This window comes from Lycium ferocissimum, chromosome 5 (genome assembly GCF_029784015.1).
Source record: "Lycium ferocissimum isolate CSIRO_LF1 chromosome 5, AGI_CSIRO_Lferr_CH_V1, whole genome shotgun sequence".
Classification (NCBI taxonomy): domain Eukaryota; kingdom Viridiplantae; phylum Streptophyta; class Magnoliopsida; order Solanales; family Solanaceae; genus Lycium; species Lycium ferocissimum.
In genome coordinates, this window is record NC_081346.1 from 72,420,457 (window position 1) to 72,492,545 (window position 72,089).

Here is a 72,089-nt window from a genome sequence, read left to right on the forward strand (position 1 = left end):
CTGTTTACATTTTTCTTGGTAACTTGTACATCTATGTTTCAAAGCACACATGACATCTGAATTGTATCTCCAACTTTATAATATTTCTTCAGTTGTGCTATGTATGTGATAGTGTCATTGTTATGTTAAATCACCGAAAATGATGCTTAAATTGATGTCAGTAGTGCGCTTAACGCCTCCCGTCTCCTATACTATTGTTCTTGAGTTTTTGAACTGTAACTACACTGATGTATGAGATAGTAAGCGGGGTAAATTCAAGTGACTTTTAACTGTCCTTGCTCTGAGTGTCCTCTCTGTATTAACAAAAATTCCCTCTTCCTCCAGAAACCGAGCTCATAGAAAAAAAGTAGTGAACCTTTTACATGGATAAGCGGTATTTTTTTTTTTCTTTTATTCCGAGAAATCTAACGGGAGCCAACCCTAGGACAAGTTGTAGCCTTCAAAACTCGGGAATGATGGGCTCCCTCATCTACACTGCTCTACTTAAATACTAGGCTTAGTTAGCTAGGCATAGGGCTCGAACTTGTGGCCTGAGCCACAAATTCCTCAACCTTTGCCAAGTGAGCATACCCTTGGGGATAAGTGGTATTCTTAACCGGGTCATAGAAGTGCGATTTGGAGTTTCCAAATTCGAATTCCAGCTAAACTTCTGGATTTTAAATAGGTTGCCTCATAAATTACATGTAAGTTGAGTCGGACACTAGAAAGAAAAACCCCAAACTTTCGAGATGAAGAAAAAATTATTAAAATTGCAATAAATAGTAGATATGAACTCCAAGTCAACTAAAAGACTGAATCATCTGCGTCAGTCACATGCAAATTAAAAGAAAGAAAATAGATGAAGAAAGGCACGCTCCAAGTCAACTAAAAGATTCAATCATCTGCGTCAGTCACATGCAAATTAAGTCGGAAGCTACCGTTATCAAAAGGAAAAAGAATAGCTAGTACTAGGCTGCCTGGCAAATTACATGCAGGTTGAGTCGGGCACTACTGTTGTCGAAAGAAAGGAAATAGTTGAAGAAAAATATGCTACAACTAACATAAACTTTTAGCTCTCAAACATGGGCTAGAGTAAGGTCCATGTGCAGGGGCTGAGCTACATTCACCGAAGGATGATTAATTGAACACCCCTTCGTCAAAAAATTTATACTGTTTATATATGTCACTTGTCAGATATCACTTCTTATACATATATAGTGAAATTTAAACACCTTTAGCGAATTTTCCGACTTCGCCATTGTCCCCGTGACTCGGATTTTAATTTAATTTAGGATTCCTGCAAAGGAAGATCTTATTTTCATTTGTATTGGGTTTCCTTTTCTTGCATAACTGGCAAAAAATCTAGCATAAAAGATTGAAGATTTTGTGGGATCATTTACAACTGGCATGCTTGTACCTGCAGTTAATTTTAGGGACCATTTTGTTGAATTTGATGTATATTTCGTGTTTTTCTTGCCCGTGACTTTTAAAATTATGGATATCATGTGCTATTTATTCAATTGATTTAACAAGATTCACCTTAGGAAAAATGTTATCTTTTCCCAAAAGGTGAAAGGGATAGGCTCGAGTCTTCTTTGTTATGATAATTTTAAGTTTGTTATCAAGTTTATGATGGATTTTTAGGAGGACAAGTTTCAGTTTAGGCCATTTTTACTGCTGTGATGGAGCCAAAATTTTCATTAGCGAGATTCAGAATATAAAAAGTATACGCGTGAAGAGATAATGGAATTCAACATCTATTATATATACGTAAAATGTAGCTTCAACCTTATACATATAATATTGTTTTTCATACTAATTAAAGATTCAAATGTACCCCTTGTGCCCTTAGCTCCAGTGATGCATGTGAGGTTTTAAGAAGTAGCACCTTTTTACCTGTCTCTTTCTCCATGGTGCAAACTCTTGATTCTTGAGGATGACTTTGATCCAATGTAGGGACTAGTATGCAGTATCTCTGTGTTCATACATCACTTAGAGAGAACAATTAAACGACCAATACTGAAAGAATTATTCGGTATATGTGCTGATGAAAGGTAGTATATATCCAATCGAACAATTGTAGTGACGCATAAGCAAATCTAAAATCTGAACTTTGCGGGTTTGAGTGCGAAGTTCTACTTTATCTCCATTTGATTTACATGTTCGAAATCTATTTTTATGCTAGTTTAACGAATTTCTAGCGCATATACTAGATTTGAATTAAAGTTATTGAGTTCTAACGAACCCGTAATTAATGCACTAGCTAGCACCATGAGTAAGTGGTGGCTGGTGCCCACTAATAAGTCTAAAGTGTAATTATATTGTTAACATATATAGTGGTCAGAAACTGCATGCGTATTCACAAATCACAAAGTTGTTGAAAAAATTGGATTTCAACTACAAAAAGATGGGTTGGTGAGCTATTGGTCAAAATATTTCAGTGTATAAGATCTTGGTTGAAATTTAGGTGGATATTTGTTGAGAAAAGGCTTTAAAGAAAGTTCTGTGACATTGCTTTTAAAACAAAGCTTGCCACCTTATAAATTACTATAATATTTTAATGTTCCTTAAGATGAAAAGCTAGTTAGTATTGTTTTCAAGACTACGCTGAAGTGGTGGGGGTAATTAATTAATGAGATGAAGAAGCCAGTATTTTTCCAAGTATTTTCTTTTGTTCTTACTTGGATGTATGTACTGTCTAAAATTAAGCTTTAGATAAATAATTATAGTAAAGTTGCAAACGAGAAACAATACAGTACAAATGGATATCTTAATACGATAAACTTAATAATAATCGAAATTCATTACGCAATGTTTGTTCTCTATATATAAATAATTATTTTACCACCATATAATAGAAAGTTGTCCTTATTAATTTTCATGAGAAGCCAAATTCCATACTGGGGCCAAAAATGTTGTGAGCTCAAAATGAGTTGGCCAATTTTAGAAAACTAATTTTAGTCTATTCACCTATACTGTGTGGTCCTTTTGAAGTGGGTGGTTTATTTGAATGAGTCGTAACAAGTGGAGAGGTGCTTTTGCGTGAAGTTCATCAATGTATAGTTGAAATCTTTGCTATTTTTGTCTGAATGTAAGGCAAAAATACCCGAATTTCAGTCATTTAAAGTTTCAGACATGAAAAAATTAAAGAAAATATAACTCAAGCTGCATGTATAACAAAAAAATAGTTAAGTAATCTGAGAATTTTTTTTATCTATTTTATTGTTATTGAGAAAGTTTTTATCTATTTTATTGGAGCCCGAAACTTTTTTAACCCAAAAAATAACTTTTGGAACCAAACTAACCTTTAAAAAAAAAAAAAAAAGAATCAAACTAGGCTTCATGCATTCTCACATGGAAAGTGACCAAAACGTAACTTTTAAGTTTGGCCTTTCACGCACATTTACGTGCGTGAAAGATAAGCACCTCTTTTTTTTTTTTTTTTTTTTTTTTAAGCTATCAAAATCACATTTTTTCATACTTTTGGGCAAAAATTAGTCATGTTTCAAAACCCCAAATATCAATATTTTATATAGAACTTAATATTTTTTTTTGCGACAATAACGTCGGCTCATTACATCAAGTATACCTAAACGTTTGGATCGTCGTTTTAGGGGTTGTAAAAGTCTTGCCCGAAGTAAGTTTTGTTTGCTTGGAAACTTGTCATCTTTGTTCTTTGGAAATCAAACTCAAAATTAAGCTTTTTTCCGTACTTTGACCGAAGATTAGTCACGTTTCAAAACACCGGAATATAAATATTTTATATAGAACTTCATATTTTTTTTAGTGTAAAATAATGTCGGCTCATTACATCAAGTATACATATATGTTTGGATCGTCGTTTTAGGGGTTATAAAGTGCCTCGAAGTAAGTTTGGAAACTTGTTATCTTTAAGTTTTTTTTGTACTTTGACCGAAGATTAGTAATATTTTTTTTAGCGTATAATAATATCGGCTCATTACATCAAGTACACATATGCCTCTTCACTCACGTAAATAAAAAATAAGGACGGGAGCATAGGTAGAAAACTAGTTGTAAATTGTTGAAACTTTAAACGGTCATAACTTTGTGCTGGACGTTCGATTTACGCGATTTTTTTTATTATTTTGAGTATTTTTTCGAGATCTAGCCGGGCAAATGGCCGTAAGGCGGTTTGGCAGAGCCGATTTTCCAAAAAATGCCCGTTATCGCATTCAATTTGAATTTTGCCCCAAAGTTGTGCAAAAATTTCATTCTTCTTTAGTAAAAATCTATTTCGAGATGCTAATTCCGTGGTAATGATGTTTTGAATGTCAATTTCGAGATTCGAAATTCAATTTATGAAAACGAGTTAGATAGCATTAGTGAACATTATAAAAAATAAAAAGTGTCTTACTTTGTTGCTTTCACCAATTTGGCTCGGTGGTTTAGCCTCTCTTTTTGACTTACTTCTTTTTTATGCCAACAACATGGGATCAAACTTTGGTGTGAGCATTGAATGAGATATATTATACCTTGATTGAACCTCTCGTATTGGATGAATTTTTTTTGAATATAATATTTTTATGTCAAAACACTTAAATTAAAATCCTATAAAATATGACACTTAGATCTAAAAATGACAAGTTTCCAAGCAAACAAAACTTACTTCGGGGCACTTTACAACCCCTAAAACGACAATCCAAACTTTTAGGTATACTTGATGTAATGAGCCGACGTTATTGTACGCAAAAAAATATATTAAGTTCTATATAAAATATTGATATTTCGGGGTTTTGAAACATGACTAATCTTTGCCCAAAGTATGGAAAAAACATGATTTTAATAGCTTAAAAAAAGGGAGGAAAAAAAATGAGGTACCCTCTTTCACGGACAGAAGTTACAGTTTGGTCCTTTCACGCACAGATTCTGTGCGTGAAGCCTAGTTTGGTTTTTTTTTTTTTAAAAAAAGAGTTAGTTTGGTTCCAAAAATTATTTTTTGTGTTAAAAAAGCTTTGGGTCCATTTGATTGTTATAACATTTTGCGACATGGCGGAGTGATAATGCAGAAGACTGCAAATCATTTTTTGCCACTTCAAATTCGAATGTCGCTTGATCAGTAACAAACTCGAAATATCTTTTCTTTGGTTTGATATATGTTAATTTTATAAATACTTAGGTACACATTACAATCATTTTAACTAGGGAAAGTCTCCGGCAACACTGGGTCCTAAATATTTGTTAATTTTAATTTAAAAGGGGTGGTCCCTAAATAATTTAAATCCGTTGAAAGCACAAGAATTTTTCCTAAGTTATGGTGGTTCCACGTGTAAATTAGAGATTAGATTAGAAAAGCTTTAATTTCTTGTTTGGCCTCTTTTTTCTTAGAAAGACTAGATGATGGCGAGCCCGTGCTAACATGGAAAATAAGACAGTTTAGTATTTCATGTGTCATAATTTACGCGGCACACTTTATTTTTTTAGTATATCGCGACAAAAGAATATCATTTTTAATTCTATTTGCAGAAGCAACTTAACTTTATTAAATGATTTACAGTCCACACAAATATTTAAGACTTGTTTTGAACTTTATATTTCAAAAGTCTTTGGTTCTTTCTTAAATTGTGCCTAGTCAAATGTTGCCATATAAATTGGGATGGAGTGAGTAATGAAAACAATTATAATTCAATTAATTCAAGTAGCATTCTTATAGTCCTAAATTCCAAGTACAACCCCATCTTTCATATATAGTTGAAATGAAAAAAATTATGAACTTACTATAAAAAATTAATGTTCGAAACTATCTGTAATTGTCTCTTGTCTTTTATATGGTTAAGGAATTTGTCTATCACAAATTAAGAGTAAGCAAGTTAACGATAAATTATTATGAATTATTATGGTTAAGTCCAGCAAAATTTCTTTTAATTAATTTACACAATTTTCAAAAAATAGTCACATAATTTAAATATGGTGGTGATTTACTACTCTCTCTCTCCCTCGTCATGTTTCAGTTCTCAAGAGATTGGAACTAAATCAGATTAATTAATTTAATATTTTAAAATTAAAGTTTAGATATTTGAGAACTATAAGAAAGGTGTTATAAATTGCAATGTTTCTCATATCACTTTTAAATAATTTAAATTGTTCATTATTATAATTTATAGTACTTTTTATTTAGTTTTTAAATATGTAAACTTAATTCAAAAAACTTAAAGATTTCATATCCAAATTTATAATTAAAGTTAAAAAATTAATGTAACTCTTCTGTAATAGTAGTAAAGATTTTAAATTCAATTGATAAATAATTTATTTAAAAATAGAACAATTACCTGTTCACTGCAAAATTATAAATAAAGCAGACAAATAAAAACGGCAGACCTGATTTTTTCTTTAATTAAAGTAACAATCTATGTTTGAATTATGATTATGTGTATTTGAGGGTTTGGGGAAAGTGGGGTCCGTGAAATGACATAAGCTGAGCTTACAGTGCAAGTTGTCATTCAGCAATATGAGTGAAAGGACAATATGTCCTAAAAACTAAATTTAATGGCCACTAACAGCCATGTCGACGACGATCCTAAGAGATCAACTCACTCTTCTATTTAGTTAAATAATATAGCTCTTTTTTCAAAAAATGCGTGATTAAGAAATTTTTGTCCGTATATCATGGAAAGATTGATAGATTTCATTATCACAAGGAGGGGATTAAGAAAGCTGAACAAACTGGCATGACTTCTGGGTTTTTGGCCTCTTAGGAAGCATGAAAAGCTTGTATATTTTTTTCTCACTTGATATATATTGGGTATTCGTATTAGAGCCCAATTAATTCGGGTTTGCTCTGCATAAAGGTGTTTTTAAGATGAAACATTCTCTATCAGGATTATTATACATACTCAACACTCTAATATGATACATCTGATTAAAGATGAAGGAATCAAGCTTATATATACGTGAGAGTATGTGTTAAAGAATTCCAAAAATAATCTTGTTTGGAGCACACAGGGCTGTGGCTAGTGGTCAACGAAGTGGATTGAGCACCATGGGGTCTGAGGTCAGGATAAAAAACACTAAGTGATTTCTTCCTATCCGTTACAGCGAAATTTGACATGATTACCTAAGACTGTTTTACGGTGAGGCGACCATATTCCGTGGAATTAGTCGAGGAGAGCGGCAAGCTTGCCCTGACACCGAGGTTATCACAAAAAAAAAAAAAAAAAAAAAAAAAAAAAAAAAAAAAAAACTTCTCTGCAAGTTCAAGTTTTTGAAGAATCGGTTTGGGAATTTTCAACTTCAATTTCCAAAAACTTCAACTTTGAAAACATTTTTTCTCAAGTTCAGCTTCAAGTTTTCAAACAAATTAATGCTATGAAAGGGTTGCATCTAAGAATGTCCAGTTCTAATTGTTTCATTTTAGAATTTTTATTTTCCACATAAAGCGAGATTCCACCCCCCCCCCCTATAAAGTAGAAATAAAAGAAAAATGAGGTAGACAACATCCATAGTAAAGATATGTATCAACATGAAATGTTTAAATACTAAATTCTCCATGTCGGAACTTTGTTAGGCAATTAAGGAAACTTCAATAAATACATATAACGTCATAATATTGCGTCATATTTTTATTATTTTCCCATTTGTATGTAACAATAAAATAAAGTGGTGATGAGAAATGTGAAAGCATTAATTATAGGTGGGCTAGTCTTAATCTTTCTTTTTCTATAGCACATGTGAGTAGACAATTTGTCCAATGAGTAAAAGTAAACATGTTTCTTTATTTGTGCCCAAAGATCCAGAGTGATTTTATGTCGTAAAAGTCTCTATCTTGAATGCACATGATCTCTATTTTGATTTTTCTACTCGATGATTGATATCCACTTTAAATTTGACTAATCAAATTCGTATTGGTAAAGTATTCCGTATTAAGGATAGTTGTTGAGCTAGCATTTTCACTTATAAAAAAATTTAAAATATAAAGAAGTTAATACTCGAACAAGTAAATGAGATTCAACATCTATACATTAAAAAAATAATTATAACTTTGAATGTAGTGTAATTTTTGAACTGTGTGTGTGTGTGTGTATAAAGATCATATTTTAGTATATGAATGTGTAAACATAGTTTTGAAGTCAAACCAAAATGTGTGTGTGTGTTGTGTGTGTTCTTTATTAGGTTTGAGAAAACTCAAAACATGAAAGTTGTGTTTGAAATACCTTTCCAACCATATATCTTGGACTTAAAAACTACTTTGAAAAGTTATACCCATTTTTCTTTCTCTTGTCTCTTTTTTTTTTTCGTGCGCGATCGCGCACCGGGCAAAAACATCTTCGCGATCACCAAAGTACCTCCATTTGACCGCGCACCGGCCACGACGTTTTAAAAGCCAAATTTCGTTATATTCATTCCCACTTCGTTTTAAAAATTTTATTATAAAGAACCAAAGTCTCTCAAGCCCTACTTTTGATTCTCAACCTTCAAAAACTTTAAGGTAAGCCTATTCCATGCATTCCAAGTCAATTCCAACATACGTTCTGATCATTAAGCAAGAACTCATCATTGAACATAAGGTTTTCAAATCATTTAAAGTTTCGAGACTAGTTTTGGGATTCTTATTCAAAGTTCATATTTTCATTACAAGTTTGGACATTAGGCTGTTCATGTGCTATCCACGTGTGGGGACATTCTTGTTCTTCCCCATGTTTTGGCCTAGTCCAATTACACACTATTTTAGAAAAATATTCATGATAAACCTAACAACTTAACCATGATATATTATATTGTTTATAATTCGTTTGTTTAGTCTTAGTTTACTATTTTGGTGATTGAGACTCGGTCCGTAATCTATGAAAAACCCATAACTTGCATCCCATATGATGCTTAAAAAAAAAAACTTGTATATATGTATTTATTGTTATTCTTCGATCCATATTTTAAGAATCAAATCATGTCTTCGGTTATCTTTCATGTTCGGGAGTTGTATTAATAAATCCGGAACTGAAACTACGTATGCCAACGTAGGATAAGGATCGCTCAACTTATAGGACGATTCCTTCATGTTTTCCCCAACTGAGGGATATTGGATCCATTTTGTATGTTCACGTTATATATTTGGTGGTTAATATATCTTGTAATGGAAAATCTATGACATGTTCTCCCGTGAGTGGTTCGTATACATTAACGGTTATTATCATGTTTTCATCTGAGGGATTACACATCTTGCGGTACTCGATTTATCGATTATTATATATATTATGTGCCGTTTATTCTTTTTGTTTATATACAAATTAAAAGTAATCACGTCCCCGTTTATTGCCTTGTGCTTTCATAAGTGAATTATGTTTATTTCAAAACTTAAATATTCAATAATAAAATAAAAAGTCAAAATGAGTCCCAACTCACCAACATTCTTAGTTTTATAATTAGTTATCAGTATCTTTGAGGGAATTGTCATCATAACAATTATATTTTACGTGTCAATAAAACATATATTGACTGATCAATTATGTTAGAAGAATTTCACACACACACATTCATGTTTTTCCGATGATTAAATAAGTATTTTTATTAAGTATTATGATTTATTACGTTTTATAAAGGCTCATCATACAAATTCACGTTATATTCCGAATTTATGCTTATGATGATTACAAAATATAATGCTTCACGAAAAAAAAAAAAAAAATTCGCCCGAGCCATTTCGGGGCGTGACACTGGCCAAAACAGACTATCATAAAGCACAATTTACATTTTCTTTCATACAAGAATTATTAATATTATTATCATAGTTTCTTGTCCTTCAATTTCTGTTATTATTTATTATTTTCTGTACTTTGATTGTCGTATTATACTTGTGGTTACTGTTCTTTATTATGTAAAATGCTTTTCTTACTATATGTGTGATGGATTCTTCACTTTCTTACTTAAAAACTACTTTGAAATTCTTTCCTTTTTCTTTCTCTTCTTCTCTTTTTTTTATTTGAGCCGAGGGTCTGTCAAAAACAACTTCTCTATCTTCCTCAAACCTCATTTATAGGAATAAATTAAATTTATTGTTGTTGTTGTTGCGGACCCTTTGATTAAAAATGGTATTATTATCAGGGATCAAATCCGTGACTTTTGATTATGTTAGAACAAACAAAACTGCAGTAGTCTACAGTGGTTAGTCACATGATTTATTGCTCAATTGACTAAGTTCCCATAATCATTTATAGTTGATGTGCTACGTGGTACCAATTCGCTTGTTGCACTTGCTACTTTCTTATGGGACATTAGGCTGTTCATTGCTTTTTTGTTTTTTTGTTTTTTACTTTTTTTGGCCTATCGCAATAATTCTAAGAGCCCATTTGGATTAGCGAAAAAAAAGTGACTTTTAAATATAAATATGAAGAATCTTTTAAGTCTAAAATTATTTTATAAATATATATTTATATATATATATATATATAGTTTTTAGAAGTAAATAAGATTTGAAATTAAAATTGAAAATATAAGGGATAGAAGGAAAAAGTTGTTGTTCACAAATTATTTTAAGCAAAAAAAAAAAAAAAAAAAAAAATTGGGGTTGAAACTATATTCATACTTATTTTAAACACTTTTTAATTTAATTTAAGTTGTTTTCTATTTTTGCGAAATATTCAAATAAGTTAAAAATGGCTTATAAGCTGGTTTGATCAACTTATAAGCCAATCCAAACGGGCTCTAAATCAACTGCATATACATTGTAATTATAATCAAATTATATATTTGGTGGTTAATATATTTGTAATGTTTGAAAATCTATGACATGTTCTTATATGAGAGAGTTACATTGAAGGTAAATGGGTAGAAGACAAATTTGAGGGTTACACATCGTGCAAGATTTATCAGGTCACTAGTGAATTTATCCGCGCTTCGCGCGGCCATGAAATACCTCATTGAAGTTATGATTTTTTTTTCAATACCCAAATATTAAAAGTAATCACAAAGCATACTTTGTAAAAAGTAAAATTTATAAGTTCCACCCTTATGTTTATTTCAAAACTTAAATATTCAATAATAAAATAAAAAGTCAAAATGAATAAAAACATCACCAACATTCTTAGTAGATATGAAAAGAAGTAAACACAACATCATAACAATTATATTTTCGGTGTCAATAAAACATATATTGACTAATCAATTTATAGAAGAATATATATATATACACACACACAAACACAGAGTTTCCGGTGATTGAGAAATAATAAATAGATTTATGAATCTCTAAATTCTTTTGCATCGCATATACAAATTCAAGGGATTTTGATAGAGGAATAAGATTGAAACTTATGTAAAACACACAAAATATAATGAACTTAAACACGAAAAAAATAATAATACCCCCTTCGTCTCCTGGCCAAAACAGACTATCATAAACCACAACTTGGCTGCACTATTTTTAAGAATAGCTATTACTACTACATTAGGGAATTCTCTAAAATGCAGGAGTAACTGGTAAGCCCTCAAAAACTATCGGATGAGTAGAAAAACAAAATATCACTAAATAAACTTTATTATTCTCACCATCGCTGCTTAATTCAATGTTGATAGTTGGATGTGTGTACACCACTGATTTCTACTTCCATACAATTAAAAAAAATCACTTCTTATGGTCACATCGTTTGATATGTACTGAATTTCAACGAACTCATCAAGGTGCAAAACTACAGCATTGCAAAAAAGGTTACATGTTTATAACCTATAAGAACATTGGTAAATAGATTTGACGGAAAAAATGACAAAACAATAGTTGGTTTTGACAAAAAACAATATGAAGAGCCAAAACGACATCACAAGAAGTGCCCTCACATATGTAATAAAAGAACACAAAAACGAAGTAAGAAACAGTGAATTTATCATCTGAATAAGAGATAAGGCAAGTATTTAATAACCAAAAGCCATGTCTGCAAAGGCATTCTGGTGGCATATTAAAAGTTGTACAAAAATTCTTTTAAAAAATATGAAGAATCTACGAGAGTCCAAACAATTAAATAATATATATATATATATATATATATAGTTAAATAAATAACAGATTGAGGCCAATCTTAACCATATTGACGGACCTCGTTCAGGGGTCAAGGAAAGAAGATACCTTTGTTGACAAATTATTTTAGAGTATGCTTTCAAGGTGGCATAAGCCAACTATATTCATACAGTGGAAGTTATTTTTCTCTTAGATTGTTTAGTACATGAAAATTTGCAGCGCTAAATATGACACCATAATGCTGATTAAAATCAGATCCCTAGGACCACATCTCTAAATTATTTTCATATATATTTTTCCTATTAGAGAAAATTAAGTAGAAACATATAAAAAGAAATTGAAGGACATAAAAAAATAGGAAGATCGTACTAAAATATGTGTACAAGCTTAACCGAAATATGCGAAAATTTTGTGTAAATATATCTTACCTTACTAATCTTAGAGACCAAAGAGATCAGCATGTAAGGCCTATACCCAGAGGCGGATCCAGAATTTTAAGCTTGTGGGTTCCCAATAATTTTTTAGCCCTACGTTTTTCTTGTTTCTCACTTATTTTGTTTCAAATTTGATTTGAAATATTGGAATTTGGTAAAAAGTGATGTTTTATTAGCTGATTTCTTTTTTAGTTGACTTTGTTAATGTTTTAAACAAAAAAGTTTAGTACAGTAGTAGTTTTCTGCATTCTGCTTGACAAAGTCCTCTTATGACAATTGCAATGATTAGGGTCCCTTCCTTGCCATCGCACCAACCAATGTTTTTTTTTTTTTTATGTGGTTTGGTTCAACGCATTTAGTTATGGGTTCTCATAAAATCAGAAAATTCTTATATTCTTCCTATATTTTTCCCATATAATTACAGGATCATATAAAAAGAAATTGATGAAGATCGTGTGTACAAGGTTAACCGAAATATGCGAAAATTTTGTGTAAATATATCTTAGATCTTAGAGACCAAAGAGATCAGCATGTACCTTATACCATATCCGTTTCTATATATATATATATATATATACACTCTTTTAACTTGTGGAAGGTGAGGGATCGGAGGGGAGAGGCTCGCTGGAACAACTTGAAAGCTGATGGGGCTTTTCAGTTCTCCATTAGCATATACAATAATTAATAATTAATACAATAACTTATACACAATGAATTGGTGTGGTTATTACATAATTTAATGAAACTCAGTAAATAGGTTAGAATGTGGTAAATTCCTTAACTAAAAAATAGAGAAAAATTCAAAAAAAGGAGATAAAAGATAAATAGAAATGGTGGCCATAGAGAGGTGCTCCATCACCTTGTCTATGCCTAGCTTTATATTATATATAGATTTCAAATCCCTCTCGAGCGAGAACAGTGAAATATTTTGAATTTAGCTAGAATACCTTTTTTTCAGAACCCTCATGGAAGAAGTAGTCTCCTTTTCCGCATTAATTGTTTAAGTTTTAACGATCGTTAATATATAGAAAGCCCCCTAATTGAGTCATATGTATGTATGTACGTACGTAAATATCTCTCTCGATATATAATATATTTGGAATTGTAATGAGCGAAAGTGTGGAAATACTATAGATTCCCCAAAAAAAGAGGTAGGGGGGCGGGCGTGGGTGGTGGTTATAAAAAAGAAGATTTGTTTTTTGGAATTGTAATATATTAGGAGATATTTTATATTTTATGTAGTTTTAGTGGAATATTAATTTATTATGTCGGTATCATTAATTGAGATTGGCCAAACTAAAAGTATTATTTGAGCAAGGTTGTACTTTATTATATGTAGATGAAAGCAATAAAGAACATAATATAAATATCACAAGAATTAATAGGTTGAAAGAAAAATTCACTAAAAACCAAACTATTCTTTTTGTGTATAAATTAAAAAAAAAAAAAGACATTTTATTTTCACAAGGGTTAGACAAATAAGTCATTTTCACCATAATGATTATGTTTATCCCCAACTCTAGCTGTTTTGCAATCACACATTCATTTGTTTGTTCTTGAATTGTATGCATCCTTAATTAGAGGCATGAAATATCTTAAAACCTCTGACGAGGAAAATTTTCAATTTCCTAGTTTTAATTAGAGATTTTTACATAAGAGCCGATCAAATTTATTGTTATATATAGATTATACGTATATTATACATGTGCCAACTATTCTAATTTAAGAAATTGTTTGATGGACTATTTAGATTAATTCTCATTTTTAATATATACAAGAGGAAGTTTCCTACGGGTAATTACTTTCCCGCACTAGATAATTACAGCAAACAAATTTAACTTATTGTGATTAAATAATTTAATAAATTAATAATATAGATTAATTTATCAATATGAAGTAATAAAAATGAATATGCAAACATATGTCATGTATCTATCGATTTGGTGTAAACACTTGGTACGATTAAATTTATTCTGTTTAACAAGTGTTTATTAAGGACTATACTTGATAAGATTTCAAATTAAATCTCAAACCGTCATTAAAAATCACTTTCAGCTAGGTAGCATTCAATGGTTGAATGGTATAGGGCCAAATGCATATTTCTATTATTTTTAAATTTAAATGGTGGGCGAAATCTCTTTCATTTTCACCAATATATTACTATACTTGATTCTTAAATAAAACATCCTATCGTGAAATAATACTCCATGTCGTCATCATTGGTCTCATAACAAACAGGAAAGTATATACATATTCACATATTCAGTGCATATCAAATTAAATAATTTAGCTTCCATAATTAGAAACTAATTAGAAACAAAAGTGAGAATACATATTAATATTTGAGCAACGTATTCTGTATCGTAAATTTGGTGTTCTGATTATATTTATTAATATGCGTTTGGACATGAATTTGATAATATTTGACTAAACAAATATTATTTGGAGTTAAGTAAAATAAAAAATAAAAAAAAAATGGACATTTGAAAATTGATATATGTTTGAACATATATTTCACTTGAAAAAATATTGGAGTTTTATAAGGCATATTTCTTTTTTTACTTGAAAAAGTGAAATGAATTATTAACTACAGTTAACCAAGTAGTTTTCTGATTTGTTGTTAAAAAAGATTGTATCGTCAGACATCTCTATTGCATTTATCATTTGTAATAACAATCAAGGTTTTTGTAAATTTTTTTTTTAGTTATACTATATTATATGTTCTCGATAATAACATTTAGCTATTAATAGCTACATAATATTTGAAAAACAATATCGTTATAAAATTGTTTGACCGTATGTTCATATGTACTCCTTCTCCTATTTTCCGTTCTACTTTCCCCTATTTATATATTTTTTGAAAAAGGAACTCTATGAATCATGAAAAAATATGCATCATCTATAAAATATTAGATGATTTGTCTGCTTTATTGTCAAAGGGATATGAATCTAATCCTAGTCCTCCCACTTCCACATAGCATTAAATTAAAAGCATGTATATTATTTTATTGTTTTATAATGTGAATAACAATGAACAAAACCCCACTTGTGAGGGAGCTTTCAATATACCAAATTTCAATCTCTCATTTGTCAAACAATAATTCTTTTTAATAGCCACCATAAGAATACATGTATCACAGTTTAAGTTGATCTAACTCAATTTATACACACTTTAGTTTATGTGTCGTTTCATTTTCACACAATATCACAGAGATCCGAGTTTATGTGTCGTTTCATTTTCTCACAATGCGGAGTATTGGAAAATACCACGATTTAAAGTCGTGATATGTATTGTACGCTTTGGTTCAATAAGCTTCATAGATTGTCTCTTCGGTAAAATTATTATCGAATTTAAACATGTGTATCATGTGAATTTGTGTTATAAATAAAAATTCCTCACTAATTTCTTCTCCCATTTCGATATAAAATTCGTCTAAAATATTATGTGTACCCTTCTACAGAAGCTTGCCAATTTAGAAGCCTACCCGTCATTTTCTATGACCCTTGTCGTTGGCCTGCCCTTCGTCATGGACGTCAAAACAACATAAATCACTAAAAGTATGATGAGATGAATGAGATTCTTCTACTTTTAATCAAATGTTTCGAGTTTGAGTAGTTCTTATAAGAATCATTTCTATCTTAAATAGGTCCTATATGATCCAAAGTTGAATTAGTCAGATTAGTAAATTTAAATACCAAATAATTTTTTTTTTAAAAAAAGAAGAAAAACAACTAAGGAAGGAACAAAGAAGGTGCTCAGTGCCCACTTCTTAAAATAGGATTTGGGCCAACCTTCCCTTGAATATTCTCAACTTTTTATTTTCCAACTTTATCAAGATCAAGATCACATTCATACTTTTATCCAATAATTTATTCAATTATTGACATTTAATTACATAATCCTGTTATCCACCATGACTTCACTTCGCTTTTTTTTTTTTTGTTTAAATGTTAAAGAGTGCAAGCAATTTTCGTACTTTTTTAGGTGCTTTGTTACCAATGGATATATTAGCTTTTTATCAACTTTTTAGTAGATGAGGAAGAAGGAGAAAACAAAAGTAGTAAAATGATATCACATTCGTTTTCCTTTTATGGTTAACAATAACAAATGTTAGCTTCATTGGCCCAAAAAAAATACTACAGAATTTGTCCACTTTAAAACATCCGATTTGTTCAAACAAAATACTAAGATAAAGTTAATTTTTTTTTATTCAAATAAAATCGGTTCAAATATTTACATATTTTATTTTATTAATAAAAATTTCAGATAATACTACTATATAAAAATGATTAATTCCGATAAACTAATTTTTTCTTTCTAGATAGATGAACATTATTTTGAAACAATCCTAAACAGAAAGGTGGATAGTTAGTTTATGACAGAAAAAAAAAAAAAAGAAGTAAAGTAGTCATTAGGGCGTAAAAATTATATTCCCGCCGTCCCATAATAAGTATCACCTTAGTCAAATTTTTTTGTCCTATAATAAGTGTCACTTTAAAAAATCAAGACTTAAATTGACTAGTTTTTTTCAATTCTACCCTTAGATAATAAAGTAACATCTAAATGATGATTGAAAAAGCCACACAATAACTTGGTATTGTTTGAATTCCAATGTGCGGTTTTACTTCTTGTGCATACTCTTATCAAAAGGTGAACGTAATTTATTTTTATTATTTAAGAGTGATTTGCTAAACTTCATATTGTATTATTGATTTCTTAATATATGTGTTTTTGATTGAGGTGACACTTATTATGAGACGGAGGGAGTAATTGTGATTAGCTTTTCCCCACTTTTTTTATATTTTTGTATTTTAAAGTTTTATTTTTTATTTTATATTTTATATTCCAGTTTTCTTGTAAGCACTTGAGAGGGACCATCCCAAAAAATAAAACACGTGACTGGCGGCTAAATAAAGTGTTAACGAGAAAATGGTGTAGCCAATTTATCACGATATATTTTAGTTCCAAGTTATCCGCAAATGAGATTAACAAAAAATAATGCATTTTTTCAAAAAAATTAATAATGCATTGACCTAATAAACTCTGTAGTCAAACCGACATACATAAAATAAAAAAATTATATTTCTATCCTTGTCAGTGGTCATTAGCCACGTGTGGTTTTGTAGTGCTTTGCTTCCTATCCTTAATGGATATTTGAATATTTGGATTTGCAACTATTTTTAATCAACTTAAAAGAAAAAAATTAGCACGATAAAAAGAAAGATTTTTTTTTTTTTTTTTAAAAAAAAAAGGAACATTAGCTTGCAAAAAACTATAGTCATTCTCAAAATAAGGACTTTGATGGACTATTAAGAAAAAAGTTAGAATTTATTTAAATAGCAATTTCGATTATTTTAATACCCACATCCATCTAGAAGACTAGAAGTAGCTTTCTATTTAGGGTGATTCATTTGGATAAGATAGTAAAACTAGTTTTAGTAATTTTAGAACTCAAAAGATGGTAAATTGAACTCCCTCAGTCCCATACTAGTTGTCCACATTACTATAAGTATTCGTTTCAAAATACTTGCTTATTTAAAAAATTCAGATAGAATTAATCAAAAAATTCCTATTTTATCCTTAGCATTAATTGTTTTACTAAACTTATCACCTTTCTTCCTTTAATTCCTAAACATTTATAAGGACAAAAAGGAGATAAACATAGAAATGAATTGCCAAAAAAAAAAAAAGGGGTTAAATGTACCTAAAAAAACAATTGACAAAAAAGTTACAAAAGTATTTATACAAAAAAATTCCAAGGAAAAAGAAATTTTATATCGTAGATATTCCAGCTAGCTTATTTGTTTGTAGCTTTCTTCACCCCCACATGTTATCTTTCTTTATTTTCTACCCCCACTTGTTTGCTCAGTGAAAATTACTCTCCTCCTTACCACTTCCCAGCCCCAAAAAATATCTTCCTTCGTCTCAATTTAAGTGTTTTATTATTTTTTAGATCTATTTCAAAAATAATATCTTTATCTATATTTAGTGGTGACAATTCAAACATCTTACCTGACAAATCTATAACAACAAGATTCTAAAGACATTTTAGTACTCCCTCTGTTCACTTATCCAAAGATTTTAAAAATAGATTTTCACTTTTACTTGTTACTTTTAGCACATCAAGATAAAATAATTTTTTTTCTATTTTACCCAAATTATTAATTACTCACTTTAAATTATTTTTCAAATCTAATAAAAATATGCATCGATTAATATAGATAAATTGATAAATTATGTATTCCATTTATATTTCTTAAACGGCGTGAAAAGTTTAAAGTGGACAAATAAAAATAAACGAAAAAAGTATATCATATGTATCTTTCATTTAATACCCCAACATTCAAAAGCTTTTCTTTATTTCTTACGCTTAGGGGTCGTTTGGTGCATAATAATTCCAAAATATGGGATAAGTTAATTCTGAAATTATAATCCCGGGATAATTTTAGCCATGCACCAAACGACCCCTTAATGTCTAGTCCAACTAAAACGCCTGAATTGGAACCAGAAGTAGTATAAATCAAGAAAAATAAAATAAACGTGGAAAAGTAAAACCAAATAGCCACCAAGAAATTCCTAATATTTAAAAAAATCTTTTGCAAAGCTAATAAAACAGATGTGTAGGCTAAGGAAGAGAGGTAACACAAAGGAAGAAGAAGAAAGATTCTCTTATATTCTGTGAAGAAAGATTGAATCTTTATTACTACTTATTTCCTTTTTATTTGGTGAAAAAAAAGTGAAAGAATTGGAAAAGGAGGAGAAAAAAGGGAACCCCATCAACTCCATTTGGAGGAAGAAGGAGAGGAGGAGGATATAATGGGAATTTTGTATGATGATGTTGTGTTATTGAAGCATTCTGAAAGAGAAGGTGAACCAACTGTGATTACTGTTAATTGTCCTGATAAGACTGGTTTAGGCTCTGATCTTTGTAGAATCATTCTCTTCTTTGGTCTCACTATTGTTAGAGTTGGTATGTTTCTTACCTCTCTATCCTTTTTGTTCTTGCAAAGTACTAGTAATTATAGTCAAGCTTACATTTTGTGTGTGTGTCTGTGGGGTAGATAGTGAAAAGATTGAATTTTCTTGATATAATCACCTGTTTGTGTGTATATGTTTGTGTATGGCAGAGAGTGAAACTATTGAATTTTCTTGATATATCATTTTTTTTTTTTTTGTGTGTGTGTGTGTGTGTGGGTGTGTGGTAGATAGTAAAAAAATTGAATCTTTCTTGATATAATCAGCTGTTTATGTGCATGTGTGTGTGTGTATGGCAGAGAGTGAAACTATTGAAGTTTCTTGATATAATCAGTTTTTTTTTTTTGTGTGTGTGTGTGTGGTAGAGAGTAAAAAAATTGAATCTTTCTTGATATGATCGGTTTTGTATGTGTGTGTGTGGGGCAGAGAGTGAAATGATTGAGCCTTCTTGATTGTAATCACTAATCAGTGGGGGGGGGGGGGGGGGGGGTGTGGCAGAGAGTGAAAAGATTGAATCTTTGTTGATAAAATCAATTGTATGTTCTATGCAGAATGTAAAAAGATGGAATCTTTCTTGATATAATTAGTATTGCGTGTGTGTGTGTGTGTGACAGAGAGTGAAAAGATTGAATCTTTCTTGATATAATCGGTTTTGTATGTGTGTGTGACAGAGAGTGAAAAGATTGTCTTACTTGATATAATCAGTTTTGTGTGTGTGGCAGAGAGTGAAAAGACTGAATCTTTCTTGAGTATGTTTTTGTTGTTGTTATTGTACTACTGTTGAATTTATGAAATTGAGGGTCTTCTGGTTTTGAGGATTAGTGGAATACTTTATTCTTTTTTTTGGTCTCTCTATTTTCAGAGTTGGTATGCTCTTAGCTCTCTCCTTTGTATTCTTGCACTTCCATATACATCCAATTTAGGGAAGTTTGCTAATATCAACATACAAAGTGATTGTTGTGATTTTTTTTTTTTTTTTTTGGGTGTGTGTGGGGTAATCTTGATATAATCAATTACTAGTGTTGGTTGAGAGTCTGCTGGTTTTGAGGATTAGTGGAGTACTTCTTCCCTTACTGAATTTGTGAATGAAATGCTTATGGTTTTTTCTTAAATTGGGATTCTTTGTTGCAAAGAAGAATTCCACCTACTGGTTACTTTTGGGGGTATGTGAGTTTTTTTCTTTCCAGTGGCATGAAGTTTAGCTTCTATGTGTGTGTGGAACTTGTTTCGACTGTCAATTTTGAATTTGTCTCAAGAGAGTGTTGAAGATAATTCAGACAGTTTGGTTGATAACACATCTGTTGTATCTGAATACATACTGTGATAATTGATAAATGCTGGAGATTTTTGTAATTTGCCATCTTACACTTTTGATTCTTTTGTTGAAGATGTATCTACCGATGGAATATGGTGTTACGTAGTGTTTTGGGTGGTGGGAACACCAAACACAAGGTGGAATTTGTTAAAGAAGAGACTTGTGGAAGCTTGTCCGTCTTGTTCTTCTGCCTCCGGAATATCATATTATCTTGCTGAGTTACAGTCGCCAGGGCCTCCTGATGTATTCCTCTTGACGTTCTGTTGCTACGATCGAAGGGGCCTTTTGCATGGTAACTAATTTGAAGCTTGTTTTGTGAACTTGTTGCACAATGCTTTTTTTTTTTTTTGTTTTTTTGACCAAGGTTCCAAAATATGCTTACTTTGAAAAGTGCTTTTTGTCAGAAGTGTGTTGCGAAAAAGTTCTCGAGAGTAGCAATTTATGTTTGGATAACCAATTTGAAAAACACTTTGGTCAATATTAGCGCAGTAATTTGTGCTCGGCAAAGCTTCCAAAAGCATTTCGCGAATTTTTTTTTAGCTTCTAAAAACATTTTCTACTACTACTCAAAAACACACTTATTTTTTCTTTAAAAGCTTGGCAAACACCTCAACTTTCTAAAATAAGCACTTTTGGCTTCCCAAAAGCTTGGCCAAACAGGCTATAAATCTTGTGAATGTGGTACCTTTTCAATTGAATTAGACTTATTCATAACTGACGGTTTTTTAGTGTTGATTCTTGTTTCTTCACTTTTACCATTATGTTTCAGCTCTCAAGTCTCAAGAAATTTGAATTATCTGAACTATCAGTGCTTAAAAATTGTTTTTTTTAGCTGTTTATTTACTTACTGGAACAATTTATGCCTCTGGTTCATTGTTGTGGTACCGGCTGGGTAAATACCTTGTCCCAGAAGGTTATCCAGGTATACTTGTAGTAATTTTTTTTAGAAAAAAATTATGGCAGATGTGACGGCGGTACTTTCCGAGCTGGAGCTTACAATAAAGAAGGTGAAGATATCCACTACTCCAGATGGAAAAGTGATGGACCTGTTCTTCATCACTGACACAAGGTTCGGAATTTTTCGGGCTCTTAAAGTTGCCGCCAGTCATTTGTAGTTTCTTATGTGTAAATCCTTTTTAATCAGAGAACTTCTACATACAAAGAAGAGACAAGACGATACACGTTACCAGTTGAAATCCGTTCTCGGTGACGCCATGATTAGTTGCGACATAGAAATGGTCGGCTCCGAAATCACCGGGCGTTCTCAAGGGCCATCATTCCTTCCGCAAGAAATTGCCGAAGACATGTTTAGCTTTGAAATACTTCATGAGCACCAGAGTAGATCTCTCGCTTGCAATAAAGCGTCTATCACCGTGGATAATTTGTTGAGCCCTGGTCATACTCTCATCCAGATTGTTTGCCAAGATCAAAAAGGTCTTCTGTATGACATAATGAGGACACTGAAAGATTACAATATTCAGGTACATCATTTTATATCTCGAAAATATCGTCTTGATAAAAGTCTCATGGTTATTTGCACAAGGTAAATAAAATCTCGCAATAACCATATACTACATTGTGAACACCAATATCCCCTTTGCGAAATAAGGCTTCTTAGTTAAAATGTGGACTTTTGATTAACATATATAGAATATTTGTAGTTTTTGTTTGTGCGATATAGTTCATCGGCTGATTGTTGCCAGTTTGTTTCTTCATCAAACAGAATATTGATCAACAATTTTAAGTTATTATGATGTTTAATTTGCTGTAGAAGCACACTTCGTGTTATACTCCCTCCGTTTCAATTTGTTGGTCTTACTTTCCTTTTTAATCCATTTCAAAAAGAATGTCACTTTGTATCTTAAGTACTCCCTCCATCCCAATTTATGTGGCACTTTTTGGTCGGTCCCAAAAAGAGTGCCACCTTTCTATATTAGAAACAACTTAACTTTAAAATTCCCCTTTTACCCGTATGAGATGATTTTATAGCCACACAAATGTTAAAGGTTTGTTTTAGACCACAAAATTTAAGTTTTCCTTTCTTTCTTAAACTTAGTGCTGAGTCAAACGGTGACACATAAATTGGGACGGAGGGAATAACTCTTTACACCCAACATCCTACATGGTATATTTAAGATCACAAGATTCAAAGGGAATTTTGGTACGTTACACACATTTTAGCTTAAGACCACAAGATTGAAAAGTCTTCTTTATTTTTCTTAAAAACTTCGTGCCGAGTCAAACTAAGACAAACAAATTGATACGGAGGGAGTAATAATTTTTTTTTTTTTTTTTTTTTTTGTTCTTTTTGTTGTGTTTGCTCATCATGCAACCACAGTGATACCGAACTAAAGTAAAAGCTTTTTCTCACCAATTACTTCATTGTTATATCAGATATCATATGGACGGTTCACTTCAAAAACTAAAACAGTATGTGAGCTCGACTTGTTCATAGTGCAAGCTGATGGCAAGAAAATAGTCGACCCTAGCAAGCTGAACGCTTTGTGCTCGCGTCTTCAAATGGAACTATGTCGCCCTCTCAGAGTGGCATTGATGAACCGAGGTCCTGATGCAGAATTACTGGTAGCGAACCCCGTAGAGTTATCGGGGAAGGGTCGACCACTCGTCTTTTATGACATTACACTGGCTCTCAAGATGCTCAATATTGGCATCTTTTCGGTAAGTCATGATGCATCACTCTATGATTCACTATTATCTTTGTCACTATTAGGTAATTTTGAGAGTGAGAATGCCTTGGAGATAATCGTGTGCTAGGCTAAAGGCTGGTTTGCTGGAGTAAAAATGGCATGACGTTGATAGAGCCACATAACTTTTTTCTTTTTCGATGGCCGATAAATTCTCGAGGTCCAGTTGCACACATTTTGAAACTTGGTGGATAATGGGCCCGCTCCTCTACCCTTTTCTGCTTAAATACCAAGCTTTTTTCTGCAGCAAGGTCCGAAACCCGTGGAGCCACACCTGTGTTGGATCCTCCAAAAATGCACTACTTTTTGGAGGATCTGTCACGAGCCCGTCGGCATTTTCAAGAGTCCGAGCAACATAACTTGTATGAGGGATATTACAAACCTTTCTTACTGTAACCGAGTGTCTCCATTTGTTACTTCATTTGGCCACTGAGGCAGGAAACTTGAATGAAAATTAGAAAGATGAAAAGATGAAAAGATGCTGCTTGTGTCAATGCTATTTGGCTAGTGTGTTTTAGGTTTTTAAATGTAGTCATCTTAACTTGTTGCTTATCGCAATTTTCAGGCTGAAATAGGGAGATATCTGGTTGGTGATCGAGAATGGGAAATTTATCGGGTCTTACTGGACGAAGGGAACGGTTCTGGTCCCCCAAGGAACAAGATTGAGGAAGCTGTTTGGAAGATGTTTATGGGTTGGCAGTAACGACGACTGAATGTACAGTTTCCGTGTTCATTGCTAAAAGGCTCATTTGACTCGTGCAGTATTAACTTCTACTAGTGATGATACCACCATATGTACAGAAGTGTATAATGTAGAGGTAAAAAAGCTAGGTTCTGTCAAGATTTTGCAAGACTAATCTTGTAGAATCATGTGAAAATGTCAAGAAGTTAAAAGACTTTTATTGTACGGTGTTGATAGAAGTTGTATGTACAGGATGTACTAACTTTAAGATGTATTTTACTTGCCTTTTTCGCAAAGTAATAGCTCCAGGTACACTGGTCATTTGGAAGTTCTTTTCAGGTATAATAGTGTACAGTTAAGCAAGAAGAGCCAATATATAAGTTCTAGCTCGAGTGAAAGGATATAACACGTGTGAAACCTTAGTTTTGCTGACTTTATGAGGTCTAACCTTCGCCACGACATTAGTAGCTTAGCTCTTCATGCTTCTCGCAGGCTCTTTTATAAAGAGAGAGACTGGGGGGGAGGGGGCACGGAAGATTTATCGCTCCAAAAAGTTGTGTTTTCCACTTAAGTTTTATCGGATATAGTATTGCTGCCTGCTGAATCTACCATAATTCTTTAAAATAATGTATTATGATTAGGTGAGGCAATTTTAGCTAGTTATTGGTATCCCCTACTAATTCTATTTACTTGAGTTTCCTAAAGTATAATTTGTTTCCTGTCGGATAATGGAGGAAAGTTGTGGCAAGTTATTTTTAGTCGACATCCTTATAAAGTATTGATGAGTTAAACTACTCGTGATGGTATGAAAGTTAGCCTGGTAGACAATTCTATGACTAACTGTTCTTTACAATAATTATGAGAATTTATTCAAATTCATTTTAATTATGATTAATTCTCTAAATAGATGCAAACAATTAGCTACTCCAATAATTATGTTGATATCTGCTCATGCAATCTATCCATCTTATGATTGGAAAAGGCCTCAAAACAAAACAAAAAAAGAAAAAAACAAGTTTAGGAAACATTTTTGCATCACTTTATTACTGAAGGTGACTGCCTATATGTCCTTTTACACAATTACATCAAGTCACATCAGATCCAATCAACCTAAGGATTATGTCTTTTTTATAGCATGTTTTTTTCCTGTGAATTATGATTTGATGTTAAACCAATATTCAAAAAGTATTTATTTATTGATGCTCGCATCCGAGTAAGCTGTTTACATTACACCCCTGGGATGCAGCTGAACCCCAAACCATGCAGGAACGGTGGGATGCTTCGTGCACTATACTATCCCTTTTTATATTTTTGATTATCGCTAGTGTAAAAGTTCAGTCACACTATCCATGTATATGGATTATAGATAGTTATGTTGAGACCAGAAGAATAACTAAAGTTGACACAGTTAAAAATAGTTGCAAGATGGAGTGAAAATAGAAAAGAAGTGATATGATAAATTATAAATAATAGAACAAAGATAAGACAATGAGGTGTGGTAGAATGATTTTGATTAAACTTTACAGGAGGGGAAGAAAGGGTTCATCCGAGCTTCCTTCGCCACATAATCACACTGTATACATAAGACAATTTTTTTTCATATATATATAATAGATGATAAACCTTCTTGGATGAAAATCGAGCCTCCGCCATTGCTTTGCAGTACTATGAAACTACAATATGCTTTCATTTGGCCTTTTTTTTTTTTTTTTTTTTTTTTGATCTAGTTGTTGTGATTCTTTATAGTTTCCAATAGATACCAAGTCTATGCAAAATCCCAGCAAGCACTGCCCAGAATGTAATCTCAGCAAATATCACATACAATAAAGTTCCCACTCTTTCTGATTTCCACACATCAAAGAATACATGATGTTGAATCCAATTTACCTGAAAAATGGAAAAGGAAAAAAATGTTTACTAGTAATATAATTTTCTAAAAAAGATGACATTACTTGATAACATGAAAAATATACATCAAGATATGACAGAAGTAAAGCCTTAAGAACCTCTACAACTCGAAACAAAAAACTCGCGTGCAAGTTGAGTTATGATAATAACTGACACTACTCACGCAATAATTCTACGTATGCCACTGGTTAGACACTACTGCTGGCGCAAGCTTGGTGACTTCTTGTTCAAGAATTCACATAGAAAAGATAAGGCAAGAAGTCTCAGAACCTTTTTAACTCGAAACCAAAAGCTCGCGTAGAAGTTGAGTTATGATAACAACTTGACATCACTCACACAATAAGTCTGCATAAGCCACCGGTTAGACACTACTTTTAGTGCTAGCTTGATGACTTCTTGTTCACGAATTCACACACAAAATAGGACAAGAAATAAAGCCTTAGAACCTCTACAACTCAAAACAAAAATTCTTGCGTACAAGTCGAGTTATGACAAAAAGCTGACATCACTCACGCAATAATTCTGCATACACCACCGGTTAACACTACTTTTGGCGCTAGCTTGATAACTTCTTGTTCAACAATGCAGACACACAAAGTGGACAAGAAGTAAGGTCTTAGAACCTCTACAACTCGAATCAAAAAACTCGCATTCAAGTTGAGTTATAACAATACGCTGACATCACTAACGCATAATTCTGCATACGCTACTGGACTTAGACACAACTTTTGGCGTTTGATTGGAGACTTGTTCAAGAATTCAGACACACAATACATGAAGTTTTTTTCCTTCTTTTGATTCAACAAGGTTGTGGGATAAGGGGATTATGGTACTTACAAGGTTGTTATCTTCATTCTTGAAAAACCATCCATTAATGAAACCAGCAAAGATGCCTTGTGCTCCCAACACAAATATCAGCATTGCATTCATTCCAATCCATTCCAGCCACAAGAATGGCAGTCTCAGTCCCAAAACATCAATCTATGTATTCATTTCCCAAAAGAAAAAAATATTAGAATTTTATTATGAAATTGATATCTTAGCTTTAAGCTATATTACTCGGACTTTTCAAAAATGTTGCCGCATCTGTGTTGGATCCTCAGAAAATGCACTATTTTTGGAGGATCTGACATGCACCCATCGGCATATTTTTGAAGAGTCCAAGCAACATAGGCTTTTTAGTTTTCAAAGTTGCAGCATTTGTATACCAGTATATAGAATCCGGAAAATACAATTCCAGCAGCACCAGCAGTGAAACAAACATAGCTAAAACTGTATAATTGCTTGTTTAGAGGAATTGCTGCAAGAAAAAAAACAGAATACAAAAAACAGAGTAAATATCCAAAAAAATATTAACTTTCAACGTCAGCAGAAAGGAAAATTTTCATTTTCATCAATTATCGGTGGAACAATGAATTTACCGTCTGTGAAATGAAGAATAAAGGCTAGGATGAGTAAACTAAATCCCAGTGAAACCCATTGTTTTATCCTCTCACCATGACCCTGAAACAAAATTGGTCCAATTTCCATCATTCTTACTCAATTGCTATTGCATAATTGATCGAATGATTTAACATATATAAACTGACAGCATAACAAATATTTACATTAATGTGAATTTTAACCTCTTGTAGCACGCCTATATTGATCGGGCTCTTCAAATATGTTGACGGGTGCACGTCATATCCTCCGAAAGTTGAGCATTTTTTGAGGATCCAACATAGTTGCAACAACATTTTTAGGAGAGTTCGAGCAATATAGGTTGCAAGTAATCTGCTTTATTTTTCAGGTTACAAATCTTGTGTTTTATGTTGTCAGTGTATAGAAGTTAAACTCTTGATAGAGTGACTTCTTGAAAGGCCTCGATGTTACCTTAAAATGAATCAATACATGTCCATAATGTATGCCAATGGTTCCAGACATGATAGCTGAAATTGAACTAACAAAAGAGGAAACAAAAAAAAAATGTGCTTAGCTGAATCCAATTTTAACAAAGGATCATGCACCAGATGAATTCTGAGTTCATTTTTTCGAGTAGTTTCTGGGCTAATTGTGTAAATATCTTTTACATTTTCAGTGCATACAATTCAAACACGAAATATACAAACCTCAGCAAACCTTCAGGTTCAAATGGAGCGAGACACCAGCTGGGAGCATTGTCACGAAATGGACCTGAAGCTGGATAACTCAATGTGCATGCCTAAATATATTATCAATAACAACCAATTAGTCACCATAATTGAGCAATTTCAAAATAAGATTACTAAAACAATAAGCTTAATTATAGCTCTGATATGTTGTGACCTTCGAACGCGCCCAAACAGGTTGATTATAGAGATGATTGATACCCCATACTTGCCGATCCACATAACCTACTGCATTGCAGGCAGGTCCTAAATGACCTCTCATCCCACATTTTACCTGAAAATTTTAGTTAACATTCAGTCAGTTAAGAACTGTAATTATTAGTGCTATTCTAACTCAATAGTATTTTTGTAAATGCTGTTTACAGTGTATCTTTCTGAACTATCTTCATGGTGCACCAGAAAATTCCAGTCAGGAACATAGAGACCATACATTGTTGTCATGTAAACAACGAATGCGACGAATCCTCCGAGCCTGAAACAGTACTGAAGTCAGGAATTTCACTAAGGTTGTTCGAGATATGATATATCTGCACAAAAAGTATGATATTTTGACCTATATACTTAGTGTATAGTTTTCTATATGCAATGTATAATTTTCCGACGAAGGGTGTTCAACTAACCACCCTTCATTGTATATGGCTACACCACTGCCTGCAAACAACACAAGGAATTGCCATAACACGGGCATTCGTCTTAGCCAAAATTATTAGGCGGTTATGGTACTGTTGACGAAATATGCATATAATAGCAGATTCCATTCTATTAATCAGCTATCCATTATGGTGTCATACATAAAAGTAACGAGCTAGCCAACTTTACAGCAGTATAATATTCAGTTCTATGAAAAGAAAAAGTATCACATTTTCTTGATCGTTGGATATCATTGAGAAAGAAATCTGAAGAATTATTATTGAACCATTTTATGCAATATTTCCCAGCAATGACGAAAGTAGGACTTTCACCGGGGAGGGTGGCGGTTTCAATATCTACTATATATACATGAATTATCTTCTTTGACCTTGTATATACAGTGTAATTTCCCGGCAGATGAACCCCCTTCTGACCCTCTAACTCCACCCCTGTTTCCCAATCCCGATGAGTACAGGATCAAGCTACAAGTCTCAATGTATACGAAACACATAAGATTCAACTTTATCCTAATTCCTAACTAGAACCATAAGTATTTTCAAGAATGAAATAATTAACATGATGAATGTAATGGTTTATAGCTTAGAGAATGTTGTGCTTGCTTACCATTGCCATTTATAGGCAGTGAAAATTGAGAAATGACCAGGGGTTAAAGTTGTTGGCCTCAGCTTGGTAGTTAAAATCTCTATTAGAGCCACTATCAAGTACACCAAGGCTATTCTCTGCAAAATTTGCATATAACAAAAGAATATTATATCAGATTAAAACAAGACTTTAACTTCCATATAATAGCTAGGCCAAATACATCAACGGTTCGCCCCCTAAATTGGTCACCATTTTTCATTTAGACACCTCATCGTGTGGTCTGACATGTTAAACGCCTATTGAAAATTAGCGCCAAGTAGGGGCCAGTTGATTCATTTGGCCTAGCACAAAGGCCAAATAGATCAACAACTCCCTAAAATTGGCACCATTTTTCATTTAGATGCCTCATCGTGGGGTTCTAACATATTGAACACATTATTAAAAATAGCTACGAGTAGGGGGTTGTCGATGCATTTCGCCTAGCTCAAAGGCCAAAAAGACCAACGACCGGCCCCTAAAATGGGTACTATTTTTCATTTAGACAGCTCATTGTGGGGTCTGACATATTGAACACCTATTGAAAAATAATGCCTAGCTATATGTTGCTCGGAACCTTTAAAAATGTTGCCTTTCTTGTGTTAGATTCACCAAAAATACATATCTTTCGAGAATCCAACACACATCCGACGGTACTTTTGAAGAGTCCGAGCAACATAAGCGCCGAGCGGGGGTTGGTGTCAATGTCATAGCATTTGGCCTAACTCAAAATTTTTCTGAGTGAAAGAATGGAAGTGGTTGAGACCTGTAGAATACCACACCATCTGATTAATTTCATGTCCACTCCATAAGCTAGATCATATGGTGCATGGGAGTATCCTCCTGCATTAATACATGCTTATGATTAATTTCTATTATTTCAGTTTATATATGTACTTTTGCAAATTTCTTATATTTGTCTTGGAAGTTATCAAAACATTTATACTAGTTCATAGCTTTGGTCATACCTTGTAAAATAATTCCCCAAAAGAGAAGCTTCAATGTCCTTAGTGTTACTTTTCTAATTGCAGCACTAACCTTTGGAACTCTCTGTAAAAAATAGTCCCCATTAAATAAGAAATTCATAAAGTTGCTCTGATAGACTGAAATTACACTTTACAAAATCTGAAGTGGGACCAAGATCCATCTAAGAAAGGGACAGAGCTGGCCTATGCCCAAAAAAGAAGTAGCCCAATATTATGTTGAATGACTCCTAATGGCCCAATTTTCCCTTTAGTAAATGTTTTGTTTCAAATGGCGGATTCTGGCAAATGACCCTTTTCAGACAAGCATTTAAATTTTATTTATATTTTAAAAAGTCGGGCAAATATAACCTTTGAAAAATTATCTTCTCAGATAATGTAAGACTCGGATCTAATGTTCATATATTTCTCAACCTTACAGCCAAAATATTAGACTGTTGTCTAACGTTTACAATAACTTACAAAAATTTAAACCATTTTCTAACGTTTACAATAAATTACAAAATTTTATGATCCAACGTTTTCCCATAGAATTTTCGGTTTGCTCAAAAAGAATCTTTACACTGTTGTCTAAAAAGTCCATAAGTTGTAAGGGAAAAAAAAAAAAAAAAAAGGAACTTGCCTATATGTTTTTGAGCATTTTTGAAAGGTGAAGGGTTAGACCACTTTGTATTCTTTTGTATTTTTAATTATCTAAAAATGCATTTTCCAAAAATAATTCATTTTCCTCCCCCTTTTTCCAAGCAAATTTATCAAGACACTCAATTTTTGGACAAAAGTACCATAGATTGGTAGACCAATAAGTGTGAGTCAAAAAAAAAAAAAATATCAAAGAGATAATATTTACCTTTAAGGCAAGAGCAATTGCAACACCAACAATAAAGAGAAAAAATGGCATTACAAAATCAGCCAATGTGCAACCATTCCATGGTGAATGATCAATACGTGCATATGCTCCTCCAGCATCATCTACCAATATCATCAACTGTAGTTTACCATTCAATTTAAATAAGAGAAGTTAGTATTACAAATAACGATCACTTTAAGTAAAAGCCAACAATTAGTAATGGAAAAGAACAGTAAGGAGAAAAATTATAAAATTCTATCGAGTTTAACTTCTATACAATGACAACATATAAGAATTTTCACTCTATCGAAAAGATAAATGAGTTTAACTTAAAACCTGGATAAGTTTTATAAACTCAAGATAAATATGTGTAAAAATTCACTAGTAGCCTTTTTTGACTCTGTAATTGAAAAATAGCCACGGTGTTAGAGCTTTAACTTCTACATGTGAAACTTTAGAGTAATGTCATAAAATTTCACTTGCGGAAGTTGAAACTCCAGGACAATGACTATTTTTCAAAGATAGGGCTGAAAAGTGATCAGTTTGCCTTCTTTGATAAATATATGTAACTGTCACAAAAAGTAGAATAAGTAATCTAGAAGAATATGTTAGGTTAAGTGTTGTAATATGTTAAATTGCACCAATAATGTGAAAGTAATTTTACGTTGTTAGTGTATACAAATTAAATCCGTACCACTATAGTGAGGCCTCTAAATGCATCCAATGTTGCAATCCTTCTGCTCTTTTGCTTAATAGGAGATTGTTCTTCTTCTTGTTCCAATGGCTCGTCCAATATTTGTTGCTCATTTTCATGGCTAACCAAATCTTGATTATTATCAACTTTCTTATCTAATTTGCTTCCTTGATGGCTAGTAATATCAATTACTTCTTCGCTAATATGTTTCTTATGATTGCCAAATCCTTCTTCTAACTTCTTGGGATCCTCCATATTGAAAGCTTTCACTCTTTTTTTTTTTCTTCAAATGTCTTGCATGAATTTATAATATATGAAAATGCAGCCCTAATAATAAACTATATAGATAAATTGATGGAGAATGGACTTGGCTAAAATCAAAGCAGGCCATATTAATTGTAGGGTCTAATTTGGACGGGTCTATAGAAAAGGTTTTTTTTTTTTTTTTTTCCCTTCTTCTAGTGGCAATGTTGAATGAGTTTTTAAATTCTATTGATAATTCATCAAAGAAATTGGAATTAGACAAATCAAGAGCTTTCTCTGGAGCAATTAAATGAAAACAGAAAAAGAGTCTACAATTGATTGCTTTGAAAAATATATATCACGCATGGTTCACTAATTCTTTTTAGATGAGTAATAATAATAGAAAGAGGTTCTGACATGTACACTAGTATAGAACAACTCACACCACATCATTCACTAAGACCTATTATCGAAGATTGTAAATACTTGTTGAACATCAACGAGGTCACGCTCAGACATGTCTAAAGGGAGACCAATGTGCCGATTTTTTAGCAAATGAATCACACAACCATGAAGAGGCTTTGATATTCTGGAGTAAACAATTTAAGGAGATGAATTTTTTTATCCCATTGGACTTAAGTTGTGTTTCTTATGAACGATTTTAAGATCTTTATTTACTTTGTTTTTCCACTGTACCGAAAAAGATACCGTTGATTGACGTTAAAAACTTAACTTAGGTGCTCATGATGGTGTATACTTTTCTTACGCCATCAGGTTAAAAAAACTTACAACATGTAACTTTTGATAATAAGTCTAATTGGTAATAGAGAAAATAAAATAAATGATTTATTAATTATAAAATTATAATAAGTCAAAATGTACTGATAGTGTTAAATCCTTATAACGGTAATATGATCGATGTATTGATCAAGAAGGATGATGATCTTGCCTATACAGTTAAATTAGACTGCTTCACAATTGAATCAATGCCACGGGATTATTGAATGTACAGTATAACATTATATCTACTTCTTTAATTTTTAAACCGTCCTATACAGTTTTCAACTCTTCGACAGCTTTTGGACGTGGGTCAAACACATACGGATCATAGTATAATCATAATTAAAAAACCTTAATTTTGTATTATGTTATTGAATCTATCTGCCCTAGCAACATTTATTAAAACTTAGGTAATCTTTCAACTACGTACATGCTCATATAAGTCATAACTGGTTGGTAAAAGAGTCAAATGGAAGAAAACAAATTAAAGAGACTATAAAAAAAGGTAGCATTGCAACTCTTCCAATTTATCTGAGGAGGAAATCTGTCTTGATCTATTACAAAGTTATTTCAAAGAGTTTCCAAAGAAGCAAACCAATCTGATTGTAACCAAAAGTATAGTTTTTAAAAAAAAATTAAAATACTATATTTATTTCAATTTATGTGGCGGTTTTTGACTAGCGGCAAAACAAAGGGGTTGTGATCATATAACATTTTGTGGCTTAAAAGCATGTCATTCAGGGTATAATGGAAAATTTAAAATTAAATTGTTCTCAAATATAAAAATGTGTTATTTTTTTAAACGGTCTAATGGGGATAGAGTGCAGTTAAATCCAAAAGTTTTTCCAACAAAGATTATGTACATTTAAGAAATATATGAAAATGGAACGAAAAAACACAAAGATTCTCTAATGTATATGATTATTAAATCTATATATATATATATATATATATATATATATATATATAAAAGAGGGCCATAGGCCCGGTGATGTGGCACTCTCTAAAATCAGGAAAACTATTTATCTTTTATCACAAATTTTTGGCTTTTTCACCTTTTAATTTATTTATGTAATATTAAAAATAATCCAAAAGTCACTTCACTAACTCTCTACATTATTGCACCTGTTCTAAAATCCTAGTACTAGAAGTCACCATTTAAGACACAATGTTATGCTTACCGTTTCTAATCTCTACTGAATAGATATGTCCTTCCTCTTTTGAACGACACAATGTTATGCTAACCATTCCCAAAAGCCTCCTGAAGTTGTCTTTAATGGTTCTCTTGATCATTAAAATATCACCACAAACATTTTCAATTATGCCATCCATTAACCACGTTCAAATTTCTACCGTTCGCAATGCCATTTATGTATTTTATAGCTCTTTGCTTCTCAATCTAGACCCATCATCCTTCCTGACTAATATGCATATCAATAGTCAACTGAATGACAGAGTTTTTGCATTGAAATGATATCGTTTTTTTCTCCATATGACTTTCACTTAGTCGGAGCTTCAATTTGGGTACCAGCATCGGTGAGAATAAAAAAATAAAATAAAATAAAAAAAAGAATGTTTTTTTCTTTTTCTTCTATACTGTCACGATTGTACTTGTGCTTCAGGTTCAACTGTCAAGATATGATCTTCTTGATTTATATATTTGATTTTCAACAAATGCTAAGATTTCAATATATCCATATGTTTTGTGTTTCTCTAATGAATTCTTTAAATCCTGACTATTTTTACTTGCAAGAAAAGTTTGGAGAAAGCAAAGATTAATTTTGTCAAATGATCTTTTATATTGGTGTAATTAATTAACTTTCTTACGGGGTATGCTACACCCCATAATCTCTTATTTTGATCTAAAGGGTGCATCACACAAGCTTCACTTTATTTTGACACAAATATTTTTATCTTTCTACTTTAATTTTATTTTAAAGTATTCCAACCATTAGCAAGTTTGAATGACAAACCATAAGCTCAGTTACATTAGGTTTTATTGAAGAATCTAAGAATTAGTTTTTGTGTGTGTAAATTGTGGTCATGACGCTAAAGGTAACTCAACCCATATATTTATCTAAACCCTAAACATGGTCCTTATATTAAATAGACATTTTAGAATGAAACCCTTATAAAAGAAAAGTACCAATACATGTTACTTAATTGTCCGTCCATGCACTGAAAGTTAAAATTAAAAAGAGAGATGACTGTAGTGTGCACAATCTTATTACATGATATGTTAATATTAATATAACTGAACATCAATTAAGTAGGAAGGTTACACAATTAACTTCTCATTGAGAGGACTATTCCTTAAGAAGTGTCATTTTAAAACTACAAATAGGTAGTCAATGCTTTATTTATTTGAATTATTTTGCTTTATTTTTCTTAGACATTTGTTGTCATTCTTTTTTTAATAAGTTTGTCTAACACTATTTATTTGTTGTTTTATTTTTTGGTACTGTAAAACATTTAACATCTATGTCAATCAAATTACCAAAAAATAAAAATAAAATATCTAACACGCGAAGCACGGGTTAATTAACTAGTTTATATATAATATAAAGCTAGGCATAGACAAGGTAATGTGGCACCTTTCTATGGCCTCCATTCCTATTTACCTTTTTTTGACCTTTTTTTCAATTTTCCCAATTATTTTATTTTAAAAAATAATCTACATAACTCACCCCTCTTTATCTTCATAAATTCTCTCTTAATCTATATATAATATAAAGATAGGCATAGACAAGGTGATGTGGCACCTCTCTATGGCCTAGAATGCTATTTATCTTTTTTCTCCTTTTTTTGGATTTTCTTTCATTTTAAAATCAATATGCTACTACTAAATAATTCAAAAGCCACTCTCTTATACTCTTAATTACACCTCTTAATTATTTTAATATACCTTTTCCTCCACTTCTCTATCCGTTAGTTTTCTTTAGCTCTCTCTAATAAAGTCATTGTAACTGTTTTCTATATAAACTAGCGGTCTATGCCCGTGCTGCGCACCGGCCCAACACTTTAGATTATAGTGCATCTATGTGTATATAGTTGTCTTTGAATAGTGATTATATATATATATATATTATGTTCAAAGCACGATTAATATAACATTGTAGTTTGTGCTCCGTATCTAAAATTTTATTATATTAATGGTTGCTACGAATACAAAATCGGCGAATTTATTAATATTTTTTAAAAGAGAAGACTTGTTTAAAAAGGAACTATTTTCCTCTCTTTGAGATAAAACAATAGCAATATTTAAGCATCAATTGATACTTTTAATTTTAATTCGATTAATTTAAAAGTGTAAAATACTTATTATTTTTTATCAAATTTTGATTTGGATAATTCTAATTTAAATTATTAAATTAATTTTACATGTTTAAAACAAAACAAAGTAGAAATTGATTTTCTATTTAAACGAAGAAATACTATTTTTTAATTTTTGGTAAATATTCTCGATTTAGCTCATTTTACTTGTCATGTTGTCTTTTGCATGATTTTTTAAGAAAACGTCGATTAGAATTATAATTTGACTAATTTACCTTATTCATTATTTGATCTCCATTTGAAATATTTTTTTTACGACATTAATCTCTTTTCATATTTATTGGAGTAAGAATAAAAATAAAAAAGTAATTAAATTCTATCTTATTTTAAAATATAAATATTTTAAGTATATTTATTTTAGTAAACATAACAAATAAATGACATGGCGGAATAGCAAATACAACAGTTTAATAGCTAGATTAGATCTCAAGCTAATATAAAAAAAGAAAGAAAATTGTATGGTTTGACTATCTAACCTTCTGAAGAAAAGCAATTTCATTTGCTCCCACTAATGGATTGATACGCATGTGGCAATGAATCCATCATTGACTTAAAGAGATACTTTGGAAATTACATGAATATTATTTGATTTTTTAATATGGGGTGCACTTTTTTTTTGGACATTATTAGTTTGCACTATTTTTATGCATATATATATATATATATATATATATACATACACTATGTTCAAAACACGATTAATATAACATTATAGTTTGTGCTCCGTATCTAAAATTTTATTATATTAATGTTTGCTACGAATACAAAGTCTGAACTTTTTTTTTGACATTATTTGTTTTTTTAATATGGGATTCACCGTTTTTTTTTATTTTTTTTATTTTTTATATTGCTTGATTTTTTTAATATGGGGTACACTTTTTTTTTCCTTGAATTTGGCCCACATTTTTTTTAACAGTGTTTGTTTTTTAAATATGGGATTCACTTTTTTTTTTCAATATTGCTTGATTTTGTTAATATGGGGTCCACTTTTTTTTTCCCATGAGTTTGGATGTGGTGGGTTCCACTTTTTTTTAATACTCGATGTTGTTTAATATGGGGCCCACAATTTTTTTTTTAAGTTTAATATGGGGTCCACAGTGTTTGTTTTTTAAATATGAGATTCACTTTTTTTTTCAATATTGCTTGATTTTTGTTAATATGGGATCCACTTTTTTTTTCCATGAGTTTGGATGTGGTGGGCTCCACTTTTTTTTAATACTCGATGTTGTTTAATATGGGGCCCACAATTTTTTAAGTTTAATATGGGGCCCACAGTGTTTGTTTTTTAAAAATGGGATTCACTTTTTTTTTTCAATATTACTTGATTTTTGTTAATATGGGATCCACTTTTTTTCCCATGAGTTTGGATGTGGTGGGTTTCACTTTTTTTTAATACTCGATGTTGTTTAATATGGGGCCCAATTTTTTTTTTAAGTTTAATATGGGGCCCACAATTGTAAAATTACAATATTGGCCACAATTGTAAAATTACAATTTTTTTTTTTTTAGGGCTTGATTAATATGGGGCCCAAATTTTTTTTTTATTTTTTTATGGGGGGTCCACAACGGACGACGAAAAAGCACCCCAACCGGTGCTTCTAATATAGTAGAAATTCTTAATCAATAGAGCATAAGAATTCTTCTACTATTTAAGTCAGAAAGAAGAATTGCACTTTGTTCATCCAGTTAAATTTCTTGCATATGATAGAGTGATATTGTGTTTTTTAATTCTGCCAACGAATTGAGGGAGTAATATTATTTTTTTGCCGGATTATTTGTTTCCCTACGTTGTTGTTTTGTTTCTAATATAATTAGATTGATTTGTTTTATCACAGATCTTTCTGTTTAATTTTTGTGTTATTGCAAATTTTTTATTGTTGCATTTTTTTTCCTTTCCTTACTCTAGCAAAAGTCTAAGAGCTATGATTCAATTCAATATGCTTCGATTTTCTTCTACCATTTATCGAAATTAATATTATGTACCCAGTTTTTTTCCATTTTGTCCGCTTATAGGATGAAGACCTTAAAGGAGTTTGCTTGAGTTCTTAGGTGATTCAAGCAGGAGTAAAATATAGTTGAAAGACGGAAGAGACAAGGCAATTCTTGAGGTCCTTCGTGTAATGTTATAATCTCAAAAATTTATAAATGCAATTCCATACTTCATTTTCGTCTTTATGTAGATTCGCAGTAATTTTATGTTCAAAAGGAATATTGAAGCGGGATTTTATCTTTAAGATATTCGATTTCCTAACTTTTATTTTCTTAATTATTCTCTATATATATGAAGACAAGAATTAATTGACTAACGAAGAAATAATGGAAGAAGGAAGACAAATTAAAGGTGGTAGTAGAAATGGAAGGCTATAAAATTTGCTTATTTCATTCATTATGGTATATCCCTTAACTTTTAGTTATTATTCTTTTTCCAAAATACTTCGTCGCTCTTTGAAAAAATAAAATCACAATCAGACCATTTAATTTGGTAGTACATATATTTTGCTGAAATAATTTAATTGTTTTGTCACAGATGATACGTTTTAATCATATTTTAGGTTTAAGTTATGGTTTAATAAAATAGTGGTTATTTATGATTTTATCTTCTAAAAATATCTAATTGAAATAAAAATTTTTAAAAAAAAAAAAAAAAAAACTTAAAATTTTCAATATTGTTAAAAAACTAATCCACACAATTGTATTCTCAAAATTGTTATAAACTAAAAGTACAAGACAACAAGAGTATCCAAGGTGACAACCGACAAGCATGCTCTCGTGTGAGAGATATAAATGAATAATGAAATTCAAATATTTTTGAGTGTTTATTTATTTAAGAAGTATTTTCGTGAGTATATACAATAAAAGAATTGTAATTATATATTGAATTTACACTGCTCTCCTCCACTTGGGCATAGACGAATTTGACATTTTTATGAAAAATGAGCGGGTAGGGGACTAAGAAAGAAAATGAAAAACAAAGAGAAAAAAAGGAAAAGAAAACGGATATGACTAAATATATACGAGATTCTTACGATTTAATTCTGAATTTCGCATTATACTTTTTCAGCTTTAATTTTATTTTTACCTTTCATTCTTCTTTTGTTGTTGTTATTATTAGTTTAGAATGAAAAATAGAGAAAAAATATAAAAGTAAGTGTCAAATAATAAACTAACATAAAATGTTAAATTTGATCTATTAGATCTGAAGTCAAAAACGCTTTTAGATAAACAAATGTCTATAAAACTTATATGTAAGTGTACATCTTCATTTCTCTGTTTTAAAAAATTTGCTAAGGAAAACCCAGTTCATCTAAGTCTACTTTTTAATAAAGGATATTATACTATCAAAGGATATGGTGCAGCGGATGGAGGTGCGCTTCCCTTGACCAGAGTCTAGGGTTTGAGCCTTGGATATGAAAAAAAATCTTAGTAGGGAGCGCTTCCTCCCGGATGGGACCCTACGCGGCGTAAATCTGGATATAGTTGGACTCTAATACGGATACCGGACACCGGATGAGAAACAAAAAAAGATATTATAAATTTTATTTAATATAAAATTAATTACTATATGTATATACATAAGCAATTTACTATATTCTATCTGAGAAAATTAATAATAGGATCAATTATATCCTTTACATATTAATGTCGTAGTTGTTCCGCGCGAAGCGCGGGCTACTTCACTAGTTAATAATATCCATAACTCATAGTTGGCTCATTCTTTTAACAGTTATATATGTGATAAGTTAATAGGACCTTAATGCGGTTTCCAGACGTCGTAGCTTGGAGTTATCACACCATGTGAGCCTATTGAAATTGTGAGAATATTACAAATCCGGATTCTTATCCCAACAGTTGCCTCATTTTTTAGCAGTTACCTCATTTACTCATAAATAATTACACCTTAATATCTCATGTAACCAACACGTCATTAATCCTCCAGACCCAAATACATTCAGTAATAGCTCTTGTGAGTTATGACCTTTCCCTCCTCTTCCTATAAAAAATTAAGGATCGTTTCCTCCCTCTATTTTCTTAGTTTTTGGTGTCTCTTTCTTCTATTTTTGTTTATAATTTCTCATATCTTATTGATGATAGGTTTTGTTGTTTTTTTTCAGGTCGAGTGGTGCGTGAATTTGCTGGTTTTGAATTATTCTATTTTTGAAGATATTGTTAAAATTGTTTCTGAAGATATTGTTGATTATATACCAACACTCTGTAACAATACTTAAGAGCCACAATACCGGGCCAACCATTTATCTGGAAGATTATTTTTAACAGAGAATTCATTCTTCAAGTTTCGACTGCCAATTCATACGAAGGCGGAGCTTTATTTTTCGGCATATCAAAGGTCACAACATGTCCTCCTTACAAGTTCTCAAAACCTATATAGAGCTTGATGATGGATCTATCAATGGCAACGAAAGGGTTTGAAATGAAATTGGGTTTGGTTTCTATTTTTAGTTGGAAAACGAAGAGCTTAATGTGTTGAAGTGTTTTTTATCTTTATAACTTCATCATTTTCCTTTTTTGAAACATATAAAAATTATGAAAATTTTCCATATGAACCAAAACAATGAAAATTCTCAAAGATGAATTTGATAAACTTTTCATGACAACAAACTTTTTTAGGCACTGAAAGTGTGGCGTTTATATCATGGTATTATTTTGTTCTATATTATCTTCTTTTTTCATACCAAACAATTTCACGAAGTTCACTTTTGGTTATTACGTGATAATTATCTTTTGATTTTATACGAAAATTAATAGATAAGGTGACATGAAAAAAAGAGGATAAAAGTTAAAGTCTGTTTTATATCGGTGACCTAAACTAGTTTCACATTTTAATTACTCAAATTTCCACATCATGTTTCATATAAAAAATGTAGCTTGCTAAACCAACCAATTTTTGAAAGTTTATGGGCTTATATTGTATAAATCTTTAAGCATTTTATAGGGCTGTACTTTTCATCATCCACTTATTCATTTTCATTTACATAAAATTTTACATTTATATTTTTACAATTTTAGATGTAACTCAATTGGCTTACAAACGTAATTGTCTTCATTTTGCTAGGACATACACGGGCTTATCTGCTAAGCATGAACCTTTTTGAGCTTTTATTTGCACGATCTTCTCTTTTCTTCAATATTCTGTCACTTTGTTTGTATATGAAATGAAAGAGTTGAAAGATTAAATATAAGCTGGGTCTTCTTTCTGAAGTAACTTCAAAGTTTTTCTTTTGCAATGAATCTTTGAGATGCAATATGAAAAAGAAAAAAAATATATTACTGTATACGGTAAATACGGACACAACGTAAAACAAAGCAACGAGGACCGAGAGAAAGAAGAGAGGAACGTGCCTCGATGGCATTCGAGCTAACCGGAAGCGCCACCGAGGGCCGAGTAGGGTTACCATTTGTTCCGGTGTAGCCGTTGGTCCGCGTCGCCATGGCTCCGGTAGCTGCTGGTCGCATGGACGTGATTCCGGTGGGGGCCGTCGGTTCGCATAGCCGTTGCTCCGATGGATCATTTGCTCGTATATCCGTTGTTCCGGTGTACCGTTTGGTCCGGTACGGCCGTTGCACGAGAGCCACGCGTCAGTAGCGTCCTGCCATGGTCAACTGCCAACCTTGCGTGTGTCAGACGGCGCCGTCAGTCTAGTCCCACCAAATCTGTTCAGAATTGTCCTTGCTATGATTATTTTATTTATTTTCGCATTGTACGAGGCCCATGGAGGCAACACTATAAATAGAGGACATCCTCCTTTTTTGTGGAGGTTGGCTCCCTTTATCTTCAAAAGAATACCTTTAATAGAAGAAGCTCATATATCATTTTCTCCTCTCATTCCACCCTTCGGCCACGGCTGTTTCCTCTTAATATTGTTGTTAATGATATGATATATTGTTCATGACGTTTATATCTTTAGCTATCTTATTGATGAACCTTCAAAACCTCTACTTTCTTTTGTCTTATCAATCTCATGAACTAAGCACATATCCTATCCCGCATATAAATTCAATCGATTATCCGATTTCGGGGTAAATGGCCTTTGGCGCCCACCGTGGGGCTAGGATAATAGTTCTTAGTCTTGACTCTTATAAAACTCATTTAAACCGTAACCCTTCGTTCGTCTCGTCAAAGGCAAATCTATGGTGACGTCGGGCAATCACGGCCACGTTAACAACACCGAAATCAAGGGCAGAAAATGAGGGCAGCGAACAACCCGGTCCGGCCGAATCCCCTGCCGACCCGAACCCCGTCGACTCGAGGGGAGGGGCTCAATCGGCAAAACACCGTGGATCAAGAGAATGCCGCCCCCTACCGGCCACCGATCCTCTAAGAACTCATAACTCCGTTACATTGTCTCGGACCCAAAGCGGAAGGAGCGGAGGCATCGAATGACAGCATTAATTTGCGTCGATTTTCGAAATGTTGCAGCGAACAAAGAGCCGGTGCCGACAAGAATGGCGATTGTCGGTTGCAAAATGGACACGGGGAAGCTGGCCGAAAGGCCAAGGATACAGGCGGAGCGGAAGGAACGAACGCCGGGTGGTCGAGCAATGACTCGGGCCGGTTCCTCCACCGAGGTCCCGAAGATGCTTCGAGACCCGGTAAAACGGTGGATTCGACCGAGAAGCCAGAAGGTTGAGACGATAACTCTCGGGTGGACCGGATACGGGGCCCGCCTGTCATGGGGCCGAGGTCGAAAAGGTATATCCAAAGGCCTTTTCCACCGAAAGGCGGCACCGAAACCGATCCCAAAAAGGTTCAAAATGCCCGACATCCCGAGATACGACGGCACCGCGGACCCACACGGCACGTGACCTCATATACTTGCGCCATAAAAGGCAACGATATGGAAGAAGACGAAATTGAGCGAGTCGGTATTGCTAAAAAAAATTTGGGGAAACCCCGTCAAAAGGGGCATTGACACGGTACGACCATCTACCCGAACATTCGATCACTTATTCGAAATGCTGGCCGACGCCTTCGTAAAGGCGCATGCGAAGTGCCATCAAGGTACAGCTCCTAGTGCCGACATCTTCCGGATTACGCAAAGGGACGATGAGTTGTCGAGGGAGTTCGTCACCCGGTTTCAAAGGGAACGGATGGAATTACCCCGGCCGAGGAACGGGCGACACGGCTTTCCAAAAGTGCGGCTCAATATGCTAAGCTCGGTAGCCTCGGCCAAGTCGGAGCTTGCTAGAATACGAGGCCATAACATACGGGCCGATGTCCACAATCGGTATGGAGTCGAAGATCGGGTGGAGGATGACCGGCTCGAGCTCTCCCCAAGGTCAAAGACGAGCGAAGCACCGAGAAATCGAGAAAGGGTTACGAAGCGAAGTTCGAATCGACTAAAGAAAGGTTTCGGCCATACTCGCGCTCGGAGCGATCAAATTTCAGCCCCGAGAAAAACCAAGGCGAGGGCCGAGCCACCTCTCCGGTCGAGATAGCAAAATAGACACGCGCCCTAAATGCCGGGGGGCTCTCGCTCGAAGCGATGCGGGAGTTCGGCGCAACAAAGGGTCCTCCGAGGATATCGGAGTACAACTTCAACGTTAGTACCTCGGATCTTGTCTCGGCCATCGGTCGAGTTTCGGATGCGCGGTGGCGAAGCCGCGAGGACAAACATCCCGGCAGCGGGATCCGAGCACGGTTTGCGAATACCACGGAACCCACGGTCGCGGGCGAGGATTGCCGCGCCTGAGGAAGGTAGCCCGGTTGTTAAAAAATGGTCACCTCCGAGATCTATTGAGCGAACGAGCCGTAAGCCATTATAAGGAAAGAGAAGTTCATCAAAGGAACGAACCGCCGAACACCAAAGATGTGATCAACATGATAGTCGGGGGGATTGACGCCCTAGATGTCCTAATGAAACGCACTAAGATTTCCATCGTTCGGGAAAAACGTACTCCGGGATCATTTATCCGGAGCTTTCATCTCCTTCGACGACGCGGACGAAGAAGGCGTCATTCAACCACACAATGACGCATTGGTAATTCGTACTTATCTTTAAAACTATGGTTAAACGTATCTTAATTGATCCGGTAGCTCACCAACATAATTCGATGGAGAGTGGTCGAACGATTAGATCCTCGATCGAATCGTACCGGCGACCCGGGTACTCAGCGGGTTCAACATGGCGAGCGAAACCACAAAAGGAGAGATCTCATTACCCGTGAGCGTCGAGGCCACCATTCAACAAACCCTGTTCTACGTGATTGAAGGGGACATGGAAGTACAATGCATTATCAAGGCAGTACCTTGATACATAGCACGCGGGCGTGCCTTCAACGTTGCATCAAATGCTGAAATTCCCCACCTTAGAGGGAGTGAAAACCGTCCGCGGTGAGCAACCCGCAAAGAAAGAGATGTTCGCTGTGAAGACCAGACCCCCGCCCGAGGAACCACCGGGGGGGAAAGGATGGTGCAACCGACGCCCCCACAATAGCAATCAAAGAATATCGGGGACGATCCGGAGTACGGAGAGGATGACTTCGGGATTCCCCCGATCTTTTATCACGCCGATGACTCGGACGCGACCAAATCGACCGTAGAAGAACCGGAGCGTATCATTCTGTTCGAGTTCCTACCGCATGAAAGGTATACCTCGGGCACGGGGCTTACCCCGAGCTCGTGCACAAATTAATTGAATTTCTTCGAGCTAACGCCGATTGCTTTGCATGGTCGCATGTAGATATGATGTATATATGCGTAAGTAGCTTACACAAGCTCGGCCTTGACGGTAAGTTCTCCCGGTGAAAGCGAAAAGGAGGCCCATGTCGAGTCAAAGCACGCCTCATCAAAGACGAGGTAACAAAGCTTTTAAATATTGGTTCCATCCGGGAGGCGAAATACCGGATTGGTCAATGTGGTGGTGGTGCCCAAAAAGGTAATAAATTTCGGATGTGTGTCGATTATAAAGATTTAAACAAGGCGTGCTCGAAAGATTCATTCCGTTACCGCACATCGATAGAATGATCGATGCTACGGCGGACATGAAATGTTAAGTTTTCTCGACGCTTACTCCGGTATAACCAAATCCGGATGCACCCGAGGACCAAGAGAAAACGTCCTTCATAACCCGATACGGGACTTACCGTTATAACGTCATGCCTTTCGGGTTAAAAAATGCCGTGCAACTTACCAACGCCTAGTTAACGAAATGTTCGAACAAAGACATGGGGAAAACTATGGAAGTTTATATCGACGACACGGTTGTTAAGTCCCCGAACAAAGAGGACCATTTAAAACATTTGCGGAAACCTTCGATGTGCTCCGCGCATACAAACATGAAGCTTAACCCGGAGAAGTGCGCCTTCGGAGCGAGGTCCGGCGGTGTTTTGGGCTTCATAGGTATCAAACCGGGAATTGAAATCAACCCGGACAAAATCAAAGCCATCGAGGACATCGAGGTCGTAAACAACATAAAAGGGGTACAAAGGCTTACCGGGAGAATAGCGGCACTGAGTCGCTTCATATCAAGGTCCTCCGACAAGTGCCACCGTTTTCTTCTCTCTTTCAGAAGAAGAACGACTTCGTGTGGACACCGAGTGTCGGGGGGCCCTACGAGAGCCGAAAAGCGTATTTGACCGCCCCCCCGTTCGTTGCATACACCAAGGGCCGACGAGCCGCTTTTCCTCTACCTAGCTGTCTCCGGAGTAGCGGTAAGTGGCGTTTTGGTCCGAGAGGAATCAGTACGCGGCCTCGTCTATTATGTGAGTAGAACTTTGGCGGATGCGTAAACCCGATATCCTCACTTAGAAAACCGGCGTTAGCGTTGATAAGCGCCTCCGAAAAACTCAAACCTTATTTTCAATGCCACCCTATACGTGTTGTGACCACTTACCCTTTGAAAATATCATGCATAAACCGGAGCTATCCGTAGGCTAACAAAGTGGGTCGTAGAAATTAGCGGCTACGACATCGAGTATAAGCCCCGAACGGCCATCAAATCCCAAGTCTTGGCCGACTTCGTAGCCGACTTTGCCCCGGCCATGGTCCCCGAGGTCGAGAAAGAACTCCTGCTGGCCTCGGGAAAAACCACGGGCATCTGGACTTTGCATACGGACGGGGCCTCGAACCTTAAAGGTTCCGGGCTGGGGATCGTCCTCAAAAGTCCAGCCGGGGATATCATTCGACAGTCGATTAGAACTGGTAAATTAACTAACAATGAAGCCGAGTATGAGGCTATGATTGCAGGTTTGGAACTGGCTCGAGGCATGGGGGCCGAACTCATCGAGGCTCGATGCGACTCGCTCTTGGTCGCGAACCAGGTGAATGGTGTTTTCGAGGTTAAGGACGAACGGATGCAAAGGTACCTCGAGAAAGCCCATGTGGTACTTCACCAATTTAGAGAATGGACCATACAGAGACATACCGAGGGAACAGAACGGCGAGGCCGACGCCTTGGCAAATCTAGGATCATCGGTCAATGAGGAAGAAATCAACCTCGGTTCGACAGTGCACTTGACAAACGCGGCCATAGAGACCGGCGAGCGGAAATATGCACGATGAACTTGACTCGGGACCGGCGTAACAAGTACGTCGACTACTTGCGTGATGGCAAGCTCCCGAGTGATCCAAAGAATCACGATCATTACGGACCAAGGCCGCACGCTTGCTTAGCTGACGACCGGTTGACGACGCTTCTTCCGGCCCCCGGCCAAATGTCCGGGGACCGGTGAAACGGAGTACGTGATAAGAGAGATACACGAAGGAACCCGTGGCAACCACTCCGGGCCGAAGCGCCGGTCCGTAAAATCATCGGGCCGGTTATTATCGGAATAGGATGGACGAAGACTCTAAGAATTTCGTCCGAAAGTGCGATGGGGCGTAAACACGCCCCGATGATTCACCAAATCGGGAGTTACCGCACTCGGTGGTCTCACCCCGGCCTTTCATGAAGGGGAATGGACATCGTGGGCCCGCTACCCCAAGCGCCCGTGTAAGGCCCGTTTCATTCGTTTATGACCGACTATTTTTCTAAAACGGGGTCAAGCACGTGCCTCGAAAAGATAAAGAGAGTAAGGAAGCGATCGACTTCATACGGGATCACATCATCCGCCGTTTCGGCATCCCCGCCGAGATAACTTGTGATAACCGCCCCCCGCCCGTGGGCAGCAAGGTCACCAGCTTCTCGAAGGATTGAAAATCAAGAAAATTGTATCAACCCCGTATCACCCACGCGCGAACGACAAAGCGGAATCCACGAATAAAACAATAATCCAAAGTCTAAGGAAGAGGCTTCGAAGCGTCGAAGCACCGTCGAAAGACGTACACGGAGGCGCTCGCTGGCTTACAGACCACGTCCAAATCGAGCACCGAGAAACTCCGTTCTCGTCGGTATACGGGCCGAAGCTCTTATCCCCGTAGGAAGTTTCCGCGAACCGACTCTCCGTTTACTTACTCCACCGGGGAGTCAAACGACGAAGCCATGGCCGTGAAACTCGACCTCGCGATGAACTACGCGAATGCGCGTCATTCGCATAGCGGCCCAAAACAAAGAACGAAAGATACTACAACCGGAGATCCACTTTTTCCGCATTTCCGAGCGGGGGACTTAGCGCTTCGAAAGGTCACTTTGCACACCAAAACCCCAACGAGGGAAAGTCGGTCCGAATTGGGAAGGCCCATACAAGGTGTCCCATATAGCGGGCAAAGGATCGTACTCGGTTAGGAATCAATGGACGGCACCCAAGTTACGCAACAACCGGAACGTGGCTCATCTAAAGAAATACTACTCATATAAGGTATGGACCGTATTCTCTCATTAACCTTTCATTTTTTGCAGGAAGTCGAGAACGGATGGAAAATAGAATCTAGGCTCGAAAACACGTGTTGCACTCTCTTTTTCCTTAGTACGGTTTTCCCGAAGAGGTTTTCCGACAAGGTTTTTAACGAGGCAACAAATACAACGTGTTACCGAACAAGTATGAAGGGCAAAACGAGCAATCACCCGAGGAAAATAACAAAGACTCACCCGGCCTCAAGGCTCGGATCGGTCGGGGAGTACCGTGCCCGCACCGACGACACCAAGCGGACGGACAGAAGATCCAAAATTTGCTACGGCAAAACAAGGCCCGGCCACCGGCCATAGCCTCCAATGTCAAACGATCATAACGAATCGTGTCCCATTCAAAATTTGCTACGGCAAAACAAGGCCCGGCCACCGCCATAGCCTCCAATGTAAGGACTAAACGATCATAACGACCGTGTCCCATTCAAAATTTGCTACATTTTTAAAACAAGGCCCTACCACCGGCCATAGCCTCCAATGTAAGACCAAACGATCATAACGAATCGTGTCCCATTCAAAATTTGCTACGGCAAAACAAGGCCCGGCCACCGGCCATAGCCTTCAATGTAAGGACCAAACGATCATAATGAATCGTGTCCCATTCTTACTTGCTACGACAAAAGAAGGAGGAGTCAAAACTCTCGTATGTACGAACGATTTACAAAAATAAAGTTGTCAAAAGCTGTCAAAAGTTAGCAACTTCCCGCTAAATTGTACTCTACAAAAATAGCAAAGGCTACCGGCCAAATGCCCGATAAGACTCCCCACGAAACGGGGCGACACTTCATTAGCCAAGGCTAAAAAGACACCGCCCAAAACAGCCGAAGTAAAATGTCGACTCTAGTAAAACGGCCCTCGGAATTCGGAGACGACCGAACTCTCGAATAGTAGAAAACCGAACAAGCATGATGAATCGGTGACCACGAGTCACCTTACCGTGAAAACGGACCAACAATCGCAGTAAAGATAATGACAAACATTCAAACGAAGAAGCTGGAAAGATACACTTTTCATTTATATACAACTGATGTTCTTTACATTGAGAAAAGAAGAATGAAAGTTCTACGAAAATGAAAAATAAAAAAGATAGATGCCAAAATAATGGCTCTACACTATCCCATGCTGAGGAGGATGAATGTTCGGACTCGGTCCGCCGGAGTCACCGACTCGGACCCGAGAGCGCGGTTGGCCTCTCCTCCATTCCTTTGGCTTCTAGTATCGGGCACAACTTATGGAGCTCTGAAATAATTAATTATGTACAGAGTCGCCACCTAGCATTTAAGGTATACTAGGGTACCTATAAATTATTAATATATGCAGCTTAACATGGTCTACGAAAATAAGTGAGATTCTAGGTAAGGGTTCAAATTATTCCGAAGGGAAGGTGTTAGGCATCCTTCAGAATCCACAAATGTGGTTCCCGGCTGGACCAATTTAACTATACGAGGGATGTGTAAAAAAGGCTTGATTATTATTTATAAAAAAAGATTAATGAAATTTAGACTAAAGAATAACTAATATGACTATTCACGTAATAAAGGGTGTAAGTATTTACATATGTATAAAATATACGTATTACATGATTATTTACAAGTAAATAAAGTGCGCAATTACAGTGATTAACAATTTTAGCTTTAAATGAATATATTATAAAGGTATTTACTTAACAATGAATGATTTGTTTTTGAATGAAAAGAAAAAAAGATTTAAAACATATGTGATATAATAATTATTTAAAAAAAGTTATCTACAACTTAAGAGCTTGTATGTGAAAAAAAGGTATAAGGAATGGACATGAAATTATTTTGCACTCAAGGTGAGTTAACTAATTTAACTAGCTAGGTATGTACGCCTAATCAATTAATTATGAGAGTACATTCTAAAGCCTAAATATTGAGGAAAATCACCTATTTATTTACTTAAGTGTGCTAAGCTATTGAATTAAAACTCTAGCGAAACATGATAACTATAAGAATATTAGCTACGAAAAATAATAAGCCTAATATTAATTTATCTAAAACACATAAAATTTAAATCACATAAGCGAGATCATAAATAAATACCATCAACTTTGCACCCTAGAAAAAGTAAAGTTTCACTATATTTTATGCTTGTAAGAATGTAAAATATAAAGAAAATATATAAACAGAGAATTTAAGAAGCTATTTGAACTTCTTTTGAGTGTCATCTTCAAAAAGGTTAACTCCGATACCTCGTGAGACTTAATAAAAATGTTAGTAAGAAAATAAATAACTATCGGATGAATAAAGAAATAATGAATAAACTTAAAATAAAAAACCCGTCTTTGTACATGGAAGGCCTTGGAAATCGACGGAAATTTCTTCATCGGCCAAAAGTAAAAAAAATCCAGCGAATCATGATCAACATACTGTCCAACCAACAAAGTAATATTCGTGATTCTTTATGGCCACATTAGCAAAACAGTGGCACAACCTATATTAATAAACAAGCAAGGAACAGTGGAGAAGCAAATGGATGATGGAACAAAGTTCCACAAATGATAACAAGTTTTAAAAAATGGAAAATGCTACAACAAAGTCGAGCAATGGAAAATCAATCCAAGGAGTAACACAAAAGCCAAACAACAGCAAAATAAAAACATAACAAGCATCGCCGGCCAAAATGGACTAAGGCAATAGCAACGACAAGATTAACGAAACCAGCAATGGAGCATCACCAAAATAGAGACAACAATAAAACGGCAGTGGAAGTAGAATCAACCCAACAGTTCAAGAGTGATCTTAAAAGCAGCACAACAGAGTCAAAATAAATAATAGAGCATAACAGATCTGTCCCAAAAATAATACGTAGTAGAAATAATCAAAACATTGACAGTAAAACAAGAATTAAAATGATAGAAAAACAGAGCCCAATATATTGGTGTTAATGGCATTTTCCGGTCAGATAACGAGTTTATGGCCAGCCATATCATTTTTCGTGTAAATCAGTGGAGAAAAAAAAACGACATAAAAACACAAACACATATATACAAAATGCATGGAACGAACGAAATGGTTGTCGGCCATGTATTGATTCCGATCGGAATTGCACGTTTTCCGGTGGAAACTTTCAAAAATCATAAACACAAAAATGAAAATACGAGGAGAAAGGAATGAGGTGTAGCAGCGGTGGAGTTGTGGTGGTTGTCGGTTGCTGCTCCGGTTCACCGGAGCTTGAAGCTCCTCGCCGGAGCAGCGAAGAAGACGAAGATGGGGAGATGAGCAGGAAAATGGGAAGGGCGGTGTTGTCGTTGTGATGTTGGGGTGTTTAGTTCGTGGGGATGAGGTAGGAGTTCACCGGAGCTCGGAGCTCCGGCGTGGAGGGGGGTGGCGGCGTTTGAGAGAGGAGTGAGGAGAGGGAAATGTTTAGGGTTTTGTTTTTTTAGAAGAGAGAGGGAGAAGCCAAAATCTCCAAAAATTAAGTATCTGTGTGTGTAATAATGAGGGGAGAGAATTTGAGGGAAAGATGGGGAGAAATAGTCAAAAAGGGTAGGAGACATGTGGGGCCTGCAGAGAAAAGGGGAAAGGAATAAAAATCTGAAAATGAGATGTGTTGTCTGTGTAAGTGTGTGTAATAATGAAGGGAGAGAGTTTTTAGGGGGAAAGAATGGGAGAAAGTCAAAAGTTAGAAAACACATGTGGGTCCCCGCAGAGAAAAGGGGGAGGAATAAAATCTGAAAAAAAATGAGAGGGGGGAAAGAATGGGAGACAAGTCTAAGATTTAGGAATATGTCTTCCCATTTTGCGGAGTAATGCGATGTAATCATATGCTAATTTGCGCAAGATAAATTAAATATCGCTGAATTAGTTTTGTATGTGATAAACTATTTCGATTTTTATGTGTTGATCGATAGTATTAAAATATAACTAATATACATATAAAAATGAGAGTATTAATATACAATTAGAAAAAATGCGAATAAAAAATGTGATTGATTTTTATAATGTGCTGTAAAGAAATAAAAAATAATTATTTACTAAGATATAATTGCACTGTTATGCTGTATCTGTACAAATGACTCTGAAAAAATAATAATTATTTAAATTAATTCAAATGACGATAAATTGATAAAAATCCTAATATTGGCATAAATAAGGATAAGTATCAATAAATCGTATAAAAATGTGAAAAATATGTAAAAGTTGTATTTTGTGCTATTTTGTGCAGAAACGTTAATTTCAAGAAGGATGAGCCAAAATTGAGTGTCAACAGCTGTCCCTCTTTGAACGGAGATGATGTAAGAGTCTTCGGACAAAGAAGTTGACATTATGACCAATTTTGGCTCGACCGAACAAACAATCATTTTGATAAAAATATGATCGAACTCTGATTTTCTAGTTTCCACACACCTCAGATTGTCGGGATGTCATGCCATGTAACGCCTTTGCTTCGGCGAAGAATGCAGTGCTGGTGCATGAAATAACGCCTTTGCTTTGGCGGAGAATGCGAGTGCAGAAAATCACGCCTTTGCTTCAACGAAGAATGCAGGTGTAGAACAATGCGTCTGCGAGCATACGCAGAGCATTTGAAAATAATAAAACAATGCAGGTGTGGTGCAGTGCGTTTGCGAGCATACGCAGGACGCTTGAACATAATAAAACAATGCAGGTGCGGTGCAGTGCGTCTGCGAGCATACGCAGGAAGCTTGAACATAATAAAGCAATGCAGGTGCGATGCGGTGCAGTGCGTCTGCGAGCATACGCAGGACGCTTGAAAATAATAAAGCAATGCAGGTGCGGTGCGTCTTGAAAATAATAAAGCGTCTGCGAGCATACGCAGGACGCTTGAAAATAATAAAGCAATGCAGGTGCGGTGCAGTGCGTCTGCGAGCATACGCAGGACGCTTGAAAATAACAAAGCAATGCAGGTGCGGTGCAGTGCGTCTGCGAGCATACGCAGGACGCTTGAAAATAACAAAGCAATGCAGAGGAGTGCGAAGACGTCTACTGCGAGCATACGCAGGACACTTGAAAATAACAAAGCAATGCAGGTGCGGTGCAGTACGTCTGCGAGCATACGCAGGGCATTTGAAAATGAAGCAATGCAGGTGCGGTGCGATGCGTCTGCGAGCATACGCAGGGCATTTGAAAATAATAAAGCAATGCAGGTGCGCGGCGGTGCGCGAGCATACGCAGGGCATTTAAAATAATAAAACAATGCGAGTGCGGTGCGATGCGTTTGCGAGCATACGCAGGACGCTTGAAAATAATAAAGCAATGCAGTGCGGTGCGATGCGTGCGAGCATACGCGGGACATTTGAAATAATAAAGCAATGCGGGTGCGGTGCGATGCGTGCGAGCATACGCGATTTGAAAATAATAAAGCAATGCAGGTGCGGTGCGATGCGTTTGCGAGCATACGCAGGACGCTTGAAAATAATAAAGCAATGCAGGTGCGAACAATAACGCCTTTGCTTCAGCGTGAATGCAGTGCAGAAGGTAAAGTCCTTGGGCCATGAAATGGTGCCTTTAGGCGATGAGAATGATGCCTTTAGACTATGACGCCCTCGGTGTCCTGTTGTGGGGCTGGACGAGCCAATGCAGTGTCCTCATCGCGGGGCCGGACGAGCCAATGCCGTGTCTGTGTGCGGGGCCGGACGAACCCGTGCGTGTCTCTACGTGGGGGGGACGAGCCCATGGTGCTGGACGAGCCCATGCAAAGGTCCTATTGTGGGGCTGGACGAACCCGTGCCTTTTCTCTCGAAATGCGCCATTGGTGGAATTTTTGAGGGCCCCCTCAAAAATTCTGTCCCAGTTTAGAAAACAAACAAAAAATTCGCATACCTCCCGCGAAATGTGATGTGCCCTTGAGGAATTTTTGAACTACTCAAAAATGCTGTCCCAGTTTCATGCTTCAGCGGAGAAATACGAGGATTTTTCATGGTAAGGCCAGAAGTCGATCTCTCGTAGAGTTAGTAACAAACCAACAACATTGAACTATATTTACTGTGCAATTAAAAAAAGAATTAAGAAAAATAGCAAAATCATGAAAGCAAAATCTAGCAAAATTGATTTTTTTTTTTTTTTTTTTTTAATAACAACAATGATTGACATAACATGCCTCGACTTCAGTTGGTACCAACAAATTAGTATTGTGCATAAGAATCACCATTATTTATCGTCCAACAAACCAAGGTCGACTTATTAGTAATTCCTACAGCTTCAAGTGGTACCTCAGTCATACCTGAAGATCGACAAGATTGGTTCATTTTGCTTCAAACAAGGATTTTGAACTATACCTATCCTCATGTTTCAAGTGCCCTCACCAGAAAGAAAGTCCCTTTTCACACATATTCAGTTTTTTTTTTTTTGACCTTTGGGACATCTAGAGAAGCGCACTCAAACTCAGAAAGATGTTCAATGCTTGCAATTGTGATACCATAAGCTTGGCCGTCATGTAAGTATCCACTAATGAGAGAAACCTTAGCATAGGATCACGTAGGGCTTGTTATGGGGATGTAATGTAGGCTTGGAAAAAGGGTAGGATATTATCTGGATAAGGAGTGACTAATCCTCCCCTAAGCGTTGCACTATGTCTGTGCTTGGTATTTGTATGCTCTGACGCTGATCTACTTCGTTTTATTGTCCCTTTCTTTTGTACTTGTACGACCTCTTTTGCAAGTTAAAGCCCCTTTTTTTTTTCTTTTTTTTTTTGTTTTGAGTTTGGGGTTGCATGCCCGAGACTCTGTAGGGATTAAGAGAATTGACTTGGGTTGTATGCCTGAGTGTGAAAAAAATGAAAAGGAATAACGGGTTGTATGTCCGAGATCCTGAATGACTGAGGTTTTTTTTTTTTTTTTTTTTTTTTTTTTTTTTTTTTTTTTTTTTTTTAGGTTCCTTCTTGCTGTGGGGGACGGTCGAATCCTCTTTTTTTTTTTTTTTTTTTTTTTTTTTTTTTTGGAAGCTTCAGCTCAGATCTCTATCCGCGGTTGCACGTTTTAGTGCGCTTAGGGAGGTTGGGCCAAGAGAGAGATAGTGCATGTAAGCACACAGAAATGGTATAGGCTTATGATGTGGTGGTCAAAGAAAAGGCTTTAGGCTCAAAGGGGGAATGCTAGGGATAATGTCATTTGGTAGTCTAGAAAGGCTCAAACGGGTCAAAAAAGGCCTACGATCCTTTCCTATACCGAGTGTTACTCATAATTTCGCCTCAACAGACATTCAGGCCAAGTTCTAGATCACAATGCAATGCAATTGAACGCTATCCAAAGCTCACCACACAATGCACATGAAACAATGAGGTTGGTTTTGTTCTTGTCCTATAAGCATGCAAGAGAATTTTTCAAGTGTCACTTAAGGTGTGAATGAGAGGTACCAAAAGAATCTATGGTTTACCACGAAGTCAGTCCTCTCCATCATATTGGTTATCACTTGTTTCTTTCCTATGCACAATTCTAACTGTGTTGGTACCAACCAAGTCAAAGATATGAATCTAATTTTTTTTTTTGAATAATGAATAAACCCAAAAGGGTTGCCTACGTATCTCATCTTTGATGAGAATCAGGTGCGCGTAGTTCGTTCAGATAGGATAGAAAGAAATAAAATATTTTTGTGATTTTCGAAATAAAGGATTTTTTTTTTTTTTTTTTTTTTTGAATAATGAATACCGAACCCAAAAGGGCTGCCTACGTATCTCATCAAAGAAGAGAATCAGGTGTGCGTAGTTCTTGCAGATAGGGTATAAAATGCATGATTGAAGAAAAAAAATAATATTTTACAAAATTTAGGGTTCAAAACAAGTCAACTAAAAATGGTTAGATAAAGTGCTAAGGTAGTGCAAAGCAAATAACAACAATATTTATTTAAAAACAAAACATGTAACAAATAAAGAGTATGTGAAAAATGAAAAGAATGTTCGAAATAAAGGATAAAATTCAACCTAGCTAAAAACAATTGCAAAATGGAATGTACAGTAACCTAGGAATTCTAAGAGTTGGTTTTATCTAAACACAAGGTTCTCCCAAGCGGACAACTTGGGAGTGGAAAGTCCGTGGCTGTCGACTGCACCGCCGATCGACTAAATCCACAAGATCGATCCAACTAAAGGGTGATTTAGTAGTGCGCGGCCGCGAACCGCGAAACCGCTTTAAGTGTGTGTTTTTGTGTGAATTTTCCAGGATTTGGAAGAAGTATGAACGGATTGACAATTTATATAAACCGATAACACATATGAATATTAATATGAAACCACAAAAAGGTAGCAATTAAAGAGATCCAGTAAAAGCAAGATGCATAATTTACAATAAAGTAAAAAAAAAAATGAGTATGGTAAATAAAACTTGTTAGTAAAAAAAAAGACAATAATACGATGTGTATGAAAAAAAGAAAAAAAAGCGAGATATGTACGTAAACAAATAAGGGAACAAGGGGAAAGGATATACATGACGAATAAATACAGGCAAGTAAAATAATAAACAAAAACTCAAATAAAGATAACATACCTCGAATAACAAATTGAGTCCATATGGTTAGAACCTAAGTGTCCCCAGCGGAGTCGCCATGTTGTTGCACCCTATTTTTACCAAGGCTAAACAAAGCACAACTTATGGAGCCCTAAAATAAGTAATTATGTACAGAGTCGCCACCTAGCATTTAAGGTATACTAGGGTACCTACAAATTATTAATATATGCAAGTAACATGGTCTACGAAAATAAGTGAGATTCTAGGTAAGGGTTCAAATTATTCCGAAGGGAAGGTGTTAGGCATCCTTCAGAATCCACAAATGTGGTTCCCGGCTGGACCAATTTAACTATACGAGGGATGTGTAAAAAAGGGCTTGATTATTATTTATAAAAAAAGATTAATGAAATTTAGACTAAAGAATAACTAATATGACTATTCACGTAATAAAGGGTGTAAGTATTTACATATGTAGAAAATACGTATACATGATTATTTACGAGTGAACAAAGTGCACAATTATAGTGACTAACAATTTTGGCTTTACATGAATATATCATAAGGTATTTACTTAACAATGAACGATTTACCTTTGAATAAAAAAAAGAAAGATTCAAAACATATGTGATATAATAATTATTTAAAAAAAGTTATCCGCAACTTAGGAGCTTGTGTGAAAAAAGGTATAAGGAATGGACATGAAATTATTTTGCACTCAAGGTGAGTTAACTAATTTAACTAGCTAGGTATGTACGCCTAATCAATTAATTATGAGAGTACATTCTAAAGCCTAAATATTGAGGAAAATCACCTTATTTATTTACTTAAGTGTGCTAAGCTATTGAATTAAAACTCTAGCGAAACATGATAACTATAAGAATATTAGCTACGAAAAATAATAACTGCCTAATATTAATTTATCTAAAACACATAAAATTTAAATCACTTAAGCAGATCATAAATAAATACCATCAACCTGCACCCTAGAAAAAGTAAAGTTTCACTATATTTTATGCTTGTAAGAATGTAAACAAAATATAAAACGAGAATTTGAGAAGCTATATGAACTTTTTTTGAGTGTCATCTTCAAAAAGGTTAACTCCGGATACCTGCATGAGACTTAATAAAAATGTTAGTAAGAAAATAAATAACTATCGGATGAATAAAGAAATAATGAATAAACTTAAAATAAAAAACCCGTCTTTGTACATGGAAGGCCTTGGAAATCGACGGAAATTTCTTCATCGGCCAAAAGTAAAAAAATCCAGCGAATCATGATCAACATACTGTCCAACCAACAAAGTAATATTCGTGATTCTTTATGGCCACATTAGCAAAACAGTGGCACAACCTATATCAATAAACAAGCAAGGAACAGTGGAGAAGCAAATGGATGATGGAACAAAGTTCCACAAATGATAACAAGTTTTAAAAAATGGAAAATGCTACAACAAAGTCAGGAGCAGCAAACGAAGGAAAATCAATCCAAGGAGTAACACAAAAGCCAAACAACAGCAAAATAAAAACGTAACAAGCATCGCCGGCCAAAATGGACTAAGGCAATAGCAACGACAAGATTAACGAAACCAGCAATGGAGCATCACCAAAATAGAGACAACAATAAAACGGCAGTGGAAGTAGAATCAACCCAACAGTTCAAGAGTGATCTTAAAAGCAGCACAACAGAGTCAAAATAAATAATAGAGCATAACAGATCTGTCCCAAAAATAATACGTAGTAGAAATAATCAAAACATTGACAGTAAAACAAGAATTAAAATGATAGAAAAACAGAGCCCAATATATTGGTGTTAATGGCATTTTCCGGTCAGATCTGAGTTTATGGCCAGCCATATCATTTTTCGTGTAAATCAGTGGAGAAAAAAAAAACGACATAAAAACACAAACACATATATACAAAATGCATGGAACGAACAGCAGTCGTCGGCCATGTATTGATTCCGATCGGAATTGCACGTTTTCCGGTGGAAACTTTCAAAAATCATAAACACAAAAATGAAAATACGAGGAGAAAGGAATGAGGTGTAAATGGCGGGAAGGTGGTGTCGTTTGGTTCTTTGGCTTTGCTCCGGTTCACGAGATTGAAGCTCTCGCCGAGCGTCGGCGAAGAAGCCGAAGAGGGGGAGATGAGCAGGAAAATGGGAAGGGCGGTGTTGTCGTTGTGATGTTGGGGTGTTTAGTTCGTGGGGATGAGGTAGGAGTTCACCGGAGCTCGGAGCTCCGGCGTGGAGGGGGGTGGCGGCGTTTGAGAGAGGAGTGAGGAGAGGGAGAAAATGTTTAGGGTTTTGTTTTTTTTTAGAGAGAGAGAGAAAAAATCTCCAAAAATTAAGGGTGTGTGTAATAATGAGAGGAGAGAATTTGAGGGAAAGATGGGGAGAAATAGTCAAAAAGGGTAGGAGACATGTGGGGCCTGCAGAGAAAAGGGGAAAGGAATAAAAATCTGAAAATGAGATGTGTTGTCTGTGTAAGTGTGTGTAATAATGAAGGGAGAGAGTTTTTAGGGGGAAAGAATGGGAGAAAGTCAAAAGTTAGAAAACACATGGGGTCCTGCAGAGAAAAGGGGGAGGAATAAAATCTGGAAAAAAAATGAGAGGGGGGAAAGAATGGGAGACAAGTCTAAGATTTAGGAATATGTCTTCCCATTTTGCGGAGTAATGCGATGTAATCATATGCTAATTTGCGCAAGATAAATTAAATATCGCTGAATTAGTTTTGTATGTGATAAACTATTTCGATTTTTATGTGTTGATCGATAGTATTAAAATATAACTAATATACATATAAAAATGAGAGTATTAATATACAATTAGAAAAAATGCGAATAAAAAATGTGATTGATTTTTATAATGTGCTGTAAAGAAATAAAAAAAATAATTATTTACTAAGATATAATTGCACTGTTATGCTGTATCTGTACAAATGACTCTGAAAAAGTAATAATTATTTAAATTAATTCAAGTGACGATAAATTGATAAAAATCCTAATATTGGCATAAATAAGGATAAGTATCAATAAATCGTATTAAAATGTGAAAAATATGTAAAAGTTGTATTTTGTGCTATTTTGTGCGAAACGTTAATTTCAAGAAGGATGAGCCAAAATTGATGCTCGGTTGGCCGGCCTAGCGACCCGGGAATAGGAAGGTGACCCCGCCGGGCTTCGTCAAGGCCGGTGGAGTCCCCAAGAACATCTCTCGAAATCGTCGGCACGTTGAGTGGGGTGGACGAACTTGGAGCGGCCTCGATGTTTTCGGCGAAGGCCGGGGCTCCGTAGTCGCGGCGGGCCCGGATGATGGACGAGCACCTACGGGGCCTCGGTGTCCGGTTCTCCGGGCACGTTTCACCGGCCTCGACGGTAACCGCTTCTCCTGGGATCTTTTCCTTTGCGGAGGAGTATCCTCGGAAGTTTCACACCTGAAATGTCGACAAAGTCAATCGACCCAGAGGGAGGACCGTGTGAAAGTATTTCTTCCGCACCGATTGGGGAGCGAGGACCAACGGTCCTTCGCCGATGGAAGGAAGGGCCGGACAGAGACCGTCTCCTCCGTATCGGGGCCACGTAGGGGATCGAATCGACCCTCCGAATGACGATATCGGGCTCGCTTTCCTCCCTCGGCAGGGCAACGCTGCGTGCCTTCTTCCTTTTCTCGAGTTGTCACGCTTATCGGAGGACCTCTTTCTTTTGCGGCGAGCGTCGAGGATGCGGGAAGAACCCGCCGTGTCAAACCCGATGACGACGTAGGGTAGGCGGTTCCCGGTTCCCGCCTTGGGGCCACCGAGCCTCGGGCAAACCTGAAAGGCGAAAATAATGGCAGATATGGTGAATTCGAAGAGGCCACGGGTAGTAAAGAATGCGATAAAACACTAAACAAGGATAGACGAGTTACCGTGGTTCTGCGCTACCCACCGACCACGAGACAGGTGGGCCCATGTCCGATTCTCGTAGGGGTACTGGCGGAGGAGAGCGCAAGAACCATTCGCTTTCAAGTCACGGATGACGGGAGGGACGTATCCGTTGGTGAGAGAGCAAGGAGAAGGCAACGAGTCAACAAGATCAAAAATGGATAAAAAATGACTAAGTGCATAAAGACGACCGCGCAAGGATCGAGCTTGACGCTATTGTTCCATTTCTCGGGAAGGGCGGATAACTCCGGGGATGATGTCCCTCGGTTTTCACTCGGACATACCTCTCAGCGCCCCCTATCCCGGTCCTCGTCCATCTTCGAGAAGAACGGGTTCCCGGCCGCGCTTGACAAGTTTTATTACGCCGCCCCGAAGACCCCGGGGTATAAAAGCGTATCAAATGGCCCGGCGTAAATCACTTCTCGGCGTTGTTGGGCTAAAACCGGAGACACGCAACGACCCTCTAAACGATCGGACCAATGCGCGCTAAAGTCACACCGTAGGTTCGGCACATATCAAGGATGACCCAGGATCGATCGAGAGGATCGATTTTGAGGGTAAAAAGGGTAAGTGTATACGAACAAGAACCCTTCTCGGTGATCGGCGGACCGATTCATCCGGCTCCGTGCAAAAACCCCACGGCGGGTATCCCATCCGCAACGGCCGGGACTACGTCGAGCCTTTCCTCGATAATCGATGAGGGGTATCGCCTCACATCGTATCCCCGTCCGAGACCGAGGACCGCGCTTGTCGACCTCGAGATCTTTGTTAAAATTGAATTTGGGCGAGAATGATATCCGAGACTGCGAGCTCGATTTTAGCCGGGGAGGTAGGACCGGACCCCGGGGGTGACGTCGGTGGAACTTCGTGGGAAGTGGACTCGGACATCTCGAAAGTGCAAAGGGAGAAGGGTTTAAAAGTGAAGAGGGAAGTGAAGGAACTGGTAATTCGGGGATGACGAAACGAAAGAACGGCTAAACGAGAACAATTGGCGAAATCAACTCTTTGCACTAATTTCGAGTCGGTGATTCAAACAACAAGTCGAATGCAGCCAGCAATTTATGGGAATGAAAAGGAATATGGAGAGAAGGGGAAGTCAAGAGAAGAAGAGCGTGAAAAATGGCAAGTGAATGGGTGATGGGCCTTATATAGGCGAGAAAGGGGAACGATTCGAGGGTGACAGACCAATGCATAACGCCGCGTGTCCCCGTCATTAATGAGGGGCGACGTGGCGAACGTGCAAAGGCGGTTGGCGAGGCGTTACGTGGTCATTTCCGCCAAAATTTAAAGATAAGAACGAGCGGCCGAGTCACGGTTTTCTAAGGTTATTCACCCCTGCTACCCCGATGGGTCGGCCTAACGAGGAGTGAGGGGCTATCTGTATACGGTAAATACCGGACACAACGTAAAACCGAAGCAATGAGGACCGAGAGAAAGAAGAGAGGAACGTGCCTGATGGCATTCGAGCTAAACCGGAAGGCGCACCGAGGCCGAGGGGTTACCATTTGTTCCGGTGGCGGGTTGGTCCGCGTCGCCATGGCTCCTGGTAGCCGTTGGCTCGCATGGACGTGATTCGGTGGGGCGTTGGCTCGCGCCGCGCTTTGCTCCGATGGATCATTTGGTTCGTATATCCGTTGTTCCGTGTACCGTTTGGTCTCGCACGGCCGTTGCACGAGAGCCACGCGTCGCAGGGCGTCCGCCATGGTCAATCGGCCACTCGCGTGTGTCAGACGGCGCCGTCAGTCTAGTCCCACCAAATCTGCTAAGAATTGTCCTTGCTATGATTATTTTATTTATTTTCGCATTGTACGAGGCCCATGGAGGCAACACTATAAATAGAGGACATCCTCCTTTTTTGTGGAGGTTGGCTCCCTTTATCTTCAAAAGAATACCTTTAATAGAAGAAGCTCATATATCATTTTCTCCTCTCATTCCACCCTTCGGCCCGCATTTTCCTCTTAATATTGTTGTTAATGATATGATATATTGTTCATGACGTTTATATCTTTAGCTATCTTATTGATGAACCTTCAAACCTCTACTTTCTTTTGTCTTATCAATCTCATGAACTAAGCACATATCCTATACCCGCATATAAATTCAATTGATTATCCGATTTCGGGGTAAACAATTACCAGTCATTCAAGTACAGTAGGTTATATATATTAATTAAGACCATGAGTTTACATATTGTTTTTTTCTGGATTAGATTGTTTAATAAATTACCAATCAATTTCAATCACCAAGAGAAAAAAGAAAGTGTTACTCACCACGTAATAGGAAGTCTTATGGAAATAAAAGTCACTCCATTAGATAAATTATTTAATAATATTTTAATTTTTCTTTTTAACCGCGCGAAGCGGAAATATTCACTAGTTAATGAATCATTAAGGCCTCATTTATTTCCATTAAGATTAAGACGTTTGAATCTGAATATATATCTGAATATTCAGATGTGCATTAAGATCTAGATGTCTAGATCTGAATGCACATCTGAATATTAAGATGTGATCTCTAGATCTGAACACTGAATGATTAAAACTGTTTGTTTTCAATATTTGAATGTGCATGTGAAATTACACTATATAAATTAATATAAAAATCTCATTTCAGCAAAATATATTTATATTTTTTGGATACAAAATAATATTTTGAATATTTATATTTGATAAAAAAAAAAAATTAAACTATCTGAAATACAAACTAAAACTTATAAATCAATATAAAAAATTATTGTAACAAGGTAATTATGAATTCTTTACCAAATGCTAGTTCAGAAATAGGAAAATCAAGAACGCATAATGTAAACATGACCCATGTAGCTGAACCAACTGATATGGATTTTTTCACAACCAATGATGAAACGAAATGGTATTTCGGGAGTTGGTTTGCTTCAATTCCCACACCCCCTTATGTTTGGGTTGCTAATCATGAACGACCCATCAGGAATCCATCTTTAGCTACTGTTGGAAGTTTTCTGATAGTTGCATCATACATTGAACTTCCTTTTAACCTAAGGTTCTTTTTACATTTTTTTTTTTATGGTAAATGTGGAAGAGAAACAGAGACTAGAACCTAGGGAAGTGGTACTTTTGTTGCATCAGCAAGAGAGCAGAGGCGTGAAAAAATGGTATTTGGTTGAGAAGAGAAGGCAGAGACATGGAAAATTTTGCCGAGAAGAGAAAGCAGAGGTGTAAAAGGTTTTGTGAATAACGCCTATTATGAGTCTGAATGGAATAAGACTCTCCTACGGATTTGATTTATTCAGATCCATTAAGGGGCTTTATAAGGAAACAAAACAAATGCACTTAATGGGCTGAATCTGAATAATTAAAATTCAGACCTTAAAACCAAATGCACTTAATGGGCTGAATCTAAATGATTAAGATTCAGACCTCCATTAAGTGCAAACAAATGAGGCCTAAGTCAAGTTGAATTTTCTTATTATTTATTGATAGAAATTGACTACTCTGGATGCGAGTATGCAGCTATATAACCTGCTAATTAATTCCATCACATTTTCAATATGAAGATTTTTGTGTAATTTAAATGTATATGAAGATTTTTGTGTAATTTACATGTACATTTTGTTGATTTTGCAGGCCATATAATGTCCCCAACGTCATTAAACAAAATAATTTGCTAATTAACAATAAAAACATTGTCTTTTAATTGCTAGGTCAACTTGCTACACTAGCGTTAATTCAGAAATTCCAAGCAGGGCCTCTTTTCTTAAGTTCACCAATGGAAAGAGAAAGTCATGTAAATAAATAAAGGTCTTATTTTGTCGTAAGCAGGGGCGAGTCCGGCATACTCGGTAGCTTTGTCTCAAACCTTATATTTGTATTAAAAAACTTATTTGATAATATATCAAAAACACGGTAAACAAAAATAATTGTAATTCAGAACTCATAAATTAAAAATTCTCGCTCCGCCGATAAGCATAAGGTCTCTCTCAGTGAAAGCCCTTGCATAAAATTTGTTATATTGCGGATAAGATTAATTGGAACTTTTGATTGAAACGATATAATTAACAACACGTAGTAATACCAGATAATACTAGCAAGGAGAAACACTTTTCACTAGATCAAGCTAAAAAAATTCCATTTTAACCACTTAATCAAGAGATATTTACGCCAACATTTACAAAGTTAAATGCCTTTCGTAAGTCGTTTTTCTTGGTTGGCGTTCACCAATTAGTTTCTCTTTTCCAATGCACCAAAAAAAAATTAAAATCACAAGCGAGTTTCACAACAAGCGTAAGTTGAATGATTTTATTAATACAAAATAATATAATTGATTTTATTACACAAATTTCACTAAGTTGAGTAACCATTTGAGAAGTTTACTTCAATTAGGGGATTTACAGAACTTATGCTAAAGGAGTCTTGATCTTAGTAAATAAGCTTAATGGAAAAGCAATAAGAAGAAGACACAATAATTAATATGACATTGTTTGGTTTGCAGTGTTTAACGTTTTAAACAACTTTCTCTAATCGTATCCGTTTTCATCATACGAAAAGGGTCAATGTTAGAGCTAATAACTAGTAACTATTATGTCAATGAAACTGATTATTTTTCTAGCTGTAGTTAGCTTTATGTAATGAATCCATGTTCATCAAGTGTAAACAAGGAACAAAAATGAAAAATAAGAACAAGTGTAAACAAGGAACATAAAGTCTGCTATTACAAAATAGCTAATGAAAAGAAATGGGAAACATAAAAATTTTGCCATAGCTCTATTTACTATTACAAAATAGCTAATGAAAAGAAATACCAAGTTCTATCCTACCTGACCGCTACACACTACTGCTATTTATAACCATCATGTTCCTTTCGGCCCACCAGTATTTAAATAGCTTTTCTCAACCTGAATCCCACGACATACGTTGGACTTTCCTTTTAGCAACTGACCCAAATATCTTAGCTTCTAGCCCAATAATATAATCAGCAACGGGCATGTTCGTAACACTTTAACAATAAAAAATTCAGAGCTTCAATGAAGTTAGAGTTTGGTGGCACCCCCCGAGATTCAGACAGAAGAGGAATGAGTTTGTTATCAATGACAGTTGAATCCTTCTATGTTCTATTTATTGTAACAAAGTTTTACAGAGCACTGCCTTCACGTGCTATCAATAACTCTAGGACTAATCATGTCTATATTGATCTAACTTGTAAGTTTTTCTGTACAAATATGTAATATGTTGGTCATAGCTAACATCTGCAAAGTTGTCGAGGCTAAGGTTTATGTCCTCCTCTGTGTAATTATGATTTTTGATAAATATAAAGGTTGGAGTCATGCCTAAATCCTCCAATGAAACTCTCGTATTGAAAAAAAAAAAAAAAATTAATTAATCCCAAGAGACTACTCCCTTTTCCAGTAATCTTTTGTTGACTATTTCAAACAGAGTTTTCCGTACTCCCTTGCTAACTATGTCAAGAAAATAAAAGGTTTTCAGAATCCAAACAATAGAAGTTTTATACCAGTAATTTGTTTATTCAGTTTTCCGTGAGGTGTCTAGTACTCGCTTTGGAACCCAACTAATTCAATTTCGCACAATGAATTTCTACTTTTGAGGGAAAGCACTCGCAACCAAAGGCGAGTCCGTTCCAGGTTTAGAACTCGAGTCCTCTGATTAAGGATAAAAGTTTTAAAATTTGTTTGCGCATAATAGTCAACAAGCAATTATATGGCTGCCGGCATAAGATTCTCAAACATCCAAATTGCTACAAAGAATAAGTAAATAAAACGAAGTTTTTGTATTTTCTAAAATTGAACAGCTAATAAAAATTAAAATCCCTCATAATATGCTTCTATGTTATTCCAAACTCCAGGAACAAAAATTTATACAATTTGTCACACAGAAATAGTTTGCAAAAGCAATCTCAATGCCAGAGGTGAAAAGAGAAATAGCAAATTTCAGCCTCCATTTGCTCACTAGCAGATGGTTCATGGCATTTTCTTCTCTAATGATTCTATCTATGGCTGGTGCAACTTTCATATTTGGCCTTTATTCAGGGGAGATAAAATCCTCATTAGGCTATGATCAAACAACACTAAACTTGATTAGTTTTTTCAAGGATTTGGGTGGCAATTTAGCCATAATTTCTGGTCTAATCATGGAAATTGTACCACCATGGGCAGTTTTGGCTATTGGTGCAATCTTGAACTTTTTTGGCTATTTCATGATATGGCTAGCTGTAACGGAGCGAATTTCAAAACCCCATGTCTGGCAAATGTGTTTGTACATATGCATTGGTGCAAATTCTCAGTCATTTGCAAATACTGGAGGAACTGTCACTTGCGTTAAGAACTTCCCTGCTAGCCGAGGCATCGTGTTAGGCCTACTAAAGGGTGCGGTTGGCCTAAGTGGTGCGATCATGACACAATTGTACCTTGCTTTTTATGGTGACAACGGGGGCGAGTCTCTGATCTTACTTATTTCCTGGCTCCCGATGCTTGTCTCGTGTATATTTCTCCCTTCGATTCGGGTTATGAAGGCCATTCAACAAGAAAATGATGGCAAAATGTTCTATAATCTCCTTTTTGTTTCACTTGGACTTGCTGGCTTTCTCTTGATTATGATCATCATACAAAAAAAGTTCACCTTTAAAAGGGCTGAGTATGCTCTAAGTGGTGCTGTTGTTATAGTTCTAATATTCTCTCCATTGATTTTAGTCACTAGAGAAGAACTTAACATTTGGAAGACCAAAAAAGGACTACTCCCTAGTGACATTTCACAATTGAACGTGCCGATTCAGATGGAAAATCATCCTTCATCGACAACAAATTGGACTTCATGCTTTAAGAGCGCGTTTAATCCACCAAAGAGAGGTGAAGATCACACAATTTTACAAGCACTCTTCAACATTGACATGTTAATTCTATTTGTAGCTACAACATTTGGTGTTGGAGGGACATTGACATCTATTGATAACTTAGGCCAAATCGGGAAAGCCTTAGGCTATCCTGATTCAAGCATCAGTACGTTTGTGTCATTAGTAAGCATATGGAATTACCTCGGAAGAGTAGCCTCGGGATTTTCCTCGGAAATCTTGTTAAACAAGTACAATTTCCCGCGCCCTTTGATGCTGACACTCGTGCTCCTACTTTCCTGCATTGGCCATCTTCTCATTGCATTTGGTGTTTGGAATTCACTATACGCGTCCTCTGTTCTCATGGGGTTCTGTTTTGGAGCTCAATGGCCCTTGATTTTGTCGATAATCTCGGAGTTATTTGGCCTAAAGTACTATGCCACATTGTATAATTTTGGTTCTGTGGCTAGTCCTATAGGTGGATATATACTCAACGTGAGAGTTGCTGGTCATTTATATGATAAAGAAGCAATGAAACAACTACAAGCTAAGGGTATATTCACAAGAAAAATTGGAGAGGATTTGAATTGTGTTGGAGTTAAGTGTTATAAACAGGCATTTTTAATAATTACAGGTGCTACATTTACAGGAGCAATTGTTTCATTGATTTTGGTGTTGAGAACAAGAAATTTTTATGCAAGTGATACATACAAGAAATTTAAAGAAGAGAGTCAAGTAGTACAAGCTAGCAACATTACCACTTCAAGGGAAAATGATTGAACACTATGGTGTGGTATCATTGTGCAGAGTTGGGTCCAGGATTTTAGATTAGCGAGGGCAGAGTACCAGTTCAGTTAGTATTATTTTGTAATGACGGTGCCAATTTAGTAAATGTATATTATTTCTCAAAATTGTTTAACTATACAATATTGAGTTTAAGTCTATGACAGGAAGTATTGTCGAATTCGCTACGACATACTATAGTTGTCACTAGTCTAAGCAAGCATGCTCTACTGAAAGGAGATGAAAGCTTCTTTACTTTCGGCATGGTGAACAGGAGAACACTTAACAAAATGTGCTTTGACAGCCAGCGATCTGAACAACATATACGGATCTCCTCCACTCTTTTTACTATATTTCTAATGACATGAATTTTTTTTTTCATCATCGTGTCAAAGCCGACGTCTTAACTTGACTTCCTACGCTTAGCTGATTTTACTTAAAAAACACAGAAAAAAAAAGAATAATAAGAAGGAAAAAGAAGAATACCAAGGAAAAGACATTGGCCGGCTTAGACTAGCAGTCTAATAAGTAATAAATTTTTCTATTTACATTTTTTTTTTGGTTTAATTGCCATGTCGCCTGTTTCAATTCTACAAACAAATTCAAGTAATAGAGTTAGGAAAAATAAATGTAGTAACATGCTTATATCAATGCATTTCACATGTGAACATAATTAATCTTAAATTCTTGCTTAAATGATCATTCTCTTGTCTAAATTATGAGCTTCAATGTTGTTATAGAAAGTGGTGGCTATAGAGTCATGAGGAGCTTTATTAGCCAGTTTAGAGGCGAATTTAAAATTTGCAATTAGTGAATTCTCTTGCTATATGTGATATGTTTCAATTTATTTTTGCATGCGAATACACGCAATTTGAGTTGGTTTAGTTATGATTGAGATCATTTTAATTGTATTGAAATAATTCCCTGAATTTTGAAATATTGATAATATGATTAATTGTTCTCAAAATACGATAACTACGAAAAATATGATATTTTTCTCTTATGATAACATTGTCTTTAATAATGTCATTTTATACCTATCTTCAATTCTTTATTTTATAATTTTATATGATGAAAAGTCTCTAGGTTGCTTGTTGGGTCATTATCAGCTGAAGCTAAATACGGCACTTCAAGAAGTGAAAATTATTAAATCATGCAGGCATAATTTCATTCACCGAAAACAAGTGAAAGTTCCCATCAAATAAGTTCGGTCAAACTCTAATTTTGAAAATTAAAAGCACGCATAACGGCTGATTTGATATGCCTATTCCGCTTGGTAGGATTTAGGTCATGGTGATGCAAAGATATGCTCGCTCGGTGGCAAAATTGTTCATTTTTTTCTCTTGGTGTCTGGTACTTGCATTAGAGCCCCGATTAATTCAAATTTTATGTCGCGTAAGGCTCATTTAAAGGGAAAGTGCTCCATGATATAATCTTTTTCATACTCAAGGCTCGAACCAGAAAACTCTGATTAAGTGTAAAGAGATCTTTTTCAATCCAGCACAACCCTAGTGGGTAAATTATTCATTGATTGTACTATATAACATTATTGCTGGTCCCAGTTTTGATTGTCTTAACAATTTTTTTTTTTTTTTTAAATTTTTGGGTGCAACTTATCAGAAGTTGAAAACCAAGTGAATTGGTCAATTGGAGTTAGCCTCACACTGGCATGCGTGACGGGCTAAGTGGGAGGGGACCTCAAGGGGCTCAGATGGGTCGAGCCAATATTAGTCGCGATTAACAGTGATAGAGCCAGAAATTCTAATAAAAAAATTTAAAAAATACGAAAAGGCTATATCTAGAAATTTTCCTCCGTTCTATTTCATTTGAAGGTATTAGTATTCCAGGGGTCAAACCGTTTTTCTACTATGATTTTCTCAAACTTTTAAAATATTTAGGATCATTAGTTTTATTGACACGTGTAGTATTTTTCAAGGAGTTAGTATATAAGTAAATTTTATTTTAGAAAACATGACGAATCTATATCTAAATTCGCACCCAAAATCATGTTTTGTCTATAGTATTCCGAACCCCTTCATTTAAATTGGAACATATAGAGTATTGTGCTCTGCCTCTGATCGTCGTGGGTGCTCGATTTTTTTTTTTTTTTTTTTTTTTTTTTTGCTTTCTCATCCATGTCCAGTACCCAATTTGAAATCTGACTAATTTGGATTCGGCCGATAAGTTTGACTCCATTTTTAAGGCTTGATCCCGAGACCTCTGACTAAAAATGAAGCGATACTTATCACCAACTTAATGTTTTGAGTGGTTGCGAGTGCAACTTGGTGTAACTTGATACAGCTCTACAACATAACTTTGAACATGCTATATGTCGGTCAATATAAACTCTTATACACCCATCAAGAGCATTTAATAGTGGAAAATGAAAATGATTGATCATGAAAACTCCAAATTAAAGTAGGTTTGCCTTATCTGGTTAAACCCACCCCACATATTAGGAAAGTGAGGTATGGAATTTTCCTAAATATAATGAATCTTTGATGTTGTGATAGGGAAGAAAGAATGAACAAAAAGAAGTGTAATACCTAATACTACTATCTAGTTACTCGTAAAAGACGACACATAGTGTTCCACTCGAACAATTTAATGAAGAAATGTGACAAATTTAGTGTCTAGTCAAATTCTAAAAGAGATATACCAGATTTTCGTTCCCTATTATGTAACCCTACTAACACCGCCCCCCCCCCCCCCAACCCCCAACCAGGGGCGGATTTACACGATGCCGAGGGTGTTCACCTGAACATCCTAGGCAAAAACTTATAGTGTATATATAAAAAATTTTACGTAATACGTACATATATTAACTTTTGAACAACCAGAATTAATGTAAAAGGTTAGCTCAAGTGATCCAGGGTGTTCAAAATTGTCTCTACCATCTTAGGTTCAATTCCCGTCAACAACATTATATTTTATATTTAGAACCAGGAATTCTTTAAGAGGATACAAAAATGCTACACCTAAGATTTAAATCTTATATAGTAGGTACTCATATCAACTATTAAAAATTGTGTAACAAAGTCATTTTTTTTCTATTTTGTAACAGACGAGTCACTCAATTATTGAAAATGATTTAACAAATTAAGTCATTTTTCTTTAATTCGTAACACAAAAGCCACTATACTATTGATATATTACACCAAATATACTCTCTGCTAAAAAGTGTATTTCCAGTGGCAATTCATGCCTATGACACAATGTCTGAAGCCAAGAAAATAAAACATAAAACCATTTTACCCAAAATTGGAATATCCTACCCGTGCATAGAAAATGTCGTGTTTGAAATTGCATTGGGATGTGGCTCTGCCACTGATCGGGAGGTGGATAAAGTCTGGTTCGCTAGGTTCAACTAAGGCCAATACTTTTGATAAAGAGGGTAGGCTTGCGCACTAAGCCCCATTATCACAAGGCCCAAAGAAGGACCAGCACACGCGAAGATATTTAACGCAACAATAAAAGGCCAATACTTTTGACAAGGTGCGTAAATTTTAAACTCATAATTTCAAAAATACAATGATTTAATGGTAAGAACATCATAAGGTCGAGCTCGTCAAATTAAATTTTGAATTTGCCTTATAGGAACCTCCAGAACTAATATTCACGCGTAAAAGATCCATTGAATCGTCTCATTTTGTACAACATGCTATTTACATGTTTTTACATGTTTAAGGCAGAGAAAATTTAAGCTGTCATTTTCATTATTATAAGGCCCACCCTCCACTTGCAAAAGCCAAAAAAATAAAAGGATGGTTAACTAGCAAGTCAATGTGAAATTCCATTCCTGAGTTAAGATTACACACAACTCAAGTAAGAGTCTGTTTGGATTGGCTTATAAGTTGCCTATAAGTTGTTTTCAGCTTTTTTGAGTGTTTGACTGGTCAGCTTAAAATCATTTTGTGCTTAAAATAAACCCAAAAAAATAATTGGCCAGTTTGGCTTAGCTTATCTAAAGCAGCTTATAAGCTGTTTCCAACTTATAAGCTGCTTTTTTTAAGCTCATCCAAACAGGCTCTAAATCCATAGTACTATCACCAATAATCATGGTGGGAGGGATATGATTTCTAGACCGGAC

The 72,089-nt window shown here is 35.4% G+C and overlaps 5 protein-coding genes across 5 annotated transcripts in view; 4 read left to right on the forward strand and 1 right to left on the reverse strand.

Annotated features, from left to right (window-relative positions):
* The window catches only part of LOC132057353 (uncharacterized), a 7,069-nt gene extending 6,969 nt beyond the window's left edge, over positions 1-100 (forward strand). The window contains exon 4 of the mRNA XM_059449918.1: positions 1-100. This exon is cut by the window's left edge and continues 243 nt beyond it. The gene's annotated coding sequence lies outside the window, so the exon portion shown is untranslated.
* Positions 101-18,914: 18,814 nt separating this feature from the next.
* Positions 18,915-24,346, forward strand: LOC132057354 (ACT domain-containing protein ACR10). Its single transcript, XM_059449919.1, has 6 exons — positions 18,915-19,343; positions 20,737-20,955; positions 21,627-21,732; positions 21,808-22,144; positions 23,058-23,342; positions 23,934-24,346. Exons 1-6 carry the CDS (start codon positions 19,190-19,192, stop codon positions 24,069-24,071), a joined length of 1,239 nt encoding a protein of 412 aa, XP_059305902.1. The 5' UTR covers positions 18,915-19,189; the 3' UTR covers positions 24,072-24,346.
* Positions 24,347-25,329: 983 nt separating this feature from the next.
* LOC132058536 (uncharacterized) lies at positions 25,330-32,464 on the reverse strand. Its single transcript, XM_059451005.1, has 13 exons — positions 31,899-32,464; positions 31,205-31,342; positions 30,343-30,424; positions 30,141-30,217; positions 29,360-29,475; positions 28,469-28,577; positions 28,263-28,379; positions 28,067-28,158; positions 27,831-27,897; positions 27,380-27,461; positions 27,167-27,258; positions 26,796-26,939; positions 25,330-25,937 (listed from the first exon to the last, which is right to left on the reverse strand). Exons 1-13 carry the CDS (start codon positions 32,151-32,153, stop codon positions 25,791-25,793), a joined length of 1,518 nt encoding a protein of 505 aa, XP_059306988.1. The 5' UTR covers positions 32,154-32,464; the 3' UTR covers positions 25,330-25,790.
* Positions 32,465-66,105: 33,641 nt separating this feature from the next.
* LOC132058537 (protein NUCLEAR FUSION DEFECTIVE 4-like) lies at positions 66,106-68,262 on the forward strand. The gene has a single exon (XM_059451006.1). The coding sequence runs from the start codon at positions 66,290-66,292 to the stop codon at positions 67,994-67,996; it is 1,707 nt and encodes a 568-aa protein (XP_059306989.1). The 5' UTR covers positions 66,106-66,289; the 3' UTR covers positions 67,997-68,262.
* A 3,810-nt stretch (positions 68,263-72,072) lies between these two features.
* Positions 72,073-72,089, forward strand: part of LOC132057355 (uncharacterized membrane protein YMR155W-like) — a 2,340-nt gene continuing 2,323 nt past the window's right edge. The window contains exon 1 of the mRNA XM_059449921.1: positions 72,073-72,089. This exon is cut by the window's right edge and continues 2,323 nt beyond it. The gene's annotated coding sequence lies outside the window, so the exon portion shown is untranslated.

Bases quoted from the DNA above. Each gene is read 5' to 3' on its own strand.
- LOC132057354 (XM_059449919.1), top strand. From the start codon at position 19,190: ATGGGAATTTTGTATGATGATGTTGTGTTATTGAAGCATTCTGAAAGA. The intron at 20,956-21,626 runs GTAACTAATTTG...AAATTATGGCAG, and splicing joins TCGAAGGGGCCTTTTGCATG to ATGTGACGGCGGTACTTTCC. The intron at 22,145-23,057 runs GTACATCATTTT...TTGTTATATCAG, and splicing joins TGAAAGATTACAATATTCAG to ATATCATATGGACGGTTCAC.
- LOC132058536 (XM_059451005.1), bottom strand. From the start codon at position 32,153: ATGGAGGATCCCAAGAAGTTAGAAGAAGGATTTGGCAATCATAAGAAA. The intron at 30,218-30,342 runs GTATGACCAAAG...GTATTAATGCAG, and splicing joins TTGGGGAATTATTTTACAAG to GAGGATACTCCCATGCACCA. The intron at 28,380-28,468 runs GTAAACAGCATT...TAAAATTTTCAG, and splicing joins ATAGTTCAGAAAGATACACT to GTAAAATGTGGGATGAGAGG.
- LOC132058537 (XM_059451006.1), top strand. From the start codon at position 66,290: ATGCCAGAGGTGAAAAGAGAAATAGCAAATTTCAGCCTCCATTTGCTC.